The sequence below is a fragment of the Myodes glareolus genome, chromosome 16 (assembly GCF_982192425.1).
Source record: "Myodes glareolus chromosome 16, mMyoGla1.1, whole genome shotgun sequence".
Classification (NCBI taxonomy): Eukaryota; Metazoa; Chordata; class Mammalia; order Rodentia; family Cricetidae; genus Myodes; species Myodes glareolus.
Window position 1 is genome coordinate 67,321,242 of NC_142041.1, and position 72,089 is coordinate 67,393,330.

Sequence of the window (72,089 nt, forward strand, 5' to 3'; positions counted from 1 at the left end):
CTGAAATATTTTATATATGCACAACAAAAGCAGATTCAGTAAAGTGCATGTGTGTATCTGCGTAGCAATAATCAAAGAAAAATTGACTATCTCTTGAGAGTGGGGGATACATGAGAGAATTTCAAGCAGGGAAATCAGGAAAGACTGAAGGGGAGGATGTTATATTATTTTGTTTCAATTAAATAATCAGTAAACAACAACAAAAAAAAAACAAGAGAGTAGGTTTATATAAGGTCTTTCTGTACTGGCTTGTCTTGGTCAACCTTTGCCCACCTTGCTGATCTCCTCCATACCTTGACTCTACTCCCTGCCTGAACTTTTTCAACCCAATATCCTCTTCTTCCTTTTATTCTACTTGTATTCTGTTCTTCACTTCCTTTAAGGCACCACCTGCAATACTTGCTTCACAGTTCTCTGGCTTCCCAAACCGTCTCATGTTGCATACAGAAAGCTACAGATCTAAAGCATGGAAAATAAATTGGGAAGCCATTTTCCCTTCTGAGACTGAGTTACCTCATGCACTATAATTTTTCCAGTTCCTTCTATTTACCTGGAATTTTCATGATTTCATTTTTCTCTAAACCTGACTAAAATCCTACTGAGTAACTACCATGTTCTCATTATTCATCAGTTGAGGGACACGTAGAGTTGGTTAATTCCTGTAGTTTTGCAAACAGAACAGCAGAAAGCATGGATGTGCACATATCTGTGTATATCAGATATAGGATATGAATAGGATAAGGAGTGTTGTAGCTGAGTAATGTACTACTACTGCTGCCACATTTTTAATTGAGATTTTATTGATTTTATTGAGATGTACATTTTTTTTCTGCTCCCATCCCTTCCTTTCCCCTCCCCTTCAATCCTCTCCCATGGTCCCCATGCTGCCACAGTTTTTGAGAACTAGACTGATTGATTTCCAAACTTCCAAAAGAAAAGATAAAGTTTCCTCTGACATCCTCACCAGCATTTGTTGCCTTTTATATTTCTTTTCACTTTATGATCCTGCAAAATTTCTTGATGTCACCTTTTAAATAGCTGAGTAGTACCCCATTGTGTAAATGTACCACATTTTCTTTATCCATTCTTCTGTTGAGGGACTTCTAGGTTGTTTCCAGTTTGTGCTTCTACAGAGCATCAGTTAACACATATGAGTAAATATCCTGGTAGTAGGTTGAAATATCTTCTGGGTATATTTTCAAGAGTGGTATATAGCTGGATCATGAGGTAGATACATTCTGAATATTCTGAGGAACCACCATACTAATTTCCACAGTGGCTGTACAAGTTTGAACTCCCCTCCAAATTTGGATGAGTTTTTCCCTTTTTCCATATCACCACTAGCATGAACTGCCACTTGTGTGGATCTTAGTCACTCTGACAGGTAGAAGATGGAATTTCAAAGTAGCTTTGATTTTCATTCCCCTGGTAACCAAGGACGTTGAACATTTCATTGTTTCTCAGCCATTTTCTTCCTCTACTGAGAATTTTATTATAGATCTGTACCCCATTTTTAACTGGCTTTTTAGTTTTGTGATATCTAGTTTCTTGAATATTTTTATGTATTTTGTGTATAGTTCCTCTATCTGATATGGAGATGGTAAAAATCTTCTCCCATTCTGTAAGCTTCTGCTTTGTTCAATTGACAGTGTCCTTGCCTTACAAAAGTTTTTCAGTTTTATGAGTTCCTAACTATTAATTATTGATCTTTGTTCCTGTGCTAACAGTGTTCTGTTCATAAAATCTTCTCCTGTGCCAATGAGTTGACGGCTATTCTCTACTTTCTCACCCGTCTGTTTCAGTGTGTCTGATTTTATGTTGAGATCTATGATTCACTATACTTGACTTTTGTGCAGGATAATAAGTATGGATCTCTTTGGATTCTTCTACATGCAGACATCCAGTTGACCAGCATATTTCTTGAAGATGCTGTCATTTTTCCAGTGTTTCCTGCTTCTTTGTCAAAGATCAGGTTTCAATGTGTGTGTGTATTTATGTCTGACTCTTTGAATTGAATACGTTGATCAACATGTCTGTTTTCATGCCAGTACCATGCTGTTTTATTATTATAACCTTGTAATAAAATAGGGAATGGTTCGTGTATTGTTCAGGATTGTTTTAGCTAGACTGTGCTTTTGTTCATCTATTCACATAAAGCTGATAATTATCCTTTCACTATCTATGAAAAATTGTGTGGGAATCTGTAGATTGCTTTTGGTAAATGGGTAATTTTGTTATTTTAATCTTAATTATCCATGTACATGAAAGATGTTTCTATATATGCTATCCTGTCCAGTTTCTTTCTTCAAAGACTTGAAGTTTTTATCATGCAAGACTTTTACTTGCATAGGTAAAGTTACCCCAAGATATTTTATATTATTTGATGCTATCATGGAAGTCATTGTTTCCATGATTTCTTTATCATTACATTTGCTGTTTGTATATCAGAGGGTACTAATTTTTGTGAGTTAACTTTGTATCCAGCTACTTTGCTGAACGTGTTTATTGCTATAGAATATTACTTTAACTGTGTAAATGTATGTTGCATTTGTTTATGCTGCATGTATTTGATTATGTAAATATGTGTTGCTGTTTTACTTTGCCTGCCTAAGATACTTGACTGGTCTAATAGAAAGCTAAATGGCCAATTAGTAGGCAGTAGATAGATAGAGTTGATGGGCAGAAAGAATAAGTAAGAAGAGGAGTCTAGTCTCAGGAGGAGAACAGAGAATGAAGAGAGAAGCGAATGAGGGAGAAGGAGAGGGAAACGCCCAGCGCCATCCTACATGGAAGCCTCCAGCCAGACTGACATGAAGGAAGCAGTGAAAATAGGACATACAGAAGGAAAGAAAATGAAAAACCCTCAAAGCAAAATGTAGATGAAAAGAAACAGGTTAAAATAAGTTAAAAATGCTAGTTAGGACAAGCAAAAAATAAGGTCAAGCATTCATAGCTAAAGATAAGTATCTCCATGTCATGATTTGGGAACTGGCTGATAGCCCAAGAAAAAACCTGCTACAGTTTGTCAGTTGTAAGATCTTTCCCAAAAACTTGTCTTTAAAAAAAATGAGATGTATATATTTTATATACTTCTGCATGATTTTAATGCAAGATTATCCTCTTGACCTACATCATAATTTTCATCATATCTATTAATATCTATTAATATTAATATTTATTAGTATCTATTAAAAGTCATCATCTTAGATGACTCTTAGAAACATCTGTCTATGTTAATTTATCAGTCTCTTTTCTTTGTTAGTATATAAGCAATAAACTTTCCAAAGTTTCCCAACAGATAGGAGGAAAAGAGGAAAATCTATGAGAAACAAAGGTACACAAGCCTAAATAATCAATCAGTCACAGGCACATTGACTATCTAAGAAGAGTAATGCATTATTTTAAAATTGCAGAGACTACGGACAAAATGTCAAGCTTCCAAAAACAAGTAAAACCAAACAACAAGAGCAAATTGTTGAAAATGAGAATGACACTTAGAAGTCACAAGAGTGAAGAATGAAAGAGTGTAAAAGTAGTGTGGCCACATCTTCACAATTCAAGATTTTAAACTAAGGTCAGGTTAGACGACAATAAGATAACAATTTTTAAGAGCCAGAGAGGTCAAGGACACCAGAATAACACGTCCCACAGAGTCAACTAAGCAGGCGTCATAGGCACTCACAGAGACTGAAGCAACAATCATGGAGCCTGCATGGGTCTCTGCCAGGTCCTTTGAATATATGTTGTGCTTTCTGCTTCACTTCTAATGTTTGACATTCAGAACAACACAACATGCCTTACTATCCTGTTTACAAATTTCTCACATTATTTCGATTGACTTTTAGCTCTGTGTTTGAAAGATATAATGTAAATTTCATGCTTTAGTCATATATTTTATTTGCATTCATACTATTGTTAAACATAATATAAATAACATAAATTACTTTGGCTAATTTAGTTTAAATATGTACTTAAATCATAAACTCTTTTTTAACAGATTGCTACTTATTTGGTAATTTGAGTTTGACTATGTACTTTAGATAGGGAATGTAAACACTGTACAGATGACTAAAAGTTCACCAATGCTTTCTTCATCCTGTTTCCCAAACTCACTCTCTACAGTCAAAAATGAAAACACATTTTACTCAGCTAACTCATGTTATATGAATGGCTCTTGTGGCTCTTCTAGAAAATATCTAAATCTTGTTACACTAGATGTTACCTTCAACAGGTTTTTTAGTTTGCTTATATTGCATGAGCTAAAGTTTTAATGAACTTCACTAAAATCTGAAGTGTATGCACTCACTGATTTTCATATTTGCAAAAGAATGATGAGCCCTCTGTTTGCCTCTGTAATGGTGACAACAAGTTAATTACCCATGAAGTAAGAAGTTCTCTAGTACAAAGTGGTTGCTAGGTTAGTTTAAAAATCTTTGCTCCAAAAAGCATAAAAATATTCCCTACAAAATGTAACTACGAAATACTCAATTGATCTGAGCTTTAAATTAATTTTATTGCTGGCAATCTAAAGTGTAAAGTAGAAATTCAGTCAGACTCAACATTACCCCTAATAACTGCTTAAAATTAGTCAGGAACTAAATCACTAAGGGATTTCATGCTCTCAGATAGTTGATGAATATTTAATTATTCTTCTAAAAGTTCTTACTGAATGCTTTTGTTTTTAGATACTTTGTGGACACAGGACACCTGGTGTTGGAAGAGGACAGCAATGGCCCATCTACAGAAGTTTTTAAACAGTATGAATACCAACATGACTCAGAATAAAATCAGATTGTAAATGGAGCATTTTCAAACTATGCTGTACCATAGACAGCTAAGTACTCATTCCTACTGATTACCTGACAAATTTATAATTCATCCAATGCAGACACTAAGTATTTATATAGTCACTAGATCAATCCTTCTCTAATATTTTCATTACTTCTTTTTTAAAAGGTGGTTTTACTTTTCACTTTCATCTCCCAACCCTCCCATGTACCCTCACCTAGCTTTCTCTAAAAACCACAGCCTGTTTTACTTTAATTGCTGTTAACAGACACACACACACACACACACACACACACACACACACACTCCTGAAAACATAATTATTACCTGCTTAGTCCTTAGTAACATATAGGGTTACATGTATACATGGTTTCAGGGCTGACCATTTGGTATTGGATAACCAATTCACATTTGTTCCCTAAGGAAAATGATTCTTCCCATTCCTCACATTTCTTGATGGCCTTTTGCTCCTTGTCTAGGCTAGAGGTCTTGTGAGCCTTCCCTCTTCCACCTTCATGTCTATTGGTGTCTTCTTTGTTCACGTCATCTTTAGGCAGCCATGTTGGGGAGACGTCATGGGTATAGTTTCTGACGTTTCTTGAATATACAATCTCACAGTCATGTCATGTTCCTTGGGCTCTTACACTTTTTCCACTCTTTTTTCAGCAATGACCCATTAACCTTAAATGCAGGAGTTGTATTCAAGATGTTCCATTTGGGACAGGGTACCACAACTTTGCGTTTTAATTGGCTGTGGCTTTCTGTTATGGTCTGTTGCAGAGAAAAGTTTATCATATTGAATGGTGTAACCTAGACCCAGAAAACAAAAATCATGTTTTCTCTCATCTGAGGTTCCTAGTTTCCAACATTCTAATGTGACTGTATATCCTGGAGTGACTTCAGATGTCAGAAAACTAAAGGGAACCTTTGTGGGGAGGGTAGATAAATATAGAGGTGAATAGCAGGGTATAAGTGATCTAGTGGGGGAAACAGGAAAATGGAAGAGTTTTAATTAAGGAGGAAAGGGGAATATTATACAAAAGGGTGGAAGAGGGTAAAATAACAGTAAGAATGTCTGAAAAATTCATAAGAAATCAGGCTAATCATATTACCTGAAATATTAATAATGCATGCAGGTCAGTATATACATACATAACTTAAATAAAATGTTTGCATATGGGATAATAATGCTACCTTCAAGAGCCATAGACTATCTAGCAAAGCAGCTAATACCAAGCATGAGAATACCTCCTTTGAGTTGTTGGTCAGGGTTGTTCAAGAGACTCCCAAGACCTTATAAACTGTTGCTGTTGCTCTTGGTTGCCTCACAAGAGTTAGAAAGTTGAGCCCTAATGACAAAGACACCACACACTACAGACACAGGGCTCAGAAACCCCTAGAATGGAAAAGACCTGAATGTCTTCATCCTGGTACCAGAAAGGACCATGCAAGCTTCCAAAGGAGGGAAGCAACCAATATCCTACCCAGCTATGTTGCCTAAAAAAATACATCAATGACCAGCAGGCCGCAATATACCGAGAGTATAGTAATGGTATGAGTGCCTTGGTGGTAACTAGTAGCTCTCTCTCCCTCCCTCCCTCCCTCCCGTCTTATCTCTCTCTTTCCCTCCCTCCCCCTCTATCTCACTTTCTCCCTTCCTTTATCCCTCTCTCCCTCTCCCTGTTTACCTCTATCTATCTATCTATCTATCTATCTATCTATCTATCTATCTATCTATCTATCTATCTTTCTCTCACTCTGTAACTGGACACACTTATCAAAAGGAAAATCATACTGGATTCTAGAAACCTAACCAACCCTCCAGGAGTGGTAAAGTCTTGAATCTTATAGAATAACCTACAACCTCTACCATGCTAAATCAGCACAGTCCCTAAGTTCCACTAAACATTAGTCTTTTGCATCAGCTTTCAAACATGCACTAGACTTTCCTATACAGGTGACCTAAGTCTTTCTTTAGGTATAATTTTATCCCAGGCTTTATTGTCAAACAAAACTAAGGATTTTGACCTTTTTTAATGTAATTAAATTTTTAATGTAATTTCTTGTCATCTTTTACATGGCAACAAAAACAGTCTCATTAAAATGATCTCCCTGTTGGCAAATTCAGGATATCTTTTCAGTTTTTCTTTACTTTTAGACTCTCAGAGCAATCTGTGAGAAGCACACTGTTCTGGAGTCATTCGTTGCCCTCACCTCATTCTACTACATATGTTCTTCCCTTTACCTTTGGTAGATTTCACAATCTTCTGGATACACTCATTGTGTATCATGGATGTTGGTGATTCTAATCTGGAGCTTGAACCTTGCCTTTTGTCACTCTGTGTTTTCCTGATGATCTAATCCAGTTTCAACTCTACATTGTGGCTACTCACAATTTTGAAATCTAGCCCAACACTATATTGCCAATCACCTAATAGATCACATTTTTAAGTACCTTTAAATCCCCAAAACTAACAAGACTGTTTTGGACAAGTTCTCTTCTCCTTGAACCAAAGTCTTCTCCAGATTCATATTAATACCCAAAACTCCTACATGGTCAGATATGTAAGACAGAGAACTAAGAGGAATTCAGAGAGCCTTCTTCCAAATCTCCTGTCAATTTTCATTCCCAAATTCTCCTTGGTTTCATTTACTTTCACATCCATTGACACTGTCTCATTCAGACTATTGCCCTTCCTTGCCTGAAGGTCATTTGTTCCCAAAACATAACCTGCTTGCACCTAGTCATGCCCATCAGTTATCCAAGATCAGCCTACTTATAAAATGACTTTTGCATGTTTTAATACATTTCTATCTATAAGGACAGGGTCAAAAGCCTTAATCTGCCTGAGGCCATTATCAGCTGCAATCTGGACCGCCCTTGCCTGAGCTCATCACTCTATAGAAACATTGGCCTGTTTTCACATCAAAAGACTCACAACCCCTTTCCTAGGACCATTTTTGCACATCCTGTTTTCGGCCAGGACTTATCTTTCCATTGTCAAGTCATAATTTCTCCCCAGAAAATTCTTTCTTCATTATTTTCTTTTTCTCTTTTCCTTCTTTTCTTACTTTCTTTTTCTAACTTTTCTTTACGGAAAGTGATACTGGGAATTGAACCTAGAGTCTCATTCAGACTAAGTACATGCATTATCAGTGAACTCTGCCCTCATTTTCCCTCTAATATTTAATTTTCTCAGAGCTCTTTCTACTTTTCCTTTATAATACCCATAATAGTTTTAATGTTCAATATTCTTGCAATTACTTGATTTTTTTATTTCCTCCACTAGTGTAGCAGTTATAGCAATGAAGAAAATTATGTCTTGCATTCCAGATATAAAACACAATCCTTATCATACAATTAGCACTTAAGCTGAACTTGAAATTTAAAAAAAAAAATGAGTGAAGACTTACAGAAACTTACATGACTCTACAAATCTGAAAAACAAATACTAAAATGGTTAAAAAAATTTGCAGCTATAACACCGTGCCTTTTGACAGCATGCTTTCTTAGTCAGTCTTCCAGAGGACTGGAGGAATATGCACATGGAAAGAAGATGAAAAGAGGAGACGTTCTTTCTTCGGGTCAGAGGGTGGGTAGTCCAATGGTGGTATCTGTGGCCACGAGAGCAGGAGAAAGGAGGAGCTGTTCAGTCTTGAAAGCAAGAAGTCCCTGAGTAAGGGGGACCATTGCAGCCTTTCTCTGAACACAGAGACTTGGGAGCCTCTGGAAAACTCCCACTAACACAAGACCAAAACAACAGAGGCTGGAGTCTGATGATCTTACAATCCTGCATAAGGGCAGCAACAGCAACGAAAACAAAAGCCTGCTTAAGATGGCGATTCAAGTGGACGCAGCATAAGTGACACCCTCTCTAATCTTTTGTTTTATCTGAATCTCATTCTATGAATCAACTCCAGGTTTAGAGTAAGTTCAATTTTTTTCTGACCTCCTGGTGTAATTTGGATGGAAAGCGCTCCTCATAGACATCGTGTGTGTTGGGAGCCTGTCTGCTGGGGCAGTGAGAGGAACTGGGTTTGGGGAGTGCGGAGTGTCTGGTAAGCTGATGGTGATGTTTGAGCTGGGGCCTGCTTGGAGAAGGGGAGGAGTGTGGGAGGACGTTCACAGAATGTCCCTTGTCTCAAGCCGCCCGAGTTGAGCCGCTTTGCCCAGCCTCCTGCTTTCAGTCCTCACTGATATTCTGCAGAACCCCAGAACAGTTACACGGAATGGACTTTAAGCTTGTGAGCCAAAAAGCTCTTTCTACCTCTTTGCTCTGTTCAAATATTTTTTATAGTGGCAGAAAGTAACTAGCACCTCCGCATTCCAGTTGTTTACAGAAACACCCTGACAGGCACACGGAGAGGCACTATTTCCCAATTTGCTATGTGTCCCTCAATTTAGTCAAGTTAACAAGCAAAAACAACCATCACAAATGCTCAGAATATTTTAGCCTCGTGACGGTAAAATTCTTTTAGTGAATTCTTAGCGTCAACTAAATAAAAAATTGGTCTAATATCAGTGTCATTTGTATTTTCTGAGTATTAAAGTATGTTCAATAAAATATACCGTTTTAATCAACGGCAACAAATTGTTACAAGTTGAAATAATTCTAACTCAGAAAGATAATTCATGCTTTTGTATACACCTTAGAGTACCCAACAATCACATTTTATAAAAAAAAATATATACTAAACCACAGTATGCTGAGCAGAAAAACGACCCAAAAGCAGAAGAACCTACAAATTAATTTCCATTCTGCCCCAGCCAATCGTTTTCCACTAAAGTCCTTCACATTATTCTGACAAGGCTACAAAATGAATTAGTTCGTAACATCCTTAGTCCGCCAACTCCAGTGGGATAAATAAGTAAACATTTTCTTGCTTGTACTGGGAACTCTCTTGAAGGGTCTTAATCTCTGGGGTTCTACCAGGTCAACTGCTTAGAATCTACCCAATGATACAAATGGCTTGTGCTACTTCAGTGAAAGTGATTGGAAAAGACATTTCAGAGAATGTTTTTTTTTGTGTTTTGTTCTTAACTTTAGAAATCCAATCATATGATGTAATTTTATGAGGAATGGTCCATACCTTTTATTTTTGCTGGCTGAAGTCTGAGAAGACAATATTAAATTCTATTCTGAAACTTCCAATCAAGATGGTATGGTAGATTCATTCTTGAATGTTGCCTCTCCTGGAAGTATATAATGATAGATAAAACATGAAAGAGAGTTGATTTAAAAACACTCACGTTCAAACAAAAGACAAGCGTATCGGTCTATTTGTCATAAACAGAAATGCAAAAAAGCTGAAAGTTGTGCTGAATCCAGAGAGCAGTTGAATCTGGAGCTTACTGCACGCAAGGCAACATGAACCGCTCAGAAAGATGGTGCCTGTCAGGAATCACAGCCTTAGATTGAGTGGAGCTCTGTGAAGTAACAAAATGAAAAATGCAAAGCCCAGCAAGGGGTCATGAGCAGGGTGCCCTTGGGATCAACAACTAGGCCTGTTTTGTGTTATTGCCTTGGAGCCTTCAATCACAGAGCAGTCCTGGGGAATTTTCTGGAAGCTGGATGCATATACTTCCCTGAGAGAGACAAACAACAAAATTAAATTTCTGACCATAAACTAATATCCATGACAGTTGAAAATGACTTCCAATATATTTTCGATTATCAAAGAGATAAAGTGAGAAATAACACACTTAAAAAGTAAAAGGAAAAATGAACTGAAAACCTACTTTATCTCATTGGTAAAGAACTTGCCTAGGAAGCATGAGACCCTGGGTTCAGTCTTCAGAAACACACGCACGCACACACCGTGTGCACACATGCACAGGAAGACATGCTTAAGATAGACCTTGTGCTTCGTGCCTATAAGCCCAGCACTCAGGATGACAAAGCTGAAGATCACCGTAACTCTAAGGTCAACCTGGTCTACGAAGTCAGGTTCCAGGTCATCCAGGGCTAAACAATAGAGAACTGTGCCAAAAATATAAATGGAAGAAAAGAGGGTAAAGGAGGGAGAGACGGAGGAATGTAGGAGAGGGAGAGGAAGGCAGGGAGTGCTCAGTATCCTAGTATTTACTGTGCTGCTGCTATGGAGCTCAGGTATTAAGAGGGCTTGCTCTTCTTCCAGGAGACCTGAGTTGCTCTCCCAGTGTCCACACCAGGCAGTTCAAAACCGCCTGTAAATCAAGTTCCCGGGAAGTTGACACTTTCTTCTGCTCTCCACAGGCGTTTGAATGCAAATGGAATAAACACATACATTTAAAAAAACTTCAAAAGGAAAGGACAAATTGATAGATTTCATAAATTAGAAAAAATAATAAATTGAATCTTTGATAGTGTTTGAATATTTCCCTGACTTTTAAAGTTTCAATTTTTTTTTTTAATTCATTCTCTGATCAACTCATACTTTGTGCACAATGCATCTTGGTCATATTCAGCCCTTACTCCCTTGTTCACATTCATCCCAGGAGCCCTCATCATGTCTACTGCCCACCTTCACGTCCTCCTCCTCCAGCATTATTTATTCATTCATTTATGTACTTATTTATCGTAACCACTGAGTCCAGCTGGTCCTGCCCATAAGCACGTGAGTATGACTGGTGCTGTAGGATTCCTTATTTTGATGTTAACACTGGGAGGCTAGGGTCTTCCCATTGCCTTTTCTTACAACAAATGTTTACTGTGTTGTTTGTGTTCCCACCCCTGAAAATAAACTGTTCTCAAAAGTTTCTTTCTCTTTGTTTCAGTTTTAAATTTCTTATTGAAAATGTTTTTCTTGTTATATTCTGTTGATGGTTTTCCCTCTCTCATCTCCTAGATTTTCCCCACCCTCCATACCCATCTAACTCCATGAATCTTTCTCTGTCTCTTTAGAAAACAAACAGGAAAATAAAAGGCATATAAAATTTTTTAATGGAAAAGCACAAAAAATAAATAAAATAAAAACAAAATTACAAAATCAGAAGTCATAATGTAAAAGCAAAAGGTCTATAGGGTTAAAAATTACCCAAACAAAGCATTGTAAGACAAAAAAGAAAAGTATACAAACTACCTTGGAGTTTGTATTGTGTAGGCCATCTCCTCCTTGGCATGGGGCCTGCCCTTTATTGCCATTTACATACTCAGCGAGAGTCCATGGGAAAATCATGTCTGTCAAGCAGTTTTCAGTTAGAGAGATCCTTATTTAGGGATGAAGTTCATGTACCCCCCACCCCCCCACACACACACATCTGACTCGAAACTGAGAAGGCCCTGTGCATGCTGCCATAGCGTTGACCTGCCTATGTGCTGATGAAACTGGAAATGATTTCCTCCCTTAGGGAATCTCTTTAGAATATGGTTGGACAAAATGATTGTTTTATCCTGTAATATAAAGTTCACCTCACAACCACTGAATACATGCTATTCTTCCTATTGAGAGGTCTCTTAATGTCTCATTTTAACAATTACACTTAAATTAATCAATACCAAATGACTCATCTATTTCTCAAATACTTTACTTTCCAAAATTATCAAACAAATAAAAATTATGTTGTTTCTACCAAGCATAAGTCTATAGGAACAAATATTTTGGTTTTTTATTCACATAATTAGAGAATTTTTTGGTTTAAAATAACCTCAGTAAATATTTTTTGAAAATGTAAATGATTGGCAAAGGCCATTTTAGTTTAAAGAAACTGTCAAATTTGAATTAATATTTTATATATCACATTTTAACTATTCAAATTCTACAAAGTATGTATTATGTAATTCTCTTACTAAGATTTTTAATGAATACATAACCAATAAATATTTTTGTAGAGGAAATTATTTTAAGCATCCAATAGTAAGATGGGCAAATCATAAGAGGAATATAGACATACAGAGGTCCCAAAGGCATGCCATAAAGCAGAAAGAGAAAATTAAAAAAAAAAATAACTGCACTGAAACACAAAATAAATGCAACAGTCAGATGGAAATCAGAGTCCCATTTTAAAGGGGTGCCATCTAGGACACAGTGAAATGCTGCTAGACCCTCTTGTGTCTGCTCTAACGGTGCATTTCTTTACTCTCTCCCACTGTGCACAGAGTCGGAGTTCTCCACATGCTGTGCTGAAAATGGTCCTTCCAAGTCTATGACATCATAATCAAGATTCTGGTCAAGCTAAAACCAAAACAACAACAATCATCATCATCATCATCATCATCACCATCATCCTCATCCCACCTGCATACCTATCACTGATCAGCTTGTCTGGAGACACAGGACTATGAAACTCCATCAGTGGAGACAATGAGCATAAGCTCAGATGTCTTAGTCACAGAGATCTACAGGGAGAGCCACGGTGAAGCAACACATGGACATAACAACTTTCTCACAGGGTCCAAGGTTTTCTAGTAGAAAGAGAAGAACTGGATAATTAAACTGCTAGCAATTCAGTCCCATAGGACTAATGAAAAGGGCATTTGACAACGTTAATATTTGCTGTTATGTTTGGTCTTGGTCACACAGCTCTTGGTTTCTTATTCTCTCTGTGTGTGTCTCTGTCTCATGTGTGTGTGTGTGGTGTGCAACAGTTAAAGAAAAAAGTCATGAGCTTTAAAGAGAGCAAGGGCAGGTTTTTTTGGATTTGGAAAGAGGAAAATAATGTAATTATACTATAATTTTAAAAAATTAGAAATATTTTTTAAAAAAACCAAAGGAACTTGCACAAGCATCAAGCATCTAGAATAGGGACATCAAAGCCCTACCATTTTAAGCAGCTCTGTCTCATAACTGCTTGTCACAGCGGCTATAGCAAACTAATACACCCTTTTCTGTTGCTAGGAGAGGCCACTTGTTTGTCCCAGCCGCCTGGCTAGCTTAGCCCTGAAATAACCACACAAAAACTGTATTAATAAATCACTGCTTGGTCCATTAGCTCTAGTTTCTTATTGGCTAATTCTTACCTCTTAATTTAACCCATTTCTATTACTCTGTGTATCGCCACAGGACAGTGGCTTACCGGGTAAAATTCCCAGCGTCTGTCTCTGGTGGATCCATGGCATATCTCCGACTCTGCCTTCTTTCTCCCAGCATTCCCTTTAATTTTCTCTGTCTACCTAAGTTCTGTCCTATCAAGGGCCCAAAGCAGTTTCTTTATTAATCAATGAAAGCAACACAAAGACAGAAGGCCCTCCTACACCACGTTGCTCCACCCTGACCACAACAGTGAGATGACAGACAGCAGCACAGGTTAACAGGACACAGAGCCTGGATGTTTCAAAACATCAAAGACCCCCCCACTACTGTTGATCACTATGCTCCTTAGCACTAAGGACATGAAAGGCACATAACAGGTTGTCTCTTTTTTTCCTTCAGTGAGTGGTTGGATGTATTTAACAATAATAAAAATATTAATATATATAATATGTAATATATATATGTTAACTTTAACTTTTCTTTCAATTTTGGAGGTTAGATACCATTAACTTCACTTTTTTAAACACATAAACAATAATTTGAGGGAAAACAATATATGGGGTTAGCCAACTTCAAAGTTAAACACCTTCAGACTGAGTTCTGTCCCTGCCATTTGGTCATATTGGGACTTTGAATGGGCTAACATAAACAAACTTCACTTCCTTCATCTGTGAAATAAGGACAGTAAGACATACTTCAAGACATGATCTCAAGAATTAACGAAGAATTTACAGCTGTCAGGCAGCTGGTACTAAATCAAGGTTACACATATTAATAAGCAAACTCTCCTCTGTTAACTCTAAAATTCAACCGTATCTTGTAGAACAAGCCACAAGGTTGGACTTAGTTTTTGTCACCCGATCAACGACTGATAATTAAAACTCGGCTTTTATTAATAAAGATGCAAGCTTCTCGTCTCTTTTCTGGTGGGTGTACTGTCTTCTGAAACAGTGAGCAGCCGTAGCTGGGAAGGATGAAATGGAAACCAGCATCCGGTCCACTGACTCACAGTTCTTGTTTTGCAGAAGGTTAGTAAGCAAGTCCTTGAGTACACAGAGATCCGTCTCAGTGAACAGGAGACCAGCCAAAAGCACTGGGACTTTGACCTTCTTAGGAGAGCCTTTCCAAGTCTCTCTCAAAGAGAAAGACGGAGTTCCTGGATATCAGAATATCTGTGTATGTTCCTCTGGAATATAAACATAAACCTCTTAGTTTATCTCATCTATTTTATGCTAAGATGAAAATGTTGAAATGCCTCCGTGACAAACAAGCACCCAGCTGCCTGTGGTCAAATAATCTCTCATAAAAACGATGAAGAGCAATTTTCTATGTCTTCTAGGTAAATAGATGCAGACTAGGGTAGGCATGAGTAACATCCAAGCTCAAAACTTCAGTCTGCTTGAATTTTTAAAATCAAGCAAAACACTTGAAATCCAAACCTGTAGTAAATTTGGTTCTCTTGAAGTTTAAGCAAGTGCATATGCAGGGCACATTTATCAAACTGGACGAAGAATTTTGTCAGTTGTCTCCCTTTTCACATTCACTTCCTATCTGAAAAGAAGATGTCACACAGCACATGTAACTATTCAACTAAAATAAGAACCAAAAAACCCATCATTTCAAGCTGAAATAATGATTTCTCTCTTTTTAAATCAGGAAACAAGTCTCTTCCAATTGTGATTCAGTTCATGCCCCAAATAGAGCCCTCCTCCAAAGGTTATAGAAAGTCAGTTCTCTCAAAGAATTGCGACTTGGCTACTTATCAACATTTTCTTGCTGAACGTGGAAAATGGATATTTGACAGCAAATTTGGGTATAGAAATAAACATTTAGGGTGCATCTACAGAGGAGTACATATTACGTAGTGCTGTTAATAGACTGCTGTAGGGGCTGTCTGTGGGATGAACGCAAAAAGTAAAACTTTCTGGGCAAAAAGACCCAGAATGGGGAGTAGGGTTTCAAAAGCCAGTGAAAAAGTCAGAGACAGTCCCTGTTCCCACTGTTAGGAGTCCTAAAAGAAGACAAAGCTAGACAATTGTAACATATATGCACAGTGCCTGGGTAAGTCCCATGCAGACCCCCTGGTTGTCGGTTCAGTCTCTGTGAGCCAGTATGAGGGGAGGTGCTTAGTCTTACTGAAACTTGATATGACATGTTTTTTTAATGCTTATTAGAGAAATTCCCATTTCTGGATGGAGACAAAAGAGGCAGGTATCGGGGAGAGGTGAAAGAGGCACTGGAAGAAGAGGATGGGGGAGGTTGTGACCAGGAAATAAAATAAACAGATGAATTAAAAAATAAATAATTAAATAAATAGAATAAATAAAAATAATAAATAAATAGATGAATTAAAAAAGATTTTAAAAAGTAAAATTTGAGAGTAAACCTTTAGAGGTTCTCTTTAATGTTTTCTTTATTTCTCTCTACATTTGTCTGTTATATTTCTATATCTCCAACATCTATACTTGCAAACAGCAAGTCAATATTTTGAGCAGATACCCCAAGGAACATTTATGGATTCCACTCCAACTTACACGTATTAAGCTTTAACGACCTTTAGAGAAAAAATATTTATATTAGCTTCCCAAATCTCTTTTTTTTTTCCAAGCCAAACTGTATCCAGCTTTATTAAAGACACTTTCCATAAACAATCATGGTTTTCCAGGCAGAACATGGGCAGGCAATCAGTAACGGTATACAAGAACTTCCAAACTCCCTTCTTGTATCGACTACCAAAATCAGAAAGCCACTATAAAAACCGGTGAGTCTTCATTGGAATCTCTGAAAAGGGGGAGGAGCTTAGAGTGAGGGCTGACATTTCACATTGAGGATGTTGTTTCACAACTTTTCAGAAGCCGACCCTGACTTTCAGGAAATGAAATGAAAATGGCAGAATTATCAATCTGCAGATCCACAATCTTCTGTAAAAGGAACCACTGTGCTTTTGAGGACACTCAGTGATATCACTGCAAAGTCCAGATTGCCCAACAGACTGGCAAAACCAATTTTGGGGATCAGGTTCCAACAGGTCTCTGGTCTTAAGGGAGTTAAGTCTATGTTGATGGTACAGGGGGAGGAGACTATAAAAACGAACTTAGTTCTCCCACACAAGGCATGTTGTGCCATGGTGGCCACATATGTCAACATGTCCCCAGGACGTCTCTCCTGGGAGCCAAGAGGAGTCTTTCAAAATTATCAGGGAAAGATGTTTTCCATCATGAACCATCATTCATCCAGCTTGGGAGACACTGCTAGTGACACATGTTCCTCCCCACCCAAAACAATGAAGTGTTCTGTGTGCTAACAACATAGCTTAAAAAAAAAAAAAGGTAAAACAAAATTCTGCATTTTTATAAAACTTGATAAAAAATAGTATTTCAAACTGTGCAGTCACCAGAAGTACACAGTTATCAAAAACGCACACATTTCACTTGGCGTCTCCAGCACCTTCAGCTTTTTGTGCCTGGTCTGTTTTGGCGTCTCCATTCTCTGCAGGATTATTGGCATCCTTACCAGCATCGGCCTTCCCCTTCTTTTCCTTGGGTACCTTCTCTCCCTTCTTTGCAGGGACCTTTTTAGGCTTGGGCTCTGGCTTTGGAGGTGCAGGTTTAGCGGACAACCTTGCCGATCTTCTCTGTGGCTCGTCCTTCACCTTGGCTTTATTTCCTTTAGTATCTCCTTCAGCCTTTCTTTTGGGCATGGCGGCGGCGGGGGGGGGGGGGGGAACGGAGGGGGGGGACGTGGACTCTGAACGCAGGGCTGCAGCAGTTCGGGGCTCGGGTCCGTCCGGGGGTCGTTCTCGCTGCTTCTTCACACTGCTCCTAGCTTCCCAAATCTTTACTTTTGACCCTACAAATGGCCTAAAAGAAAGTCAGCCTTTTTTCCCCCAGTTTCTCGTTCACAAATGGTTTCTATTTCTCTAGGGGATTCACAGACGAATTAATTCTGTGAAAAACATCACCTAAGGATTTATTATGCTCATCTTTGTCTGCCAGGAATAAATGAGTGAATAAATGAGTGACCATCCCCTCACGTGCTCTTCAACAACAGTGTTGACAGTCAAGAAATTCAAGAACTTTGCTACTGCTGTGGTCACTGCTGAAGAAGGCACTTTGTCTCACAGAAACCCATGGACAAGCCAATGCTGGAGATGGAGTGAAAAGATTCTACAGCAAAGTTTATTCATTGCTACAGTTGTGGTAAACAATAAGACCCCAAATTTGTGTTAATCCTTTACACTGACAATATGAATTTACCTCATATGGGAACAAGACTGAAAATGAAATGAAGATTAATGACATTTAAATTAAAGATCTTTTCCAATGAATCTTTGCTATACAGCTGAGGTCCGAGTTAAAGTGTGATATGACAAAGGAAGAAGGATTAGAAATACAGCATTACTGGCTTTGGAGTCAGGACCTCCTTTGACCTTTCATTAAGAATACAGATTTTGCACACACACACACACACACACACACACACACACACACACACACACACACACACACCAGGCTCCATACTAGTACCCACAGAAGAGCAACTTTACCGGAGGCCAGAGTGATCCTAAGGACCCCAGATAATAAACTGTCCACTACCCACTAAATCCCTTTAAGACTGTCCAATAAGCCAAAGCTGTATTTCTATTTTGGGGCCTTATATCCTACTCCAGAACTTTGAAGAAGGCTTCCACTTTATCAGATCTAGGAACTGCCAGGCAGAATCTAGGAACTCCAAACTACAACCGCCCTTGGGCTCCATATCCAGGCCTGCAACTTCTGAAGCAGACTTCAGTTTTATGGGCACACAGTCCAGATCCCTAGACTTCAACCCTGATAACTCTGCTAGAGGCCAGGCTGGTCCTAGGGACCCCAGAAGCCAGACCAGTTCTTATAAGCAGAGATGGCTGATTCATTTTCTGGCCACCCAGACCCAAATAATCTCACAGAAACTATCTTAATTAATTACAACACTGTCTGACCTGTAGCTTAGGAGTATTCCTAACTAGCTCTTGCATCTTAAATTAACCCATTTCTATTAGTCAATGTATCATTATGAGACTGTGGGCTACTAGTAAAATTCCATTGTCGGTCTCCTTCAGCAGTTACATGATGTCTCCCTGACTCTCCTTTCTCCCTGCATTCAATTTAGTTTTCCCTGACTAGCTCTGTTTTGCTATAGGCAAAAGTGGCTTCTTTATTAACCAATGGTAATAAAACATATTCATAGCAAACAGAGGGGAACTCCACATCATTTTCCCTTTTCTGTCTAAATAAAAAGAAAGTTTTTAACTTTAACAGTAAAATTACATCTAACAAAACAAGTATCGAGCAAGAACTACAGTTACAATATTTCTTTGTGAGCTAAAGTTTCAAAGCTAAATTACCTTCTGTCTCAAAACTAAGAAAAGTTATAACTACCTGCATTCAACGCCATCAAAGACCCCAGAAGGATATAATATTATCTAAAGATATAATAAGTATTCAATATTGTCCCACATTGGGCACCAAATTGTAGTTGTACCAAAGAATTTCACAATAGCCCAAAATAGAGTATAATAAAGTTTTATTTATTTGGAGATAAACTCACAGTAAGAGTAGCAATCCGCAGTCCTCTGCATGTACTGGGAACTGGAACTGAATCCAGCTGTTTCTGTCATTACTCACATGTTTTTAGAAATCTCTTGCTTACACCTCCTGCTTATTCAGTTACTATTATTTCCTTCTTGGATCTCAGAGACAGTTGAGGATTAAATAGTTATAGTTTATCAGACACAGAAATAAAATTATGATAGAGAATAAATTAAGTTCAAGACTTTGGACTCACCAAGATAGGATAAATATGGAGTATTTTCTCTGAATTTTTCAAATGCAAATAAACTAGACATTGGTGATGTATTTATTGCCAGTATATATACTGTATATAGTCATTTGTTGTATATAGTCTTTCTTATAATATTTATAGCCTCCCTTTTTATTTTAGACAAAAAGGAGAAAGGAAATGTACTGATATTTTATTTGTATTTTAATAAATAAAGCTTTCCTGAAGATCAGAGAACAAAATATCCCCACTGGTCAGCCTTACAGATTAGAAAGTCTGTAATTTAAATATGTTTATTTAAATAATTTAAATAAACCAATAAACCCCTTAAGGACATAAAAGTAGTCCTTACGTTCTCCAAACACCCCCAAAATAAGCTCAGGGTCAGACAAATTTAATGCAGAATTTTTCCAGACCTTCAAAGGTAATCTAATGATAATACCCTTCAAATTATTCCAAAAAATAGAAACAGAAGGAACATTGTCAAGTTCTTTCTATGAGACCATAGTCAACCTGATAACCAAACCACGTAATGACTAAACAAAGAAAGAGAATAATTATAGACCAATCTCTCTCATGAACATTGATGCAAAAGTATTCCAAATAAAATCCAAGAAAGAATATATGAAAAAATTATCTACCATGATCAAGTAGGCTTCATCCCAGAGATATAAAGATGACTCAACATATGAAAATCTGTCAATGCAATTCACCATATAAACAAAGTGAAACACACATACACACACACACGTGCAAACACAATCATCTTGTTAGATGGTGGAAAAGCCTTTGACAAAATTCAACACCCCCCATGATAAAAGTCTTGAAGAGATCAGGACACAAGGAATGTATCTAAACATAATAAAATCAATACACAGCAAGTTGATTGCCAACATTAAATTAAATGGAAAGAAACTCATAGCCATTCCACTAAAATCAGGAACAAGACAAAGATGTCCACTCTCTCCACACCTAATTAATATAGAACTTGAAGTACTAGCCAGAACCATAGGACAACTAAAGGAACTTAAAAGTATACAAATCAGAAAGGAAGAAGTCAAAGTATTGTTATTTACAGATGATATGATATTATGCTATTCATTAGCAACACCAAAGTTTATTCACTGGAATTCCTACAGCTGATAAATACCTCTAGTCAAGTGACTGGATACAAGATTAACAACAGCAACAACAACAACAACAACAACAAAAACCAGTAGCCCCCTTATGTACAAGCAATGGGCTGAGAAAGAAATCAGAGAAACAATACCTTTTCAAAGTCCTCAAATAATATAAAATATCTTGTTATAACTCTAACTAAGTAAGTGAAAGATCTGTGTGACAAAACTGCAAGTTTTTGAAGAAAGAAATTGAAGAAGATAGCAGAAGATGGAAAGCATAATCCTGTGCTCATGGATCAGTAGGATTAATGCAGTAAAAATGACCATCTTACCAAAAACAACCTGCAGAGTCAATGCAACCCCCATCAGTATTCCAACATAATTCTTTAAAAGAACAATACTCAACTTCATATGGAGAAACAAAACAAAAACCCAGGATAGCTAAAATAATCCTATACAATAAAAGAACTTCTGGAAGTATCACCACTCCTGACTTCAAACTCTACTACAGAGCTATATTAATAATATTAGCATGAAAACAGACTGAAGACCCAAACATAAAACTGCACACCTACAGACACCCAATTTTCAACAAAGAAGCCAATTAAACAAAAGAAAAAAGAAAGAATCTTCAACAAATGATGCTGGTCTAACCAGATCATGGCATGTAGAAGAATGCAAATAGATCCATATATATATCACCATTCACAAAACTCAAGTCCAAGTGGCTCAAATATGTTAACATAAATCCAGATACACCGAACCTGATAAAAGAGAAAATGGGAAATAATCTCAAACATATTCACACAGGAAACAATTTCCTGAACGGAACACCAACAGCACAGGCACTAAAATCAACAATTGATAAATGGGACCTCAAGAAAATGAAAGGTTTCTATAAAGTAAAAGACACTGTCAATAGGAAAGCAACAGCCTAGTGGGAAAAGGTCTTCACCAATCCCACACCCAAATGAGGGCTGATTTCTATAGTCTATAAAGAACTTAAGAAACTAGATTCAACAAACCTAATCCAATTTAAAAATGGGGTACAGGTATAAACAGACAATCTCAAATGGCTGAGAAATACTTAAGGAGCTGTAAAACATCCTTAATCAATAGAGAAATGAAAATCAAAAGGACTCTCAGATTCCTTTTTACATCTATCAGAATGGTTAAGAACAAAACACATGTGACAGCTCATGCTGAAGAGGATGTGAAGCAAGGGGAACACTTCTCCATTCCTGACGGGCACACAAGCTTCTACAGCCACTTTGGAAGTCAGTTTGATGGTTTCTCAGAAAACTGGGTGTCGATCTACCACAAGATCCTTGGATAAAATCACACTTGGGCATATACTCAAATGGTGTCCAATCATACCACAAGGACACTTGCTCAGCTGTCTTCATTGCACCTTTATTTGTAGTAGCCAGAAACTGGTAACAACCTATGTGTCCCGCAACTAAAGACTGGATAAAGAAAATGTGGTGTATTTACACATGGAGTATTACTCAGCTTTTAAAAACAATGACCTCATGAAATTTGTAGGCAAATGGAGAGAACTAGAAAAAGATCATCCCGAGTGAAGTAATTGAGACCAAGAAAAAGAAACATGGTATGTAATCACCAATAATTGGATATTAGCTGTAAAATAAAGGATAGCTATACTATAGTCCACGACCCAGAGAGACTAGGTAACAAATGAGGGAATTACTGGAACTTTCTGGGAAGGTGAAATAGAAGAGATTTCCTGAGTGGAGTGAGGGCAGGTGCAAATGTGAACATGACCAGTCAGGTTGTGGGGGAATATAGGAAGAGAGTACTGAAAGAGATTACTAGAAAGTGGAGTGCATTTCAGGGTCAGGTAAAAACCCAACCCAAGGGAATCTCCCAGAAATCTCCAAGGATGATCCTAGCTGAGATTCCTAGCAATAGCGGAAATGTAGCCTAAACTGGCCATCTCCTGTGACCATATGTGCCTAGTCCAACTGTCATCAGAGAAGCTTCATCCAACAACTGATGGACACAGATGCAGAGCCACAGCCAAACATTAGGCAGAGCTTGGGGATCTTGCAGAAGAAGGGCAGAACCAGACGGGTAAGAACCAGAGGGGTCAAGGACACCACATGAAAACTCACAGAACCAACTTAATGGTGCTCATAGAGACTGAGCTGCCAGTCAGGGAGCCTGTGAGGGGCTGGCCTAGGTACTCAGCATGTATGTTATAGCTGTATAGCTTACTCTTCATGTGAAACTCCTAACAGTAGGAACAGGGGCTGTTTCTGACTCTTTTACTGGCTTTTGTGATCCTACTTCTCATACTGGATTGCCTTGACCAGTCTTAATACGTGAGGAAGTGCTTAGTCTTGCTGCATGTTTTGTTGGTGTTCATGGGAGACCTGCCAGAAATGCAGGAGGATTAGATTGGAGGATGGGAACAGAGTTGGGTTTGGGGAGTGACTGAGTGGAGGGGAGGGAAGAGGAGCTGCAACTGGGGCCAGGAAGTAAACTAAATAAATAAGTAACTTTTTGAGAGAATGCAGTCTTGTGTGCATACTGACTTTATCAAGTGTTTGACTTACCCAGGGAAACACAGAGCAATAATTTGAATAATTTTTAATCCCTTAACTTTTCGAAGATTTATAAAACAGTAATAGGGAAGTGATATGTGGTTATCTTAGTAGAGCATTTCCTCTTCGTCTCTCAGTCATGTGGGGGTGGCTACAACTTGCATTCCCCCACTTTCTGCTAGCTCCTGGCCTTGGTGTCCAAGAGCAGCATGCCATGGCAAGACATTTCTTCCCTCTCCAGTTTGCTGAGACAGCGGTGTTTATCATTCAGCAGGTGATGGTTATTTCTAGGCATTTACCTCGTTCCCTAGAGGACAACTTTACCTGCGGTGGGTTTGGGGGAGGGGGGTGAGTGTTGGTAACAGACAGAAGTAGTAAACTTGATTTCCAACGTAGTACTGCATTCTGCATTTTACCCTTCATTTTTCTTCTATCGTCTTTTCTATTTTTCTTTTCCTAATTTAATTTTGACCAAAATTAGGATAACCACTAATTTAGAAACATACCTATTAGGATCATGAATTGTCACTAAAATATAAACTTCAGAGAACTATACTGAGCAAATGAAATTACTCTTAAACATCACATAAAATACCACTGTTACAGATTCCTACAAGAAACTTCAGCCTCAATCTCTTCACAGTTTCTGTCTAGTCAGGACAGAAGAAAACTACTTACAGAAGATTTTAATGCAAAACTTGCTACTTCATTGGATTAAAATGTCATCCTTCTTGTTACAGACTAGAAGAAAAACTATGCTCTACTTTCAGAACATGTAGATTCTGTGTTCCTGAAGACTTGAGGGTCTACCGTTAAAGTCCACAGGTTTGTAGCAACTGTAAAGCTCCCTTTCTTTAACCTTCCACCGAGTTCCAGGTGGCTATTAGTGTACCACAAAGCCCTACAGTCAGCAGCTGGAGACTAAGTTGTCGTCTTAGTCCTTCTTGCCTTCTCCTTCGGAGCAGCCACCTCCCTGTCCTCCCAAACTTCCCTTCCTCTTTGGGGTGGATGCCTCCCTCATCCTACCAACCTTTCCTTTCATATTTCTATTTTTTCTTTGATTGGAAAAAGGTATTTTTCATATAGCATATGCTTTCCCTTCCCTCTGCTCTTCCCAGTTCCTCTTCTCTAGTCTATCTCTTAGTAGAAAATAAACAAGTATCTAAGAACTAATAATAAAATATAGCATATAGCATAATATAATAAGATAAAACAAAAACAAACAAATCAGAATAGGACAAAACAAAAAGAATGAAAAAATTCCCCCAGAAAAGGCACAAGAAACAGATACCAATGCAGAGACCCACTCATTTCCAGGGGAATCCCACAAAAACATTAGTGCAGAAGCCATAATGTGTACACACACAAAAGACCTGTGGGTAAAAGAATAAATTAATTAAAAATAAAACAAAAAAGATTTTTTTAGAAAAGGGACACCTGACACAAAATTTTGAGACAAGGAAACCCTTCAAAGATTTCTTTGTGTTCATTTCCTGTTGGCCTTGTACTTCTGGGCATGTAGAATTTGTTTCCCACTTGAGACTCCCTCAAAGGAAAGTAAATTTCTATTTACAAGTGGTTATCAATTGGAGATAGTGTCTGGGGTAGGCATGAGGGGCATGGTCTCCTCCTCCTTTCAGCTCTATGATGCCATCTGATGCAGACCTGTGCAGGCCCTGGGCATACTGTCATTCTCTGTGAGTTCTTTTGTTCATCAGTCTGTTGTTTTTATATTGAAAAGGAAAAAAGAAACGATACCACCCTGAATGTTGGAATGAAAGGCATTAGAATCAAGCCTGTAAAATAAGGGGGAGGGGAGGAGGCCTTTTGTCCTGTGACAGGATGTGAGTCAGGGTATTTACAGCCGGCCATGGGGTCTCCAGCTAGGAAAGCAGATAAGAAAAACAGGATGCTCCTGGACAACCCCCTCCTTGGTATTTAGGTGAAAGGTCAAGAATTTGCCACTGAGCGCGCACTCTTAGCCTTATTTGAATTGACCAATGGAATGAATCCCCATAACCACGCTTTTCGCTTCTGTACCCACGCTTTTGCTCTCCTATAAGAACCCCTCACCCCAACCTGGGGGCGCAAGTCTTCCGAGAGACCTTGTCGCCCCAGGTACCTGTGTATTCGAATAAACCTCTTGCTGTTTGCATCCGTAAGTGTGGTTTCGTCTGATTCGTGGGTCCGGGGGTCTCTCTCGAAAGGAAGATAACCCTTGGGGGTCTTTCATTTGGTGCATGAGCCGGGAATCCTGAGGCCCCCCACCCAGGGACCATCGACCACCTTCGGGAGGTAAGCTGGCCAGCATTCTATATGTCCTATGTCCTGTAAATGTCTCACGTCTTTTGCGTTTGAATGTTGCGCTGCGAATTTGAATTCTGTTTGATTCAGCTGAGTCGATCTGTATCTGGCGGGTCTCAGAAGGGACTGACGGGTCCGAACTACCCCCCCCCCCCCGCAACCCTGGAAGATGTTCCGAGGGTGTCTGGTCTGTCTGGAGCCTGATTTTTCGGGGCTCATCTGTCAGAACCCACGACCAGAGCCGGACTTTTTGGGTCACCACCCTTGTCCGAGGGTCACGTGGTTCTTCTGGGAGGCCAATCGTCCAGACCTTCTCCGAAGCCTCCGTCTGAATTTCTGCTTTCGGTGTTTCGCTGAAGCCGCGCAGCGCGTCTGATTGTCAATCTGTTTGTCTTATTGTTCATTTTTGTGGTCTGTCTGTTCGTTTATTGGAATACTAACATGGGACAGTCGCTAACTACTCCTTTAAGCCTTACTCTAGACCACTGGTCGGACGTCTCTAACCGAGCGAGCAATCGGTCGCTTGAGGTCAAGAAGAAAAAATGGCGGACTTTCTGTTCCTCGGAATGGCCCGCATTCAACCTGGGCTGGCCGCGGGATGGCACCTTTGACTGAAACATTATCTTGCAGGTTAAAGAACGGGTCTTCGATAAAGGACCCCATGGACACCCTGACCAGGTCGCTTATATCGTCACCTGGGAAAGTTTGGCTTATGATCCACCCCCCTGGGTGGCTCCCTTTATTTCTCCAGACAAACCCCAACCTTCCCTAAGCCTCATTCCCTCGGCCCCGAATCCTCCTTTGCCCTCCCCTCCTTCGCCTTCCCTACCTAAACCCCTTACTCCTATGGCCTCCTCTCTTTATCCCACACTGACGAAGAAGGGGACCCTCAAGCCTTCTGTCCTCCCCCCTGACCCAAATGCCCCTCTCGTAGACCTCCTATCCGACGAAGATCCTCCTCCCTATAATCCCCAGGAGGAGCCCGGAGATCGTGAGGCTGACTCTGTGACGCCCTCGTCACAGAACTCCCTGCCTGTTGCCTCTCCCGTCGCAAGCAGGCTCTGGGGAAAGCGTGAACCATCTCCCCCAGACTCAACTTCCCGAGCATTTCCCTTGCGACAGGGAAATGACGGCCAACTTCAATACTGGCCCTTTTCCGCCTCTGAGCTATACAATTGGAAACAACACAATCCCCCTTTTTCTAAAGACCCCATAGCATTAACTAACCTAATAGAATCTATTCTGACCACCCACCAGCCAACATGGGATGACTGTCAACAGCTTTTACAGGCTCTCCTCACTTCTGAGGAGAAACAAAGAGTCCTCGTAGAGGCACGGAAGCAGGTCCTAGGAGATGATGGAAGGCCAACCCAGTTGCCCAATGAGATCGATGCCGCCTTCCCTCTCACCAGGCCTGACTGGGATCACGCTACGGTTGCAGGTAGGATGCACCTACGCCTTTACCGCCAGTTGCTCATAGCGGGTCTCCGAGGGCTGGTCGCCGCCCCACCAATTTGGCACAGGTAAAGCAGACAATCCAAGGGGCAGATGAGTCTCCAGCAGCATTTTTGGAAAGACTTAAGGAAGCATATCGTATGTATACGCCTTATGATCCTGAGGACCCAGGGCAGGCTACTGGTATGTAGATGTCTTTTATTTGCCAGTCTGCACCCGACATTAGGAACAAGTTACAGAGGTTGGAGAATTTGCAGGGATATACACTGCAAGATCTACTTAAGGAAGCCGAGAAAATCTTTAATAAGAGGGAGACTCAAGAGGAAAGGGAGGACCGTATCCATAGAGAAAAAGAAGAAAGGGAGGACAGATTAAGAAGGGAAGCAGAGGAGAAGGAGGATGCTAGAGACAGAAAGAGAAATAGGGAACTGAGTCGTCTCTTGGCCGCCGTAGTTCAGGGACAGGACAGCCGAAAGGGAGACAGGATGGGAGAACGGAGAGGCCCTCGCGTGAAACCCGACCAATGCGCCTACTGCAAGGAAAGAGGGCATTGGGCAAAGGACTGCCCTAAGAAGACCCGCAGACCCAGAGGCCCCAAACCACAAGCCTCACTCCTAGCCCTAGATGAAGACCAGAGAAGTCGGGACCAGGAGCCCCCCCTGAGCCCAGGATAACACTCGATGTCGGGGGGCAGCCAGTTACCTTCCTAGTGGATACAGGTGCTCAGCATTCAGTTCTTACCCAGTCATCAGGCCCGCTCAGTGAACGAACTGCTTGGGTACAAGGGGCCACAGGCGGAAGAAGATATCGTTGGACCACCGAACGGAAGGTACAACTAGCAACTGGTAAAGTAACTCACTCCTTCCTACATGTCCCAGACTGCCCCTATCCCTTACTAGGGCAAGACTTACTCACCAAACTGAAAGCCCAAATTCACTTTGAGGGGGCAGGGGCTTGAGTGTCGGGTCCAAATGGAAACCCCCTCCAAGTCTTGACCTTACAATTGGAAGACGAATACCGACTATATGAGCAGGACTCTAAGACACAAGGATCCAGGGATTTGGACATATGGCTTACAGAGTACCCACTGGCATGGGCCGAGACTGGGGGTATGGGGCTAGCCCTACAGCAGCCCCCTTTGATCGTAGACCTGAAGGCCACAGCCACCCCAGTCTCAGTCAAACAATACCCCATGTCGAATGAGGCCTACCAGGGGATAAGACCTCATATAAAGAGACTATTAGAACAAGGTATTCTGACTCCCTGTCGGTCACCTTGGAATACCCCCCTCCTCCCAGTAAAGAAACCAGGGACAGAGGATTATCGACTGGTACAGGACCTCAGGGAAGTTAATAAGAGGGTTGAAGACATACACCCGACCATCCCCAATCCACATAATTTACTAAGCACCCTGCCACCATCTCACACCTGGTATACGGTGCTAGACTTGAAGGATGCCTTCTTCTGTCTCAGATTAAGCCCCAAAAGCCAACCCCTTTTCACCTTCGAATGGAAGGACCCCGAATTGGGAATTTCAGGCCAACTGACTTGGACCCGGCTCCCATAAGGTTTTAAGAATAGTCCCACGCTCTTTGACGAGGCCTTGCACTGGGACCTTGCAGACTTCAGAGTTCAACACCCGTCATTGATCCTGCTCCAGTACGTGGACGACCTTCTACTGGTAGCCTCCACAGAACATGACTGCCGACAAGGTACGGGGGCCCTATTGTGAACTCTGGGACGGCTGGGCTATCGAGCATCTGCCAAAAAGGCCCAGATATGCCAGACTGAGGTGACCTATTTGGGATATAAATTAAAAGAAGGGCAGTGTTGGCTTACAGCAGCACGCAAAGAGACTGTATCCCATATACCCGCACCTCAAGACCATCGCCAGCTGAGGGAATTCCTGGGGACTGCCGGGTTCTGCCGCTTATGGATACCAGGCTTCGCAGAAATGGCAGCTCCTCTCTACCCCCTCACAAAGCAGGGGGTACCATTCGGATGGACAGATAAACAACAAAAGGCTTTTGAGGACATCAAACGCACCCTCCTGTCCTCTCCAGCACTGAGCCTGCCTGACATCACTAAACCATTCGAACTATTCGTTGATGAAAAACAAGGTTATGCCAAGGGGGTTTTGACCCAAAGGCTTGGGCCATGGAAACGCCCTGTCACATACTTATCAAAGAAATTAGACCCAGTAGCCTCAGGCTGGCCCCCTTGTCTGCAGATGGTGGCAGCCATTGCCGTCCTTATTAAGGATGCTGGCAAACTGACTTTGGGACAGCCCTTGACCATTCTGGCACCCCATGCCGTCAAGGCCTTGATTAGGCAGCCCCCTGACCGGTGGCTCTCCAACACCCGCATGACCCACTACCAATCCTTGCTGTTGGATACGGACCGAGTCCAGTTCGGACCTATAGTCGCCCTTAATCCGGTGACTTTGCTACCCACACCGGAAGGGCCAAACCAGCATGACTGCCTTCAGATCCTCGTGGAAATGCATGGAACCCGGACGGACTTGACTGATCAGCCCCTCCCAGATGCGGACCACACCTGGTACACCGATGGGAGCAGTTATTTACTGAATGGAGAATGCAGGGCGGGAGCCGCAGTTACCACGGAGACCCAGGTAATCTGGGCCAGTGCCTTACCCAACAGCACCTCGGCCCAACGAGCTGAACTCATCACTCTGACTCAAACCCTTAAATTGGCAGAAGGTAAGAAGCTGAATGTTTATACTGATAGTCGGTATGCTTTCGCCACCGCACACGTACATGGAGAAATATACCGGAGACGAGGGCTCTTAACCTCAGAAAGCAAGGAAATTAAAAATAAAGCAGAGATTCTTGCTCTATTAGAGGCCTTATTCCTCCCCAAGAGACTGAGCATTATGCATTGCCCCAGACACCAAAAAGGAGATCACACCAAGGCCAGAGGAAATCGGTGGGCAGATGAAGCGGCCCGAGAGGCTGCTTTGGGACCACAGATTCTCCCCCTAGTATCCGAGCCCGTCCAATCCACAATAGACTGGGCCTATGATAAAGAGGACATACACCTACTCCGAAAATTGGGGGCAGAATATAACCCAGCGAATAGACGCTGGATTTATCGGGGAAAAATAGCAGTGCCCATTATCGGCGAATCAATACCACACCAGTTATGTTTTAAGGGGTTATTTATTTTGGGGGGTAAAACTTACATACACCATAAACCGTCAGGAAGGGAGCCTAGTCGCAGGAGCCGGGAGCAGGAGCCAGGAGCAAGCACCGGAACCAAGAGCCGAAACCAAGAGGGCCTGATCCGGATCTGCTTCTCTTTTTAAAAGAGAAATATACCACGCCCCAGTGGGCTGGTATTTCAGCAGCTATTGGCTGATGGAGCGGAAGTCGCTCCCCGCTGCACTGTGGGCTCATATTTCAGCGACTATTGGTTGAGGCAGCGGAAGTTACTCCCACAACACCTCCCCCTTTTGTTTAAGTAAGAGAGTTCTAAGCCTACTACGAAATTATATACAGTTAAGTACAAACCTACACAATTATATGCAATAAATACAAATATCCTATTCTAACTAGCTTAAGTCTTGTATAAGAAATAACTTGGCCACGTCATGAAAAGAAAGTAACTACGTTTATATAATCTTCAATCCCATCAAAGATCTGAGAAGGGAAATAATGTTACCTGAGTAATTAGGAAGTGCAATCAAACTTCCAGAACATGTAACAAATCACATAGACAACTGGCTACCTGGGCAAACACCCAAAATCACGTTTGCAGTGTTGAAGCAACCAACTTTGGCTAAGGCCTAACGTAACTGACATACCATTTTCAAAGGCAAGGAACTTTTCAAAACTATCTTACCCTGTCTTGGCAGGATATGACAGTCTTGTTTTATCCATTTACGGATACTCTGTAACTCTGTCAGTAGTTGAGGTATGGGCATTTCTTTACCCAAAGGCCAGTTCTGCCAAGAAGAAAGGCTCCAGGTGGAGTGTCTTTGGTGCTCAACATTCTCTCGGGAATAGATCAGTGTTGCCAGGAGCGATTGTGTCTCCCTACCACAGAACTCTGAGTTAGATTAAAGGCCATTTTCTACAGCTCTTTGAAGAGGTTGAAGATTATCTATCTATACTGAATATAATGTCTATGTATCTAAAGAACCTGATTAGTCTAATTATAAATGACAAACTTAGATGACTATTGATCTATATTATTCTCAATATCTATCTAACTTAAAGACTGAAATAGTAAACAACTGTGCAATAAATGGGGACAATATGACCTCCAAATATAAACAATGTGCAAGTATACATTGCAATATGGTAAATATATATATATATATATCAATACATAAACAATATATAAGTATCTTAATCAGAGGTAGAAGTGTACAATGCAATATGGTAAAATATACATATATCAATACAATATATATGTCAATACATAAAAATGTTTTAAACAGAGGTAGAAGCATGCATGCATGCATAAAATAGTCAACATAATTTAAGTTTGTATCAATATATAAGAATCAATACCAACATAATTTAAGTTTGTATCAATATATAAGAATCAATACCAATATATTTGTCTAAAAACAATAACTCACAAGTACAAAGCTATTATCCCATAATCCAATTATCCCTCTTTTTTTTTAAGTATTCCTGAGCTTATAAAATTCCTCCCCCAACCCTCAACCCTATACTAATTATAACCAACCCCTAAATGATGTCCCTAAACCCAAGGACAAACTTTACTGGGAGAGGGGACGTCGTTCTCTAGAATTACTTCCAGCTGTCATGGGGGTGATGTTCTTTCTGGGGGAATACTGTGAAAGCAAAATGATGGTTAAATTTCAAGATCAATGTCTTTTAAAATTGCAAATAGTCTCTGAGTATTTTGTGGAGGACTGGCCAGAATGTTGTACAAGATGTGCATCATTTCAGCTAACCACATTGGAATCGTCTTGTGCAGCTGGTACTCAAAACAGGTCTTGCAGTAGCGCTATCAGTATCATGATGTCATATCAACCAGGTGGAGTTGTTGTTATGGGGCCCCATCTTCTTCCTGGAAACTTCAAATGTCACTGCAGGAAAAACTTATTGTTCATTGTGGAAAACTTAAACATTAATCACATATATTAATCATATATTAATATCATATATTATATGATTATAATAATATATAATCATATATTAATCATATAGACATATACAGACATACATATATTCAATAAAAGACATGATAGATATATTTAATGAAAGGTATGATAGATATGAAGAAAAGTAAAGATGTTTTCTAAACTCATATTCCTTTCTGTCCCATATCATGGCTCTTGACATGAGACAGAAACTCCAGAAACTCTGGGTTTTTCTTTTAACAACAGGCTTGGAATTAGAGAGGGACTGAGCCAGAGTCCAACTCTAAAACCAGCTCTATAAATTTAGAAATATGATTTAGTATATTTTACTTACAGAACCTATTCAGTTTTCTTGATAGTCCTTATTGGGCCATTATTTTCCATCTGTCAGTATTCAGATATCAAGGGTCCCTTGAACTTTTCAAAAATCAGTGTTTTCCTGTCGAGATAAGAACAGAACCCTGCCCCCATTCTATATGTTTTTCTTACCAACTGTATGAATATCATCATTGTGGATGAGCTGTCATTTCTCCTTTCCAAGAGGTTTCTCCTCTTCAAATCGAACCTTTATTAATTTTGATGGTATCCACAATTTTTCTTCTCCTGTGGAAACAAGAGCAAAACCCCTTCCCCAACGTAGCACATCTCCTGGCCTCCATTGAGAGGTCAGCACGTCTTTGAAATAAACAGGTTGGTTTAGTTCAGAAGTTTTTTCCATTATCCAATGCCTCTCTGCTGCTGTTGTTCCTTTCTCATTAGCATTAAGAAAATTCAAGGTTAATAAAGCATTATGCAATCTATTTCTGGGGGTATCTTTCGTCCCTTTCTTTTTCTTTAGCATATCCTTTATAGTACGATTTGATCTTTCTATAACTGCTTGACCTGTAGGATTGTATGGTATACCTGTAACATGCTTAATATTATAATAAGCAAAAAATCGTTTCATTTTCTAGATACATAAGCTGGACCATTATCTGTTTTTATTTGTGAAGGTATACCCATAATGGCCATAACTTCTAATAAATGTGTGATTACTGAGTCAGCTTTTTCTGAGCTTAAAGCGGTTGCCCACTGAAAGCCTGAAAAAGTGTCAATGGTGTGATGTACATATTTTAACTTGCCAAATTCTGGAAAGTGAAACACATCCATCTGCCAAATTTCATTCCTTTTAATACCCTTTGGATTAGTCCCTGCAGGCAATGGTGTTTTGTTATAAAAAGAGGAAGTAGGGCATTTCTTTACAATCTCCTTAGCTTGTTGCCATGTAATAGAAAACTCTTTTTTCAAGCCTTTGCTATTGACATGATGTTTTTTATGAAATTCAGATGCCTCCAGCACACTACCAATCAATAATTGATCAATATCTGCATTACCTTGTGCTAGAGGACCTGGCAGACCCGTATGGGATCGGATATGCATTATATACATAGGGCAGAGCCTGTTTCTGATCATGTCTTGTACCTGGATAAACAATGAGGTCAGTTCTGTATCATCAGGTAAAAATTCAGCAGTTTCAATATGCAAAATAACTCTTTCTGCATATTGTGAGTCAGTAATTATATTAAGAGGTTCTTTAAAATCCCTAAGCACCATAAGGATGGCATATAATTCTGCCTTCTGGACAGAATCATAAGGACTTTGTTCCACTTTACTCAATTCTTCTGATTTGTAACCTGCTTTCCCTGATTTATTAGCATCGGTATAAAATGTATGGGCTCCGGTTATTGGAGCATCATAGACAATTCGAGGGAGGATCCAAGAAGTTCTCTTTATAAAGTTAAGTCTCTTGCTTTTTGGGTAATTGTTATTGATTTCTCCCAAAAAATTAGCACAAGCTCTTTGCCATGGTTCATTGTCTTCCCACAACTTTTTTATCTCATCAGCAGTGAAAGGCACTATAATTTCTGCTGGGTCTATACCTGCTAATTGACGAAGTCTCAATTTTCCTTTTATAATCAATTCAGAGACTTTTTCCACATAAGTTTTTAATTTTTTACTTGGTTTGTGTGGTAAGAAGATCCATTCTAAAATAGTATCTTCCCTCTGCTTTAAAATTCCTGTAGGAGAAATTCTGGAAGGTAATATAACTAAGAATGCAACTAAGATTTGGATCCACCCTATCTACATGTGCCTCCTGTAATTTTTCCTCAACCATCATCAGTTCCTTTTCTGCTTCAGCTGTTAACTCTGGGACTATTCAAATCTTTGTCACCATCTAAGGTTTTGTTTAAATGAATTATTAGATCAGGTGTTATCCCAACAGCTGGTTGTAGACTGGAAATGTCTCCCAATAATCTTTGAAAGTCATTAAGAGTTCGTAACCGGTCTCTCCTGATTTGTGCCTTTTGAGTCTTAATTCTTTGTAAGCCTATTTCATAACCTAAATAATTAACAGAATCTCCTCTCTGAATTTTTTCAGGAGCAATTTGCAATCCCCATTTAGGTAATACTAGTTTTACTTCTTCAAACAGCCTTTCTAAGGTATCTTTGTTTTGATCAGATATCAGGATATCATCCATATAGTGGTATATTATGGACTTAGGAAATTGTTTGCGTATAATTTTCAATGGTTGGCTTACAAAATATTGGCACAGGGTGGGAGAGTTCAACATTCCCTGTGGGAGGACGGTCTACTGGTACCTCCTTGCAGGCTGAGAGTTATTATAGGTAGGCACTGTGAAGGCAAACTTTTCTCTATCTTTTTCTTGTAATGGTATAGTGAAGAAACAATCTTTCAGATCAATAACTATAAGAGGCCATCCCTTTGGTAACAGGGAGGGCAGAGGAATTCCAGATTGCAGAGGGCCCATAGGTTGAATAACCTTGTTGATAGCTCTAAGATCTGTCACCATTCTCCATTTACCAGATTTTTTCTTAACAACAAACACAGGAGAGTTTCAAGGGCTGGTAGATTCTTCTATATGTCCAGCATCTAATTGCTCTTGTACCAGCTGTTCTAAAGCCTGTAACTTTTCCTCAGCTAAAGGCCACTGTTTAGTCCATATTGGTTTCTCAGTCAACCATTGTAGAGGCATGGCTGTTGGTACCTCTGAAGAGCCATCAATTGTGTTGTGTTCTTGTATAGCTCTAATGGCTGGTTTCCGCCATCTGTAATATCTTGTAATATTGTCCTCAGAAATATAGGCTCTGGAAGCAGCAGGAATGTTAATTTGGGTGTTCCATTGCTGCAATAGGTCACGGCCCCATAAATTCACTGCAATATTTGCTACATATGGCCTTAGTTTTCCTATTTGTCTGTCTGGACCTATACAATTGACCCATCTTGTGCTTTGTCTTACTCGAGATAGGGTTCCAATTCCTAAGAACTGAATATCTACCTCCTGAAGAGGCCAATGCGAATGCCAAGACTCTGGTGTAATGATACTTACATCCACACCTGTGTCCAGTAAGCCAGTAATAAGTTTGCCATTTACACACACTCTTAGCTGTGGTCTTTGTTCATTTATAGAAGTCTGCCATAATATTCGTTTACTTTGTCCTCTTAGATTTCTTGATTCATTCACCACATTTCACTCATCCTTCAGGCCGTTATTGCTTTTAACAGCAGGCATGGGGCATTCTAATTTCCCTGAAGAGGCATGTTCTCTGCAGTGATCGGAAATGACTGGACCACATTTGCCATGGGGGCCTTCGAGAGGCCCCCTATTGAGTTTCCCGATGGCAACGGGTTGCCCTGTTTATCTTTTGTTGACCTACACTCATTCGTCCAATGCCTGCCCTTTCCACATCTCCTACATAAACCTGAAGGCTGAGTCCTCCTATTCCTGTTATTCCTAGAAGAGGCATTATTCCTGGAATTCCATTGTCTGCAGTCCCTTTTCATGTGTCCCATTTTGCCACAATGAAAGCATTTTGTAATCTGATGTCTCCTTTTACCTTTGGAAATTGCTTCTTGTACCCATGTTTCATTGCCATAATCAAATGTATCAACATTCATTGTATGTAAAACCCATTCGTCCAAAGGCGCTGATCTGAGCTTTAAAGGCCCCAGGATCCTTTTGCATTCTACATTGGCATTCTCATAAGCCAAAGACTCAATTACTATATTTCTTGCTTCTGGATCAGGTATCCCTATTTGTACAGCCTTAGTTAGTCGTTGCAAAAAGTCACTAAAGGGTTCTCTCTGACCCTGTTTGACCCTGACATACGTTTCTACTCTCTGACCTGAGTCTTGAACCCTGTCCCAGGCCCTTAGAGCTGCTGTAGCACATATGGATAAAATGTTTTCATCATAAAGAGCTTGTTCCTGAGGATCAGAGTAAGGTCCGTCCCCTAGAATTTGATCAAGAGAAACCTCAATTCCTTTCGCTGATTCTTGTTGTTGTAAAAGTCTGGACTCTTGTTTGAATAGGCATTTGAAATGCCATAAAGGTCTGTTCTCAAGGACAGCTGATGTGAGCTGGTTCCAATCTTGAGGGGTGGCCCTGTTGCTCAGAGCCCAGGATTTTAACATCTCCCTAACAAAGGATGAATGTAGTCCATAATTCACAATTGCTTGTTTAAATTCTTTCAGATCATTCATACGTATAGGCTCCCATGTATGTTCTTTAATGACCTTAGGGGTTTTGGAGCCAGTTATCTTTTCTGATGTTATTACTGGAAAGGCAGGTATAACTCTATGTAGACTGAGAGTCTTTTGAGGTGAAGGTTGCCTTTCTACCTTTTGCTCCTGTTCATCAGAGTCTATGATTTCCTCAATCTTATTAAATCTGCTCACCATTGCCTTCTGTAAGTCCTGAATCTCCTGTCCAGTATTATGCTCCAAAGCCTTCATTAACGATTCTAAGGCATGGAGCTTGTCCGTCAGAGACACTATTTCCTCCTTGGACACAATCACCTTCATTGATAATTCCAAGGCGTGGAGCTTGTCCGTTAGAGATACGATATCCTCCTTGGACATAATCCTCATGGCATGTACTGTGCCTTCTTGTATGGAAATCTTGTCAATTAATCTATCATGCCCTTTTGATAAAGTCCGATTTTCACATTCAATGGTCATAACCCTCTCAGCTAATGTTTCAGCACTTACAGTCATGGACTGGAGGTTATGAGTCATTTTGGTTGTCCCCTCCTCCAGAGCAGTGACGCTCCCTTCTAAAGAAGCAATATCAGACTGTACCTTCTTGATATTTTGGTCAGTCGACCGAGTCATATCAAACAAAGATCTAGTCTCCTCCTTGAGAACTCCAAACTCTGATCTAGTCTCCTGCTTGAAAACTCCAAACTCTGATCTAGTCTCCTGCTTAAAAACTCCAAACTCTGATCTAGTTTCCTCCTTGAAAACTCCAAACTCTGATCTAGTTTCCTCCTTGAAATCTCCAAACTCTGATCTAGTTTCCTCCTTGAAAACTCCAAACTCTGATCTAGTTTCCTCCTTGAAATCTCCAAACTCTGATCTAGTTTCTTCCTTGAAATCTCCAAACTCTTTTTTGAAAAGGTTGGTATCAGTCTGAATTGTTCTTAAGGTTTTAATCTCTGCCCTCAGCATTGTAGATTCAGTCTGTAAGGACTGTATCTTTCTTATAAAATAGCCAAACACCAGAAAATCAACAGATCCCAGCAATAACAAAGTAAGAGGAATATCTGAGACATCCTTCAGAATATCCTCCATAGCACAATTGAAAAAAACCATTGAACTTTTGGATAGTAATATTTTCCGACATTTTCAATCAAAGGAAATTGTACTTGTATGTATGTATGTATGTACTTATTTTCAACCGAAAAGAAAAATCTTACCTGTAATGACCGTTGCCTGCCAGTAGGAGGTGGGGCGCACCTGAATCCACGTGGCAGTGGTGTTGATTGAGAAAGTAAACTCTAGAATATATACACTCAAATCCAGAGGTTAAATCCACAGATCACAAAAGGTCAGAGAGCTTCTAGTGGCCAATAAACAAGGCAATAAACAAGGCCCTGCTGCTCTGCTCAACCGGATGCAGAGGGTCATGACACAGCCACTGTGCTGTTGCTAAAGAGGCCTAGTGCTTTGGGCCCCGTGTCCCTGTGCTGGGATTAAGGGTCAAGCTGCTTGCAGCACTCCTAATCAGTTATGGCGGATGGCAGGGGTTTCAAACAGCTTGCTGGAACTTCAAAGGGAGCTTGCTCTGTGAGCTCTTTGACTCACGTTCCAAGGAGAAATTTAAAAATCCGTGCCGAACAGGGCAAAGTAAGCCGGCAGAGACTGTCCGGACCTGTGTATCCTGGGAGGCCGAGCTGGGGGTGGGGGGGTGGGGCGGTTCTTAAACCAAACGTTGGGCGTCAATTATCGGCGAATCAATCCCACACCAGTTATGTTTTAAGGGGTTATTTATTTTGGGGGGTAAAACTTACATACACCATAAACCGTCAGGAAGGGAGCCTAGTCGCAGGAGCCGGGAGCAGGAGCCAGGAGCAAGCACCAGAACCAAGAGCTGGAACCAAGAGGGCCTGATCCGGATCTGCTTCTCTTTTTAAAAGAGAAATATACCACGCCCCAGTGGGCTGGTATTTCAGCAGCTATTGGCTGACGGAGCAGAAGTCGCTCCCCGCTGCACTGTGGGCTCATATTTCAGCGACTATTGGTTGAGGCAGCGGAAGTTACTCCCACAACAGCCCATAAAAATAACCCAGGAACTTATAGACTACTTACATAAGTTGACCCATTTGGGTACGAAGAAAATGAAAACCCTCCTAGACAGAATGGAAACTGGACAATACCTCTTGAACAGGGACAGGGCACTCCAATGGGCAACAGACAATTGCAGGGCCTGTGCCCAAGTCAATGCAGGCCACTCAAAAGCCCTCCAAGGGGTACGCCTCAGAGGACATTGGCCCGGTGTCCACTGGGAAATAGACTTTACTGAAGTTAAACCTGGCTTATATGGGTACAGGTACCTGCTGGTTTTTATAGACACCTTTTCAGGATGGGTAGAGGCCTATCCCACCAAACATGAAACGGCCAAGATGGTTGCCAAGAAGCTATTAGAAGAAATTTTTCCCCGATATGGTATGCCAAAGGTATTGGGATCTGATAACGGGCCAGCCTTCGTCTCCCAGGTAAGTCAGTTGGTGGCCAAGTTACTGGGGATTGATTGGAGATTACATTGTGCTTATAGACCCCAGAGTTCAGGACAAGTAGAACGTATGAATAGAACTATTAAGGAGACTTTGTCTAAATTAACGCTCGCAACTGGCTTGAAGGATTGGGTGTTGCTCCTGCCCCTGGCCCTATATCGGGCCAGGAACACTCCCGGGCCACATGGCCTTACCCCTTTTGAAATATTATATGGGGCACCGCCTCCAGCCATACATTTCTTTGACATGGACATTGCAGACTATGCTAACTCCCCTTCTCTACAAGCCCACTTGCAGGCCCTGCAGCTGGTACAACAAGAGGTCTGGAAACCCCTAGCAGCCGCCTACCAAGACAACCTTAACCAGCCAGTGGCACCTCATCCATACCAGATCAGGGACACTGTTTGGGTCCGTAGACATCAAACTAAGAACCTGGAACTGCGCTGGAAGGGACCGTACACTGTTCTCCTGACCACCCCAACGGCGCTCAAGGTGGACGGAATTGCTGCCTGGATCCACGCCTCACAAGTGAAAGCCGCCAGCCCAGAACAACAGATGGCCAGCCAAAAGGAAGGATGGAAGATCCAACGCTCCCAAAACCCCTTAAAGATAAAACTGGTTCGAAAATGATTTTATGGGCATTAGTCTTTCCCATGTTGATCTTGGGATCCATGGGGGCTCCTAATGGAAGCTCCCACGCAATTTATTCCTTAACTTGGCAGATTATTTCCCAGACTGGGGAGGTAGTCTAGAAGACGACTGGCCAACATGCCCTCAATACTTGGTGGCCTCCCCTCACCTCAGATTTTTGTCAGCTAGCTGCGGGACTAGACTCTTGGGACATAGCCACCACTGACTATAATCAATTAACGAAAAGCATGCCGCCAACGGGGGGAGGATCTGTAGGCTGCTCCAACCCCAGGCGAAGATGTCGATTAGCAGAGACCGACTTTTATGTCTGCCCCCGGGATGGCCGAGATCGAGCTACGGCTTACAAGTGTGGGGGATATAATGAAATGTTCTGTGCGGCTTGGGGATATGAAACGACTGGGGATGCCTACTGAAAACCCCATTCCAGCTGGGATAAGATCAGGGTGACCCGTGGCTGGGAGATAGAGACATGGGATGAGGAGTACTTTCCAGAGTATTGCCAGCTCTCCAAATGTGGAACTGATGGAAAATGTTTGCCCCTCAATATCACCTTCACTGAACAAGGTAAAAAGGCCACTGAATGGCAACAAGGGTATACTTGGGGGCTCAGATGGTACTTGGAGTCCACAGACAGGGGGTTGACTTTCAAAATACAGCTCAAAGCTGAGGCCATAGTTTCCCGGGCGATAGGACCCAACCAGGTCCTGGCAGATCGTTGGCCCCCATTTTTAGCCAAAGCTCCAGCTACCCCTGGACTGACTAGCCTTACCACCGCTCCCACCACCACCCTTGCCCCCCTAGTGGCCGCAATTGAGCCGGAGGGAGGAACAGGAGATCGTCTTTTGAACCTCATTAGGGGGGCTTACCAGGCCTTAAATCACTCGGACCCGGATCGGGCCCATGATTGCTGGCTCTGCCTTAATTCAAGTCCCCCATATTATGAGGGGATAGCTCTCAGGGGCAACTATAGCAATGTCACCTCGCCACCCCCCATCTGCCAGAGCATGAACCATCATCTAACCCTTACTCAGGTGACAGGTACTGGAGCTTGCATAGGAGCTGCATCTGGCCAGCCCTTTTGCACCTCAACCGTGCCCGTTATCAAGGGAAACTATTATCTAGTCCCACCAAATGGGACTCTCTGGGCCTGTAATACTGGCCTAACCCCCTGTGTTTCAGCAATGGTATTCAAACAAACGCATGAATATTGTGTCTTGGTACAAATTTGGCCGCGCATCATGTACCACTCAGATGAGGCGGTCCTCCAATATTATGAATACCTTCCCCTGAGGGAAAGACGGGAAGCTATTACCCTGACCCTGGCCGTACTCCTAGGGGTGGGGGGCGTTGCTGCAGGGATAGGTACGGGGGTCGCCGCTCTAGTACGCACGGACCAATATATGCTTTTACATCAAGCTATGAATGAGGACCAAAGGGCTCTTGAGAAGTCGGTTAGAACCCTGACAGAATCAGTAGCTTCCCTATCAGAGGTGGTACTACAAAATAGGAGAGGACTAGATCTGCTCTTTCTAAAGGAGGGAGGCCTTTGTGCGGCCTTAAAGGAAGAATGTTGTTTTTATGCCGATAAAACCGGCGTAGTGACTGAAACTCTAGATAAACTAAAAGAAAGGCTAGAAAAACGTAAAAAAGAATTTGAAGCCCAGCAGACATGGTACGAAGGGCTTTGGAACCGATCTCCATGGTTCACCACCCTAATTTCTTCCTTAATGGGACCCATAATTCTTTTAATGTTAATTCTTACGTTCGGCCCTTGCATTTTAAATCGGTTGATTCAATTTGTTAAGGATAGACTTTCGGTTGTTCAAGCCCTGGTCTTAACTAGCCAATACCAAAGAGTAAATCAAAGAGAAACAGAGATCCTATAAACACTTGCATAACAGGTTTTTTTTAAAAAAAATGGGGGAATGAAAAGGAAAAAAGAAAAGATACCACCCTGAATGTTGGAATGAAAGGCATTAGAATCAAGCCTGTAAAATAAGGGGGAGGGGAGGAGGCCTTTTGTCCTGAGACAGGATGTGAGTCAGGGTATTTACAGCCGGCCATGGGGTCTCCAGCTAGGAAAGCAGATAAGAAAAACAGGATGCTCCTGGACAACCCCCTCCTTGGTATTTAGGTGAAAGGTCAAGAATTTGCCACTGAGCGCGCACTCTTAGCCTTATTTGAATTGACCAATGGAATGAATCCCCATAACCACGCTTTTCGCTTCTGTACCCACGCTTTTGCTCTCCTATAAGAACCCCTCACCCCAACCTGGGGGCGCAAGTCTTCCGAGAGACCTTGTCGCCCCAGGTACCTGTGTATTCGAATAAACCTCTTGCTGTTTGCATCCGTAAGTGTGGTTTCGTCTGATTCGTGGGTCCGGGGGCCTCTCTCGAAAGGAAGACATCCCTCGGGGGTCTTTCAATATGATGTTTCTTCCTTGGTGTCTTCTATTCACTCTAGCTTTTACACTCTCTCTGCCTCCTTTTCCACAGGGTTTCCTGAGCCCAGAGGAGATTGATTTGACAGAGACAACCCATTTATGGCTGAGTGTCCCAACGTCTCTCACTCTCTGCATATCTACCTGTGAGTCTCTGTATTTGTTTCCATTCACTGCAGAAGGAAGCTACTATTATGATAACTGAACAAGCCACTGGACTATAAATACAGCAGAACATTAGTAAAAATCATTTTATTGTTATATTCCTTTCACAGAATAGTAATGTTTGGTTTCCTGGGTTCCTGAAATATCTAGTTTCAAGTTCTTTGTCACCCAAGTAGTACCATGTATGGTTTCCCTCTCATGGAGTAGGCCTTAGGTCAAATCAGATATTGGTTGGTTACTCCCACAAGGTTTTAGCCACCTTTTCCCTAGCATATCTTGTCTGCAGGATTATAGTTCAAAGGTTTTGTGGCTGTACTGCGGTCTACAGTTCTCCTTTAGGAGCATAAACAGTACCTTCTGATATCTTATAATCTCAGAACTGTAAACAACTTGAAGAGGTTATCACAATAAATTAAATAAAATGAATCTGTAGTTCAATAAATTATACATACTAGTGAAATCATTGTGGTTTCTATGTTTCTAGCTTACTGTGATACAGACACCGGCTGAGGATCAAAGCACATTGAACAGTTCTGGACAGAGGCTTCAGCAGAACGAGTCAGCAGATAGAAACTATTATTGCTATCACTATTTGTAGAGTTATCATTAAGACAAATGATTTAGAGCCAGTATTTGCACCATCTCAGATTTAAACAGTTTCCCACAGTGGCAAGCAAGTATATGACTATGTTGAGAAGGAAGAGTAGATACACTTTATATTTGCTCAAATTCTTGATAAGCACTCCAAAAGTTACATGTGAATACACTGGGGGGGAAAGCATTTGAGGGCAGGGATCTTGTGAAAGGAAAACACTGAAGCAGCTTTAGTAACTTTTGATATTTAATTAATCCTTAGAGACCCATCACAATCAACTGTGAACCCCATAGAACTCTGGGATTGAAGTGGCTCTATAAGATCATTTAGTTCATCTGTGATTGCCAAGGCAAGTGCACTGAGATTAGTTTAGTATAGACACACATCACACTTAATATCCTTCCTGTTTATTAAGCATTAACTCATTGACTTTCTTCTGGAGATCATTAGAATATGAGTGCAGACATTTTGTCTGCTAAGCAATCTTGTTAGCTAACTGTTCCGCTACCTACATATTTTGTCATTTAGATGAAAATCAAATGTCAATTAATGAGTAAAATATTATGTATACATATTTTTTTCACTAAATATGACATTCAAAATCTGAAATATCAATTATGCCACATAAAATAAAGTATCTTGGCATCTTTTCTTATCAAGGAAAATGTCATTTCCTATGAATTTTAGGTAATTAGTGCAGCTAATGTTCACTTAAAAACTAAATTTTAGCTCTGGGAACCCATAGGACACTCCTGCCATGGAAGTGGGTAGGCTGATGGTAGATCTTCACCTCCCTCTCTGCTTCTCCAGATCCAGTCCTGTAGTCTCATCCCCAGCTCTGTAGTTCACCTTCAGGTGTGACCTGTCCTCATTCCCTGCCCCCGTTACTAGAGGACTAACTAAATTGACTCTTTTTGAACACCCTGATTCCCTCCTTTTTTCTTAGAGCCCCTTGTACTGGCTTGTTTTGTAAGTCAACTTGTCAACAAGTTAGACTCAGAGGAAAGAGCTTCAGTTGAGGAAATGCCTTAGTCTTAAAGCATTTTTTAATTAGTGATGAAAGACCCTATTTCTAGGGTCCAGGGAAGGATCCCCCAGACTCAATAAGCCACGCCAATGGATGCAAATAGCAAGAGGATTCTTTATTGTCAAAGGCACCAATGAGAGACTCAGGACTCCAGTGAGACTGAACCCCCCTTGTATTTTTCCGGCAAATATTCATAGGGTCTCAGGGTTACATAATGGGAAAGCATAGCAACAACAACATCATTGGTCAACTCAAATTAAATTAACATATGGGGTGAATCAACATCAGGACAAAAACAAGTCTACAAAAACAAGTCTAATTTAAGCTAGTTTCAACCAGTTTCTGCCCCCTTGGGTTTCAATACACAAAGGACTGGGTGTTTTTCTCAAGACTGCTTCTGCCACCCACAGATATCCTGTTTTGTCCTGGCCTAGTTGATCAAAACATCTTAAGATGGAGACTAGGGTTGGGGTCTTTCAATCTTAAGATGGAGACTAGGGTTGGGGTCTTTCAGTGAGTTATGGGGAAAGACCCCACTCATGGTGAGTTGTTCATCTATGGGCTGTTAGTCCTCTAAGAAGGAAAGCTGAACACCCAGGTGAAGCAAGTCACTAAAAAGCACCCACCACATCCTCTGCATCAGCTCCTGTCTTCAGGTTCATGCCCTGCTTGAGTTCCTGTCCTGACTTCCTTCAGTGATGAGCAGCAATGCTGAAGGGGAAGTGAAATAAATTTTTTCCTCCCCAACTTGCTCATTGGTCATGGTGTTTCACAGCAGTTGAGACATTAGCTAAGACACCCCTCTAAACCTTTAATCAAACCACATTCCTCAGTGTCAGATCCCAATGCCCATAGACATATTTTATCTGGAAACCCCAGCACCCACACCTATCAGAACTCCGTAAGATTTTCCTACCAGGCAACACACAGCCACCATCCTCTCGTAAAACCCAGAGAGAAAAGAAAAACCAAGGTTTAAAACACATAGCCAACAAAGACAAGGCAGGATACCAATATCTAGAATCACAATCCTTCTGATCACAAATGCCTAGATACCACTCCAACTTAAATTACAGACGTTACAAACCAAATGGATCTAATAAATATCTACAGAACATTTCACCCAAACACAAAAGAATACACCTTCTTCTCAGCACTTGATGGAACATTCTCCAAAATTAACCACATACTGGGAAACAAAGCAAATTTTAACAGATACTGAAAGACCCCCGATTTGGGGAGACTCTCACTCAAGCCTCGGGATGACGCGACCCCCCCCCCCAGTAACTCACGAGAGACCGTCCTTGCTGCAATCACACGAAGTTTAATGACAAGACGACAAGACGGGAACCAGTGCACTGGGGCCAAGACTCATAACCCACACAGGGGAACAGTTCGACCTCGAGTGACCGGGAGAAGTAGTTTTTATAGGAAGAAACCACACAGCCCAGTAATCTGAAAGGGGGGCAGGGAGGGTGTCACAGAAAATTCCAAAAATTCCAGTGATGGTTACAAAGGTGTGAAAGACCTGGATAAATCCAGATACCCCTAGCAGGAAAACAAACCCAAAAATCTAGCAGGAAGAGAAGAATCAGAAATCTAGGATTAACCAATTTCAGGGTTTCAGGAACTAGCTGAAGATAAAGGTAGATTGTAATCTTGAGAGTAATCTTGAGAAACAGAGAGATTCCCCCTAGTAATTATCACCCCCTAGTGATTATCATTGGTATAGGAACTAGCTGATTACGACCTTGAGAATGATCTTGAGAGGCAGGGAGTTTCCCCCTTGTAATCATCACTGGAATTTTCAGAGTTTTCTGTGACATCCTCCCTGTCCCCCTTTTCGGATTACTGGGCTGGATGGTTTCTTCCTATAAAAACTACTTCTCCCGATCACTCAAGGTCGAACTCTTCCCCTGTGTGGGTTATGAGTCTTGGCCCCAGTGCACTGGTCCTCGTCTTGTCGTCTTGTCGTCTTGTCATTAAACCTCGTGTGATTGCAGCAAGGACGGTCTCTCGTGAGTTACTGGGGGTGGGGGGTTCACGTCATCCCGAGGCTCGAGTGAGAGTCTCCCCTAATTGGGGGTCTTTCAGGGGCAACTCCCTGCCTCTCAAGATCATTAATCAGCTAATTCCTATTCCAGTGATAATTGCTAGGGGGTGATAATTACTAGGGGGAATCTCTCTGTCTCTCAAGATTACAATCTACCTTTATCTTCAGCTAGTTCCTGGAACCCTGGAACTGGCTAATCCTAGATTTCTGATTCTTCTCTTCCTGCTAGATTTTTGGCTCTATTTTCCTGTTAGGGGGATCTGGATTTATCCAGGTCTTTCAATATAAGAAAATGAAAATAATGAAACCAAAATCAGATAAGCACTAATAGACATGATCTTATGAGATGTAGAAAAAGCATTTGAAAAAATTCAACACCCTTTATAATAAAATTCCTGGGGATATTAGGGTTACAGTGGACATAATTAAACATAATAAAGGCAATTTACAGAAAGACAATAGTCAATATCAACTTAAAAGGAAAGAAACTTAAAGAAATTCTATGAAACAAAACAAAGTTATCCACTCTTTCAACACCTATTCAAATATTTGAAGTGTTAACTAGAGGAGGAAGAAAACTGAAGAAGATCAAAGAGATAGGAACAGAAGAAGTCAAAGAATTGTAATGTGTAGATGATATAGTATTAAACTTAAATGACCCAAAAATCCCACTAGGGAACTAATACAGCTGAAAAATACGTTCATCAAAGTAAGAAAATTAACTCAAAAATCTGTAGCTCTTCTATATACATATTGCAAAGGGACTGAGAAAGAAATAAAAAATAAAAATTATTTGAAGCCTCAAATAATAAAAAATATCTTGAAATAAAGCTAACCAAGCAAGTAAAATACTTGTGTTATTAAAGCTTCAAGTCTTTGAAGAAGATACCAGAAGATGGAAAAATCTCTCATGCTCCTGCACCAGTAGGATTAACACAGTAAAAACATCTAGTCTATCAACAGCAATCTACAGATTTAATGAAATCACCAGCAAAATTCCCACATGATTCTACACAGATCTTAAAAGGACAATTCTCAGCTTCTTATGAAAAAATAAAATAAAAGACAGGATAGCTAAAACAAAACTGAATAATGAAATGCTGGAGGTATTACCATCCCATATTTCAAGTCTTACTGCAAAGCTATTAATTATAAAACAGTGTAATAATGGCACAAAGACAAACATGTTGATCATGGAATCAAATTGAAGACGAAACACATACCTGCACACCTATGGACTCCTGATCTTTGATAAAGAAGCCAGAAATACACTAAGGAAAAAAAGACAATATCTTCAACCAAAGGAGCTGGTTAAATGGAATGGCTGCATGTAGAAGGTTCAGCAGTCCATTCTTATCTCAAAACTCAACATGCAATTCATTCTTGCCTTCCTCTACAAAACTCAGCTCCAAATGTATCAATCACAAAACTGGACTCCAAATGGACCAAGGACCTCAATATAAAATCAGATACAATGAACTTGATAGAAAGAGAAATGGGGAACTGCTTTGAACTCACTGGTACAGAAGACTTTCTGAACAGGACACCATTAGCACAGGCACTGAAATCAATAATTAGTACATGGACCCTCATGGTACTGAGAAGCTTCTGCACAGTGACAGGCACCATCATTCAGACAAAATAGAAACCTGCAGAATGGGAAAATAGTTTTACCAACCACACATCTAAAAGATGACTAATATTCAGAATACAGAAAAAAGCATTTTAAAAACCTAGATATAAAGGAAAATAAGCCAATTTAAAAGGGGGTAGTGTTTTAAAGAGAGAATTCTCTGTAGAGGAAATTCAAATTGCTAAGAAACACTTACGGAAATGTGCATCATTCTTAGCCATCAGGGAAATGCAAATCAATACTACTTTGAGATTTCATCTTGCAGCTGCCAGAAAGGTTCAAATCAATAAATTAAGTGACAGCTCATGCTGACAAGGATTTGGAATCAGGGGGAAGAGATATCCATTGTTGGAAGGAGTGCATGGAAATCAGGGTGGCAGTTCATCAGAGAGATGGAAAATGATATATGTCAAGATTCAGTTATACTACTTGGTCATATAAGGGATGCTTCATCCTATGACAAAAACACTGGCTCAAATATACTTGAAATTAGAAACAACCTAGATGTCCTTCAACAGAAGAATAGGAAAAAAATGTGATAAACTTATACAATGGAGTATTGCTCATAAAAAGATGACATCATGAAACTTTCAGGCAAAAGGATAGAACAGAAAAAAAATCTTGAGTCAGGCATCTCAGACCCAGAAAGACAAATACAACATGTATTTACTGATATGTGAGTAATAAGTTGTTAAGTCAATGATAAACAGCCTATAAATCTATAACCTCAGAGAAGTCAGGTATAGAAGAATAGACTAATAGAGACACATGGATCTTTCTGGGGGAAATTGAATAGACTTTATGTATGGACTGGGGATGAGGGGATGAGAAAGGAGAATCAGATGGGAAGGGAGAGTGGAGATGGGTTGAAGGAAGAATTGCTGGAGAGACATCTGAAATTGTGGAAGACTTAAGGGATGATATGAAACCTTCTTGAAGCAGAAACTTCCTAAAATACATGAAGCTGATCCTCATAATGAGATCCAAATAATGAGAGAGTGTGTTACAACCAGGCATCTTTTTTCACTACACAAAGTTCCCAATGGGATTGTTGGTCAAAGGAGTACCATGGAAATCTACAAGACAATCCATGCTGTTGCCAAGATGATAAGTTGCTCTCCCCAAATTGACCACCAGTTCCTTCTCCTGAAGACAAAACCTACACAGTTCATTGACCATGAAGAATTTGAGCTGGTCTACATGGAGCCTTCATCTGTATATGCTAAAGTGTTTGGTACAGGATTATACTCTACACACTACCAAGAGAAATGTCAACACCCACCAAGCCACAAATCCTTTGATCTACAATATTGTTACTGCCTGCAAGATATACCAGGGCAATGGTGGAACAAAACTTATGGGAGTAACCAATCAATAACTACTTTGACTTAAAGCTCACACCACAAGATGGAACACATACCCAACAGTAGGTGTGTGATAAATAACTAGAGACAAGATAACTGGGTCCTACGGTAAAACCAAATACTACTGGTCTACTACAAAAAGAGTACTGTGAGAAAAATGACTCCTAATATTATTTTGTTATATTTGTAGATCAGTACCTTGTCCAGCGATCATCAGAGAAGCTTCCTCCTGCAGTTGATGTAAACTAATATGTAGACCCACAGCCAGACAATGTTCAGAGAGTGAGAGACCTTGAAACACTCAGCCCTATATGGAACATTTCCATCAGATAAATCCCTTCCCTCAGAACTCAAGAACCCTATGGATACGGAGCCAGAGTGCATGGAGGACATCAAGAAAGCAAGGTCTTCTAAATCTACATTAGTGAATTTCATATGAATTCACAGAGTGAATCAGCATGAATAGGGCCTGCACACAACTGCCCAGTTTCTCTGGGTTTATAGTATGACTTCCAGTTTAGTGTTTTATGGGATTCCTGAGTGGGAGAAAAAGTTGGCCTCTAGTTCTTGTGCCTTCTCTTGGGTTCCTGTAAAACCTCAATGTGATAGTATATGTTTTACTTTATTATATATTGTTTTGCTATATTTAAAAATATGAATGAATGGATAAATGAATGAAACCTTACTATGAGGGTAAAGGTTTAGAACTGAACAGTAACTTATACCTGCTGGAAGAGGGAAAATCTGTTTTCTCCAATGGATTGATACTAGGTATATCAAACCCTCCAGGGAAGGCCTCATGTTCAGATATAGTTCACCAACATATAATGGTTTTCTTGTGTGTGATTTTATTTGTCTATAGTTTTGTGAGTTTTGTTTTGCTTTCCTTTGATATTGCTTTATTTTATTTTCTTGGTTTTATTGTGCTTGGATTTCTGTTTCTTATTAGAAAGAGTTAAAGTTGTGTGGGTAGAGGGGGAGGAGGTGGAAGTAATCTATAGAGGGAAATAATATTTAAAATGAAAAGTTGTTTTGACAAAAATTAAAAACATCTAAATTTTTGGCAATGTAAACATCTATTTTTACAATAATAGTTTTTTAGTTGATATTTTAAGTACACTATAGGCTGATTTTGCTTTTTCTATTTTATTTATTTTTGAATGGCCAGTACACAGAATAGGTCTAATACAAGATGAATAAATAGATATGTATACTGGAAAAGCAATAAGCAACATTTATAATCCAAGCTCAATAAAAAGACCTCTAATAGAATACAAAGAGGACTCTTTCAGTTTACACAATTAAGGCAACAGGATTAGGTATGAAGGTGTTACTATCCATTACTTACCTCAATACTTTGAAAAGTATAAGTTGGAGGTACCATTGTCAGTCATGCTAGTATATTTTTAGAACATAGTTATCATAATTTGGCATCTCTAAGATATAATCTTTCCCTTATAATATAAGGTCAAATGTCTCCTTTTAGTACTCAAAAGAAAAATTGTATAGTTAGATTTGAAATTATAGTCAACAAGATACTTACACGGAATTCATTTTTCAACCCTGTAATAGTTTAGCAAATTCTAAATGGTTTTAAAATATGTAGGTGGTTATAAGTACTTATAATTATTCTAATTCATTCTCCAAACATTTTCTAGCCTGTGTCTTAAAAGAAATATTTAACATGTCTTTTTGGAAGACATGCTATTAACTAAACATAAATATTCTCAACATATTTCATTATGTCCAAAAATTAAAAAATGTGACCTGAATAAAAAAGATAAAATAATACTTGGTGATATATTCTTTTATGTTTACATTGTTAATATATTTTATATAACTATCAAACAATTGTTATTCTAGTTATGCTTGGAATTTAAAATTTTCTGTCTTTCCAATAATACACAATTATTTCTAAGGCAATTCTTTTTATGTATTTGTTTGTTTGTTTTACAGTCCAATCACAGTTTTCCCTCTCTCCTCTCTTCCCAGTCCTTCTCCCACTTCCAGTATTCCTACTCATTCTCCCTCCATTTCTATTAAGAAAAGGTCAGAACTCCCATGTATGTCAGTCAGCCATAACATATCCAGGTGCACAGAGACCAGACATCTCCTCTCTTATTAAACGTAGACAAGCCAACCTTGGAAAAGGAAAGGGTCACAAAAGCATGCAACAGAGTTAGAGACAGCTTCTGATGCCACTGTTAGGAGTCCCACAAGGAGACCAAGCTATACAATTGTAACATATATGCAGAGTGTCCACAGAGGATCCCCGATTGTAAGTTCAGTCTTTGTGAGCACCTATAAGCCCAGGTTAGTTGATTCTGTGGGTTTCTTGTGGTGTCCTTGACCTCTGTGGTTCCTGCAATACTTCATCCCACTCTGCCAAAGGATTCCAGGAGCTGCACCTAATGTTTAGCTATGGGTCTCTACATATAGTTCTACCAGTTGCTGAAAAAAGCTTCTCTGATGACAACTGGGTTAGGCACCTATCTATGAGTATAGAAGAATATCATTACGAATCAGGAATAATTCACTTTTTTCTTGCCAGTCTGTTTGGTTCTATCCTAGGGCTCTGGTCTATCCTGCCTCCAGGTCTTGGCCCTCCATTCAGTGTCAAGGCTAGACTCCCTCTCATGATATGGGTCTCAAGCTGGACCAGTCATTGGTTGGCCACTCCCAGAATCTATGTGTTACCTTTGCCCCAGTACATCTTGTAGGCCGCTTGTAGGTTGAAGGTTTTGTGACTGAGTTTGTGTCACAGCCCTCTACTGGAATTCTTGTTTGGTTACAGGAGCGGGCCAGTTCAGGCTCCATTATCTCTCTCATGAATTCCTGAGACTTTCCTCTGCACTAAGTTAGTTTCTAGCTCATCCCAGAGATACCCCCAGATTCTAATTGTCTCTCCTTCTCCATCCTACTCAGCCTGATCCTTTCTGTTCCTATCCCTCACCCAGACACTCCCATCCCCATGCCACCCACGACCAAAGTCTATTATATTTCCCCTCCACAGTGAGATTCATGTGTCCCCTTTTGAGCCCTCCTTGCTACCTAGCTTCTCCAAGTCTCTGGATTATAAAATGGTTCTACTTTGCTTTATTGCTAATATCTGTTTTTAAATGAGTGCATATCATATTTGTCTTCCCGGGTCTGTATTACCTTACTCAGGATGATCTTTTCTAATTCCATTCATTTACCAGCAAATTTCATGATGTTATTGTTTTTAACAGCTGAGTAATACTCCACTGTATAAATGTTCCACATTCTATTTGTCTATTCTTCTGTTGAGGGACATCTAGGTTGTTTCCAGTTTTTGACTATTACAAATAAAGTTGCTACGAACATGCTTGAACAGGTGTCCTTTGCATGTGGTGAAGTGCTCTTTGGATATATGTCCAGGAGTGTTATAGCTGAAGCTTGAGGTAGATCAATTCCCAATTTTCTGAGAAATTTTTATACTTATTTCCAAAGTGACTGTACAAGCTTGCACTCCCAGCAATGGATGAGTGCTTCCTTTGCTCCACATCCTCTCTAACAAAAGCTATCACTTGTGTTTTTTTAACTTCACCATTCTGGCAAGTATAAAATGGAATCTCAAAGTCATTTTGATTTTCATTTCCCTGATGGCCAAAGATATTAAACATTTCTTTAAGTGATTCTATGCCATTTCAGATTCCTCTGTTGTGAATACTCTGTTTAAACTTGAATAATATATTTTAGTTGGACTATTTGGTTTTGTTTATTGTTCTTTTGATGTCCAGTCTTTTTAGTTCTTTATATATTTTGAATTTCAGTCTTCTGTCAGATGTTGGGTTGGTGAAGATCTTTTACCATTCTGTAAACTGCCATTTTGTCCTTTTGGTGTCATTAGTCTAAGACAATTCTTTGAATATTTATCCTACTTAATTATCTTAGTTAGGATTTCTGCTGCAGTGATGAAACACCATGACCAAAAAGAAAGTTGGGAAGAAAATGGTTTATTTTTTATTACATTTCTCCTCTGTAGTCCATCACTGAAGGAAATCAGGACAGGAACTCAAACAGGACAAGAGCCTGGAGGCAGCTTGCTCCCTATGGCTTGGCCAACCTACTTTCTTATAAAACCCAGGACCACTAGCCCAGAGATAGCACCACACAGAACAGGCTGAGCCCTCCTCATCACTTAAAGAAAATGTCCTACAGATTTGACTACAATCTGACCTTATGGAAGCATTTTCTCAATTGAGGTTCACTCCTCTCAGAGGATTTTAGGTTGTGTCAAGTTGACACAAGTCTATCCAGTACAATGATTACATGCACACATAATTGGTCTTTGCTGACTACTGTACTTTGTAGAAAAACCAAGTTGATTCTTGCTCATTCTCAGTATTACTGGTTCTTACTAGCATATAAATTATAATTGAATCATCTGAATTTTTCCTCAGTTTTTTCACACAAGAAGAAATTCAGTGCTTCTTCCCCATTCGTTATGTTATGTGTACTACCATCAGCAATTCTAAGCATTATTGCCTTTACCAGCGTTTCATACAGTTCCTGTTTTAAAACTAATGGCTTCTCATATTGATAAAGAATAGCTCAACCTGGTTCTTCAAAGGTCAGTATGATTGGCATTTTAGCTTTCTGCAATGTCAACAAGCACTCAAGAAATAATTCAGGCTGAAATCTCAGATTGAAATGGATTTAGAAATTATTTGCCATCATGGAAAGAGCAGAAAGAAAAAATGTCTCCAGGAAGACCACAGTTACCGATGCATGTGTCATCTCCTCCCGTCAATCAAAGCATAAGAGAATCACTAAGTTCCTGTATGTATTTAAATCTATTGGGTTCCTCAGCACAGATTGCCATGATGATGATGATGATCTAATATTGCCTGTGATCGGGACTGAAGAAGTGTCTTGCTACTTAGATTGTAAAGAATGAGTTTCTGTTTATCTTAGCTAGAGTTCCTTTAAAAAAATAAAGAACAAAAAAATCTTGCAGTTTCAAGTTGCAACTAATAAATCAACAAAACAATTCCTGTTTTGGGTTCAGGGATCACTGTGGAAAAAAGGTGGAAAGAAAAATTACAAAATTTTCCGAGATTGTGTCTCCTTAGGAATGCCACAGAGGCTACAAAATAGCTTCCTAAACAAGACCTGAATTACTACATTATCAGTTGGTTAATTGCACTAACACAGAAAGGGGAAAGCCCTCTACATACTTATATATAGTTGTTACGTTATGTATGTATACACACATACACACACACACACACACACACACACACACACACATATATATATATATATATATATATATATATATATATACATACACACAATTTAAAAGAGAAGTCCATGTATGTCTCTCATAAGGTTCTCATTGTTGTCTAAGTTCTCTAGGATTGTGTGTGATTTGTAGTCTGGTTTTCTTTGCTTTATGTTTAAAAACCACTTATGAGTGAGTACATATGATAATTGTCTTTCTGGGTCTAGGTTACCTCTACATGGGAAGTAGTAAAAGGCAAGCTCTCCTGAGTAAATTGGGAGCATGGGGACCATGGGAGATGATTGAAGGGGTGAGACAGGGAGGGGAACAGAGAAAAATGTATAGCTCAATAAAATCAACAAAAAAGAGGAATCCATAAACTTGAGAGAGTGAAGGAGACACATAGTAGTAGGAAGAAAGGGAGGGTAAAATGATGTAATTACACTATAATATCGCAAAATTAAAACTATATTATGAAAAATAAAGCAAAATAATTTTGTGGAAAAAATCTATTACAAAATTTCATTTTTAAAATTCTGAATTCAAATTTGCATACAATTTCTCTTTCCGCCTCTGGGTAAATCACTTGTTCAAATCCAAACATAAATTTATCATGAGCAGACTTGTCAAACTGGCTAAGAAAAATTTTCCTGTATAATTTCTTTGTATATAGAAAAAAATCAAATCTCAATATTATAACTTGCTCACAATGTTTTTGTTTGGTTGGTTTGGTTTGTTTTAGTTTGTTTTGTTTTGGTTTGGTTTGGTTTGGTTTCTCAAGATATGGTTTCTTTGTAACTTTGGAGTCTGTCCTGGAGTTGACTCTTGTAGACCAGGCTGGCCTCAAAGTCTCGGAGATATGCTTGCCTCTCTCTCCTGAGTGAAATAGAATTTCACTCAAGTATGTATGAGAAATAAATACTCAAGCCAGATATGGTGGTGTACACCCTTAATCCCACCACCAAGAAGGCAAAGGCAGGCAGACCTCTATAAATTTGAGAACAGTTACATAGTGAGACACTGTCTCTAAATAAATAATACTTGAGTTGATTTTCCTATGTATCATTCTCAGTAAAAATTATTGAATGTTCTCCCTGTGTTAATCAAGCGATTGATATAGCTTAATTTTTAAGGTTTTACTGTGCTGATACTTGCAATAATTTAAGATTTACAAATTGCCAAAAACTTTTGTTTTGGCAAAATTATTTGTAGAAAGAGCTATTTCCATGCTTGTTTTACTTCTAAAATTAGATGGTAGAAACCGGCTCATGAGAGTATGTTTCTGTTTTAGAATTTTAGATGAACAATATCCATATAGTTGAGACTCTCTAGTAAAGCATTACAATGGTTCTTCTCCCTATGCAGTTCCTCTGCCTTAGTATCCTTTACAATAAATCTTTCCTCTACCTAGACGGAATGGTGTTGTTGATGACATAGCTTTTAAAGAGCTTGTCTGACATACATATATTGAAGCAATCCCCACTGAAACGCTTTGAGTCATTGTCAGGGAGTCGGGCTCATTGTGCGGCAGTGGCGATCTGAGTTTACCGAGAATGCTATCAAGTGTATCAAGTGGTTTTATCCCTTACAGGTAGGCAGAAAAGGCAACTGAAGCCAAAGTTCTTTGTAGGGCAGTCCACAGTGACTGAGAAAAACTGTCCAGAGTAGTTCCAAGAAGCAGCTTGCCCTGGAACTCATTGTGGAAAAGGCTAGAATCCCTGTGATACAGGATTCACGACATCTCATTTGTGATGGGAACTGTAACAGAGCCCAGACTGCCCTGACTAGCTCTGCTTCATCACTGACATTCGTCACTCCCGTGCAATCCATACTCATCACTGAAAGCTACTGTCAAGAAAATGTGGAGAGATGTCTTCTAGTTAATGGAATGTAAATTTTCATTATTACATTAGTAATACAAATAGTGCTTAATTCTTTTAAAAGAAAATAAAGTCTTCCACCCCAACATCCTCTGCTAATGGCTGTAGTAGTAGCCCATTATTTAATGGGCTTCATTACTGTTCATTATTGCTGCTACTGTTGCATGCAGTATTACAGCAGCAGACCAAGAAAAGACTGCCACATGAGGTCACAATCTTTATCATAAATCAATCCAGTTGGCAAATATTAGAAAGGAATGCAAAGAGTATTCTTGGAAGATGTTCAAAATCCAATCAGATCGGTAATGCTCTGATTTACTGTGTCTCCTGTCTGCTGCTCTCTCACTTAAATGGCCCGAGCTTCCTTCCCAAAGCCAGTGATGGAAATATTTCAACCACAGATGACATTTAACAGGAAGGAAGACATAAACAAAACCCAAATGGGTATTTGACATCCTTAATGCCCAAGCACAAGGGTCAAAGTTCATAGAGTTATTTAATCCAGCCACGTAAATTAAATTACGTTTTGTCTAAAATAAATCAGACTAAACCTAGTGAAAACCAGACAGAAAGCCTTAAGAAAACCTCTTTAAATGTTCTCTCTCTTCTCTATCTCCCTTCCTCACTCCCTCTCTCTCTATTTATGAAACATAAAACGTTTTTTTTTTGCTAATGTTTTGCTAAACAGTTTGAACACAAATGTTAACTTTCATTCTATACCCTTATCTATATAACCTCAAACCGGAAACAGAAGGAAAACATGCCATAGCGAATCAGTTGGTAGAAGAACAAGAATGAGACCCATCAGGAAATACCTAGGAGAAAGAAAAGCTTATACAAGAACAGCAATGTTACTGTAGAGTTGCCACAGACAGGAGTAAATTAGGAAGCAAATCTAAGAAGAAAATGATATTAGCATATTTAGGTCCTCACGTCCAAACTTAGGAGAGGCATTAATTGAATGCAGAGGGTGGCAGAAGGTCTAGGTCCAATGGCTTTATAGTACTTTTGCATTTCAATCACTGGGAACGGAGATTAGGTTTGACTACATTTCTCAACTGGAAAGAATTCAGCATAAATCACAACAGAGCTCACTCACATTCAATAAAAAGAAAAACTTGGCAGTTGAGATTTCTTCCAAATGGCAGATATTCTTCTTGGTTCTGGTGTTTTACATGAAGAGTCTTTCTGTGATTAATTGCCAAGGATATCCTGTGGGTAGTATTCTCCATGTGGGAACTTAGTCTGACTGGACTCAACAATCCTTTTCAAACATATCTTGGTTTATTTCAAAGCCTGAGCTCAATTAAAGGTCCCAAGATACAACCCAAAGTCCTACTTTCTATGAAAACTCTCAACATTTGTATCTATCACTGAGTTCTCAGGATCCCATTTGAAGCTGAATTCAGATACAAGTCCATAGTGTTGCTTTATATAACATTGTCTCATGAATTTTTTAAGCTCTCTAAAAACAGATCAGACCCTAGTTCATAGCAGATCTTCAAGATCCTATTTGAGCAACATTTTGTGTAATTGGGGTTTGGGTTTTACTTCTTCATTTTCTGTTTCATAGCCAAATAGCTCTTCCTCTATTAAAACCACTTTATTTTTTGCAAAACAAAATGCATTGAAAGAGCATCACTCTCACAGAAGTGATAGATGTAGCACTTTAAGATCTGAACAGATCTGTTGTTTACATTCTGTTAGAACATGATGTGAGTAAGCACCTGTGGTGGACTTCCCATAACAAAGGAAAAAACTTCAGTTTTCTAGGAATTGATATACTAAAAGCTGCAGCAATTGGGGCTGCAGAATCGGATAAAGTGCTTCCTGCAAAAGACAGAAGGCCGGAGTTCAGATCCTCAGCACCCATGTACAAACTGCACAGCACTACACATTAGTCCAAGGGATTGTCAGGAGAGACAGGCAGACCCCATGGCTCACTAGTGAGCCTGTCTCACTAAGACTATGATCTCCAAGTTCAATGAGAGATCCTGCCTCAAAGAATAAGGTGTACAGTGACCAAATAAGAGAGAAGATATCAAATTCTCGACTAAACGCAGGTACACATTGTGCACATACACCCATGCATTGCACACACAACAAAAAAGAAAATGCATAAACTTAGTTTGTTCACTGTATGGACTTTTGTTTTGATTTTAGCTACGAAAACAAATCAGGAAAAAATACATAAAGGTGACACTGCGGTTGCAGATGTCATTTCCAAATAATTGTTTCACTTCCTTTAGACATATGCCATAGTGTGGGATTTCCACATTGGTTGGATTTTTGAGTTTTTGGGGGTGTTTTATACTGTTTTCCACAATGTTTACCATAGTTTGCATTCCCAGTGACAGCAAAGAAGGTCTGCCTGTCTCCAACCTCCTCGTCATTACACTGATCAGATGGGGAAATAACTCACTCTGGGATTGATTTGCATTTTCCTGATGATTAATGATTCCCAACATTTCTTGTACTTTATGTACTTGGACGTGTTTATGTTATACCTTTCAAGAAATGCCAATTCATTCATAACATTTCCTTGGTGTTTGTCAGAGCATTTGGATTTTTCTTTCCTGTTGTCTTGGTTCTTTCTGTATCTGGAATGTTAACGCCATGTCAGATATATGGTTTGTAGATATATCATCCCACCTCTCAACTGTCTCCACTGCGGGGATAGTTCCTATTTCTTGGCAGAAGCTTGGTGGGTTGATGCTATCCCATTTGTCTGTTTATTCATTTTGGAAACTGTACTTTGGGGGTCATCCCCCAAAATTATCCCATTAGATCACACCCTGAAACTTTTATCCCATGTTTCCTCTGTGTTTATATTTTCAGGGCCTTGACTGCTTAATCAATCTTGGACGATTTTTATTCATGGCATGGTATACAGATCCAAAACTATTATTTCCTATTGTGTGTTAATTTTTGATAGTTGACCATAAATGCATTAATTTAATAGGCATCCTCTGATCTATTCCATTGGTTTACGTCTGTCCTTATACCAGTACCATGCTGTTCTGTTTGCTACCACTTTGTACTGTGCTAGGTATACCCTGAAGTTAGTGATTTGGTGCCTGTAATTTGGCTTCTTTTTCTGCTTAATATTGCTTTAATACTTTGGTGATATTCTGGTTTCTTCTGAATTAACAATTGATTTTTCTCTTTCTGTTGGTAATGTCATTCATCTTGCAGAAAGAATTGCATTGTATTTTCAGACCATTTTGAGGAGCATGGACATTTTAACAATATTCACCTATTAAGTTCATGAGCATGAAATAGCTTTCGAATCCCACTGTATTTACTTGTGCCTCAGTTTCTTTCATCAGTGTTTAATAGTTCTCCATGATAAACCTTCCACTTCCTTGATTAAATTTATTCCTATTTTTATGATAAGGTAAATCTAATTATTTTGTTGGTTTCATATGCACATTATTGCTCATGTAGGGGAAATTATGTTGCTTTTATAAGCTGGTTGCATCCTTCAATTCTGTTGAAGTAAATTTCATGCATTCCTGAATGCTGGCAGTGTTCACAGTATGGGTCTGTAGTCTGGGTCACAGAACTGGCCTGACACCAAGGGTTACTGGAGTCTGGTGTTCCTGGCTTCTGTGGCAAAGAGCATTGTTCCTTCCTGTCTCCCCTAAAGAGAAGGAGGTTGTCACCCCTTTTCTCTTGTCTGAGACTGAATAAGGATGACGCAGAAAATGTTTAACTGTCCATCCTAGCCTATTAATTCACCTTCATTTTTCTGTGCTCCATGAAATAGCTACAGTATCTCACCAGGATTTTTTTTTTAAATCCTATTACAAAAAAAGTTACAAATTAAAAATAACTGCATATTGAAATTAATCAGACCCCAAAATAGGGAATTCTTCATAAGAGAAGGGTAATTAATGCTTGGATGGCAGTAATTATTTTAGTTGATGTTTCTGTCCTGGGATAAGAAATGTACACACTTATCTGATCATCTTGTTGTCACATTATTTGTTACCTTCTTAAAATTACTGTGCTCATTCACCGAGGATGCTACATTCGGAAAAATACCAAGAAGCTGTATATCCTGGATTCCAAGATCAGGCTACACATATTAACAGCTCCAGGGTTGCTTCTTTAGTTATCTACAGGAGAGCTGATCTTTCCATCTTGGAAAAGACATTGCGTGTGGTGGTTAGTTGTATGGACACCGCAAGTCATAATGAGCTTGTCCTTGCTGAAAAAAAAAAAAAGATTTTCATATCTCTCCTTGTAAAATTGCACAGTGCTTATGCTACAAATGGGCAATGGCTTATATTACTATGAAATAAAGTAGTTGAAGTATTTAGGACATTTTGGACATATTATAAGCACACTATAATATTAGCGCCTATTATTTAAACATAAGGAATAATACATTTTTCATAGGAATCACTGAGATTTTTAAAAAAACAACAAAATGTGGATAGGATTCAGATTTTACAGATGGACTGTGCTTAACTTGAGGCAAAAATATGTTGTTTCTTTGTCCTCGCTCCACTTAAAATTTAGTTAGTTATGTACCTGGAAAAGGCCTTTTCCGTTTACATTGCTCACGTGAGCGTGGGAAGTGGGCTACAGTCAAGGCTATGCAGTAACAAATGGTAAAAGCAGCTCAGGCTGCAGTTGTCCTACTAAATACCCGGCAGTGCAATGACCCAAAAAGAGCTGTTAAGCATTATGCCTCTGAGAGCAATTCACAAATGTCTTGTTCATGACCACCTGCAGAGCTGATGCGCATACAGTAGCAAAGGTCCCTGGGGAACCTAGCAATTCTTCAGTGGATGCTCTGGAGCCGAGGGGAGGAGAGCACTACATAAAATCCCAAGTAAGTGCAGAGCAGAGCCAGTGGGAAGTGAGGCTGAAGACAAACAACAACCACAAACAAACAGCATCGCTTTACCTCCCACGGTTCAGATTCCCAGGACTAACGTCAAAATTTCCGAAATGGTATTTTTAAAAAAATGTAACAGAGATATAAAAATAGCAATTAGCTCAACTTTTCATATGTCTTCTTGATTTTCACACCAGAAAGGAAAACAAAATGCTAACAATTTTTTTAAAATTTGAAAGATTTATGGATGTCTTGTCTGCATGGGTGTTTGTGCACCGGGTCTGTGTCTGGTGCCTGCAGAGAGCAGGAGGGGCAACTGAAACTGGAAGTAAAGTTAAAAAATGGTTATAAACTGGCACATGGGTGCTGGGAACTGGGCCCAGGTCCTCTGGAAGAGCAACAAGTGTTCTTAACCTCTGAGTCAGTCCCAACAAAAGTTATTTTCATGAGGCTGCGAGTAAATTAGTTTCCTCCTTGTAGTGGTCCGTTCATTCCAAATTTTCATAAGTAATATATTTTATAATGAGACAAAGCATTCATATCACTGTAAAAGTTTTGCATCAACCTTGCAAGTAAAATAAGGCAGCGTTTGCTTGGTGGGTTTCTTAGGTTTAGGGATGTTGTCTTCCCAGACATGACTTCTCTTCTTCCCCTAGTGGTCAGATCTAGATCATAAACTCTGTGTCAGCTTCACCAGACCATGAGATAAGCAGAGATTTGGTTAAGCATGAATGCAGATGCCTCCTGTCAGGGGTTTCTGGGTAAAATTAATATTTTTCTCTGTACACAGAGTGAAAAAAGAATTTCCTCCCTCCTGTATGTGGGCAGGTGGGCATTAGCCCATTTATTGAATAAACAAAACATAAAGAATAAGTGAATAAATAATAAATAATGACTTGTATGAAGAAGAATTTGCCACCTTTGCCTGTGATCTCCCTGCCTTCAGAACTGAACACCATCAGCTCTCTGTCTTGACTGTGAAGAGTTTTGAATTTTGTCACCATCCTAACTGTATGAGATGAGGTGGTAGAGGGACTAGAGTGAGAGAAGAGAAGAGAAACAGTAAGAGACTAACAATGCTTTCAGAGTAAGGCTAATTCCAAAACAAAGAAGGTCAAGATTCCTTCTTCTGGAATTTGTCTGAATTCATTCATTGATACTGTGCTCAGTTTGTCTGCCTGGGGACTCTGTTGTTGAAAATGAGAGTTCTCCATGAGGATGGGAAAGTGGGCAATAAGGTGAACAATTAGAAAACTCCGATGAACATGGAGCCTCACACAGACAGTAGAAACAGGACTGACAGAAGACATGAAACGGAGTTGGAGAAGGCATTCTGAGGGAAGCATGCATGCTGGGAAGGTGAAGCCTCTTCAGATCCTGAGTAAGGTGACATTGAGGAGAAAAGGGATAAATGTATGGGAGAGCCTCCCTGGAACACTAGTCATAAACATATCGTCGACACTTGCAGCTCCAGGAGGTACGTGGCAAAACAGATTGTAAAATATGGGAAGATGTGTCTGAACTAATATTTTCATCACGGTTTTATAGTTTCTATCAAAGAAAGGTCTATATATTTTCAATCTAATATCCATCTATCTAAACAGGTGTCATGGAAACTATTTCTGTATAAGGGCAAGGACAAAGCTTTCACTGCATTGTAACACTGAACTGAGAAGTGAGTTATCTTTTGTTAAAATATAAGCTATATGAACTAAGAAGATTGATAATTTAGGATAACTGGAATAATACTTAGAAAATACTTTCAATCTAATAACATAGTTTTGATAAGTAAAACCCATAATTATTAAAATCATGTAATAATGACATAAAAAGAAGCATACGTAAGTAGATGCAAATGGGGATATGCATACTGACAGAATTTTTACAATATTACACAATACAGAATGATTTCAGCTATTAAAATGTGTAGAAAAAGAGAATAAAGTGTTCCATATATTAGCTACATTATTTATTTCTGATGGAGAAGACACTGACTGTTTTTTCTAACTTATTTTGCTACATCTCTTCTTGGATACAAAATCTGGGGTAATGATAATGGGAGAGGAGCCTTCTCCATGGAGAGCTTCTAAGATTGTCTACCTACCAGACCAACAAGAAAGACACCACCGAGGTGGACATCTGCAATTTTCTCCTCTGTGGTTCTTCTGTAAATGACATTTGAGCAAAGGCAGCTCTTTCTCCTAGAGTCAGGAAGAGCAGAAATACGGTATTGGTGTCGAGAAAGTCCTTAGCAGTGGGAATAAGGGAAGATGAGCTTGTTCTTGGTTAGCATCACAAGCCCTTCGAATTCTTCCCTAACTGGTCCTTCATGGCAGAGTTAATAGATGATTGTAACCCAACTCTGTCCTGTGTAAAAACAAATGTATGTGTTCTTAGTGTAGGAAGAAATAGATTGGCATCGAAATGGGATTTCAGCATTTTCGGTTTCTGACAAAGTAGAGTTACTTTGAACTCTACTTTGAACACAACAATCTATGTTCCCTGTTTTGTCTACCCTAAAGTGTGGAAGCCCTAGTGGATGTTCCTGGATATTTTTCCCTAATTCTTTTTATTTCTAGTCTGTTTTTTATGCTTTTCCCATCTCCCATAATCCTTTTGTTATAAAATATCTAAAACCTAGATTATTCTTTATTCTCACTCAAAAGTCTTGAATACACACAGAGTAGAGGAGTAAAACCAAGGTGTTCATTTGCACTATGACAGAGTAAGCAAACAGAAGTGAGAGAAGTTTATCCTATTTTAATCATTTCACCTACATGTTTACTGAATGTATTAGGAGGCATGCACGTGTGTGTGTATGTGGTGCATGTATATGTGGCTGCATAGTTACATTGTGTGGGTACATTATTTGCAATTGTACATGCATATGTGTACATGTATTTAGAGGCCAGAAATTAATGTCATGTGTTTTCCTCCATCCCTCTCCACCTTCTGTATTTCCTTTTTTGTGATAAATTCAGAATCATTCTCATCATTTCTAGATACAATTTTAGGTCACTTTATGTTAGAGAGATGTATCAGTGGTTAGGAGTGTGTAATGCAAAGGACTAGAGTTCAGTTTCCGGAACCACATCAGGTGATCCACACCTGCCATAACTTCAGTTCCATGCAACACCCTCCTCTGGTCTCCCTGAGCACATGTGCTCATGTTCACACATCCCATGGCCAACTCAATATTCACATAATTAAAAGTAAAATAAGTCTTTTAAAAAAGAAATTCAAATAAAATATTTAAAATTAGCCCAGGTGTTTTTTGGGTAGTTGCACTTCTTTCCCTAGCTATAATGGTCAATACCTACTTATTTTTGTGTTGTATGCTTCCAAAGCTTTGTGGACACTTCATTAATTGCTGTTTATATTGTATCTTCAGATCAATCCAAATTCTATGAAGACATCAGAGTTCTGTAAATGTACATCCTGGTTGCTGTTTTGGAGTTTACAAGCATATAACTACTCTGAAGAATTCTTGAATTTCTTACGTGTTTATAAGGGAATAAATTTACTGTGCTGAGACAAATATCAGGTAACACATTCTATTTACCATTCTAAAAATGCCCAGGGACATGTTAAATTAAGTTTTATACTATAGTGCCTCTTATGGAAGAGTTTAAAAGCTAATTACATATTCATCCATGCTTAGTTACTGAGCCATAGAAACACCTAAATAAGCAATTTGTAGCTATCCAGTGTGAAATAGTTGTCCTATTAGCACTTAATTTGAAACATGGGGAACCTTTCTTCACACAGAAGACAAAATAGAAGCCAATACTAATCTTGATAGCTAATGGAACTGAATGTAGTTAAGCTAACTGCATGTTCTGTACTGACTCTTGTTTTCCTGTTCACCTGAAGATTATGCGTAAAATTACAAAAAGATTGATAACAATTAACAAGCCACCTGCTTTTATGTCAAGTACTGTTTTCTTTGCAATTTTTATACCTTCCTTCATTATATTGAAACATACATGTTTCTTATTACACTGTTGAGAAAATCAGAATCAACGCACTTAATAATTCTACTTTTCTACCCTTTATTCTATCGGGGAATGGCTGGAGGTTTTAATGATCCCAGGAACATTCATAATAGAATACTGTTGTTGATATTGTTCATATAAAGATCCTTTGTGTCTTTATGAAACATTTCTATTTAATGTATCAGGGTCTAAATACAAAGTATATTCCCCAGTCATTATCGATTGCTAGATAGAATATGTTGCTTTAAATTAATGGTTTAATATCTAGATATTGATGGTAGTTCAAGTGTTTCACCCCTACCCATAAAATATTTCTCTGTTTTCCTAAAATTCCAAGACAGTAGCAACAGTACCTTTGATGTAGTAGCTATGAGTAAAAAGAGGAAACTATCTGACAGTATAGGCAGATCATTGGAGTTAATGTTCCAGTGCTGTCATTTATTAGCCTCACTGCCTATGCTCTCTGATCCTCAATCAGGCAGTCTTTATGAATCCCAGTGATCCTTATTTTAATTACCTATGTTCCTTTAGAAAACAATTAAAAGTCATTTGTTACAATTTCAGAAACACAATTCCCCTTCTCTATCATGGTTTCTTTGAGCTACCTGGTTGTTTTCAGTCTGCTCGCTACCCAACAGTGCTGAAACATTAACGCCTACAGAGTCTGAGGAAAAGGAACAAACCTTTTAGTAAGCATAGATCTCAGTTCCCTTAAGAGAAGAGAGTAGGGAATTTGTCAAAAGAAAAGAAAGTTCTATTTATATTCTTTTCACGGTGATCACTAATGTCTGTTTCCTTCTCGTCTCACACTGAGTATCAGAGGAGGGAAAAAGCTAAGTACAGTCAATAAAATGCATCAAAGAATCAAGCAAATTTACACTATAACACAAAAAGACTAACTACCTTTCATTTCATGAGACTTCAGTCTTTGTCAAATGTTTCCAAGCCTTGGATAGTAGAAAAATGGCAATATTTAATCCTTCCAAACCAGAAATATATGCCATCCTGCAGTATATGTATGAGATGCAGGTTTCAGGCCCACCAGTCTACACAAAACCATGGAGGCTCAAGTGTCTAATATATGACAATAGACTATTTGCATGTAACCTCTGATTCTCCCATATACTGCAAATCACATCTTGATTACTAATGATACCAACATAATATAACTGCTATGTAAATGTCATTATGCTGTGTTATGGGGAATAACAACAAGGAAAAGGCTGAAGTGTTTAGCACAGATACATTTTTTTACATATATTCATCTGTGATTGGTTAAATTCATGAAGGCAGAACCTATATATATGAAAGGACCATTACATTGACCTGATGTAATAATTTAAATAGGACTTTTATATAAAACATGCAAGCTCTCATATTTTGCTTTTCCCCTTATCATAAGAAGCTCTGTGTTTATTGTAAGCTCATGGCAAAAAAAAAAGTACAAATAGAGTAAATCTTGAACCAAGTACTGTCCTCTGAGATTTTGGTTTCCATAGTGATGCTCACTGTTCTCCAGGTTGCAGCTCAACCTGCTGGAATAATTCTGCCAGCCTGTCTTCACCCACATTTTCTTGTCTTCATTAGGATCTAATAGTCTCACACTCTAGATTTCACCCATCTGCATTGCAGACCCCAGGTTTTATTCTAAGACCCATGTATCTTGATTCTCAGCAAGTCTGAATAAATCAACATTTTTACATTTATAAACATTACCTAGTCTTAGCCTTAGTGGGATGTTTTAATAAAGCAAAGTTGTAGTTTATTAAAGAAATTTAATATATTGCTTTCTATTATTTGAGAATTTTAACATGCATACAAAATATTTATGTTTGGGGGCATATATTTTTGTTAATGAAGTATCCATCATCTTCACATAGAAAAGACTTTAAAGTCTGCTATCATATCGCAACAAAGGTTTTTAATACTTTCTAATAGTCAGGCAGAGACACCCTGGGCATCTTGAAGGAGGAGAACAGCAAACACAACGGCCTCCTGCACTGCACAGCACTGCACAGCACTGCACAGCTCAGCCTGCATTATCAAACCAAGGGCTGGAGAAAGCTCAGTGGCTGAGTATTTGCCTATCATGTAGAAAGATCTAGATCATATTGCCAATACAAAAGGAAAGCAAAAAGCATTTTTCAATTTCACTTTAATAATTTACCCCATCTTAAGCCCATCTCATACCCTCAAACAAATGGATGTCATCCATAAACTATGGAAAATGTCAAGGAGGGAAAAGATAAAATAAATTATTTTATTTAGAAACACAAAACAATTGGACATCTAAAATAAATGCCACCTAGCTCATTGAGTAGTTCATTAAAGATAATGAAAGACGGAGATGGGGCACTGCACATTTTCCTGATGCTTTGAGAATTGGGACAAAGCTGCAGCCCGAGGGAAGCAGTGGCAAATGAATGATTTTATCAAACAGAGGATATGGTGTCTCAACGCCATACGGTGTCTTATTCATTATAAAATCTACACCTGCCTACCCACATTCCTAGTTTTTCTAAGTATTCATGAACTCATTATCTGCAAATTAGAAAATCATACCACCCATCAAACAGTCAACCTGAGTCTTATGAGTGTGCACAGAACAAAGACGACTCTCCTGAGTTTCCAATGTAGCCTCCCTGATCCTCCTGCAGCTGAGCCTTTCCTCTTCCATGCCTGTCCCTTTATTAGTAGCAGAGATTATGAGTTGAGCACTTGTTTTCTTTTTATTGAAAACAGAAATTTTCTTTCACATATTATATCCTGGTTGCAGGTCTCCTTCTATTCCTCCAAGTTTCGGTCTACCTCCCATCCCATCCAGGTCCACCCTCTTTCTGTATCTCATTAGAAAACAAACAGTCTTCTAAGGCATAATAATAAAGTGTAGAATTGGACAAAACAAACAGAAGGAAGAAAACCCAAAAGAAGACACAAGAAAGATCTACTTGTTCGCACACTCAGGAATTCCATAAAAGCATTAAAGTGAAAGAAATAATATATACCCAAATGGATGAATAAAGTAAAAAGAGAAGAGACAAAAAGTGTATAAAAATAAAGGAAAATTGAAATAAAAAATAATGAGATAAAATACAAAATAATGTGATAAAATAAAAAAATTAAAAGGAAAAGGCCTGGCAGGACATTATAAAATAAGAAACTTTTAGCCATTTTAGATTCCTCTGTTGAGAGTTCTCTGTTTAGGTCTCTACTCCATTTTTTTTTTTTTTACCAGATTATGTGTTCTTTTGGTGACCAATTTTTTGAGTTCTTTGTATATTTTGAAGATCAGACCTCTGTCTGATATGGGGTTAATGAAGATCTTTCCCCTTTCTGTAGGCTGTCGTTTTGTCTTGTTGACCATGTCCTTTGCTTTACAGAAGCTTTTCAGTTTTAGGAGGTCCCATTTATTGTTTCTCTCAGTGTCTGTGCTGCTGGGGGAACTTTTAAAGAGGTCATTGAGTTCATTATCTGTCAGCCATCTAATGTTGGGCATAGATCTACCCTTAAGGGAAGTTTATTTCCCTAGTGAGCCCTCTCTTGGAGAGAATTGCATTTTCATTTACAAGTGGTTATCAGTTGGAGAAAGCTTCTGAGTTAGGGATGGGGCGTGTGTCTCCATTCAGCTCTGGGGCCCCACAGCTGCAGAGCCATGCAGGTCCTTTGCATGCTACCTCGTTCTTTGTGAGCCCATATGGGCAAAATCATGTTGACTTAGAGGGTCTTTGTTTTCCTGTCCTCCATCCCCTCTGGCTCTACACTATATTTTGCCTCCTCTTCCTCAGAGTTTCCTGAGGCCCCAGGAGAAGTAGTTGGTGGTGATAATCCTGTTTAGAGCTGAGTTATCTAGTCTCAAATTTTTGGTCACCCAAGAAATATTGGGTAAGGGTTCCATCCTGCAAAGTAGCCTTGTGTCCAATTGGACATTGATTGTTAGCTCCCATGAGTTTGTGAAACCAATTGCCCTAGTGTATCTTGATCCTCGCATTCCACTCTCTCCCCATCTATCCATGACTCTCTGTCCTATTTCTGTTTTCTAGGGAGATCTATATGCCCCATCCCAAGTACCTTACTCTATACCTAATCTCTGTGGTTAAAGATTGTAGCTTGGTTATTATTGACTTAAAAGAAAATCCTGCAGAAGAGGGGGAAGAAGGATTGTAGGACCCAGTAGTGTCAAGGTTACCATGAGAAAACTCAAAGAATTGACTAACCTGGATTCACAGGGGCTCATAGAGACTGAATCCACAAACAGGGAGCCTTAATAAGACAGATCTAGGGCCTTTGTTTATATTTTGCAGTTGTGTGACTTGGTCTTCATGTAAGACTCCTAACAGTGAGAGTAGGGATTGTCTCTGACTGTGTTGTCAACTGTGGGGACCCATTCATCCTATCAGAATATCTCATCCGGCATTAATAGAAAAGAAGGTGCCTAGTCTCACTGAAATTTGATATACCATTGCTGGATGATATCCATGGGAGACCCACCTGTATCTGAAGAGAAACAGTAGAGAAGGAATGAATATAGGGGATGGGAGAGGAAAGGGGGAACTGAGAAGAGTGGAGGGCGGGAATATTTGGGGATGTTAAAACAATGAGTGAATGAATGAATGAGTAGATGGATGGATAGATGGATGGAGAGAGAGAGAGAGAGAGAGAGAGAGAGAGAGAGAGAGAGAGAGAGAGATGCAAACAAAATCTAATATCCATTTGTCTTTCTGGGTCTGGGTTAACCCAGTCAGGATGATTTTGTAAATTTCATGATTTCATACTACAGTGTGCAAGTGCACCATATTTTTCATTAATTCTTCTGTTGAGGGACATCTAGGTTGTTTCCAGTTTCCAGATAGTGTGAATAAAGCAACAATGAACATGTTTGGGCAAGTGCCTCTGAGTAGGATGAAGAATATCCAGGGTACATGTCCAAAAGTGGTATAGCTGGATATTGAGGTAGATCAACTCATATCTTCCTGAAGAGCTGCCACAATAATTTCCAAAGTGGCTGTACAAGTTTTTACTCCCACCAGCAATGAAGGAGTCGTCCTCTTGTTCCACATCCTCTCCAAAATAAGCTGTCACTTGTGTTATTAACCTGGAATCTCAGAGTTGTCTTTATTTACCTAAAGACTAAATACGTTGAATAGTTTTAAGTGTTTCTCAGCCATTTGAGATTCCTCTATAGAATTTTCTGTTTAGACTGGTCTGACATTTTTAGCTGGATTATTTGTTGTCTTGATATCCAGTTTTTAAGTTTTTTCTATATCTCGCATATTATTTTTTTGGATATGTGGTTTGTAAAAATATTTTCCCATTATGTAGCCTGCCACTTTGTCCAAAGGATAGTGTCCTTAGCCATACAGAACCTTCTCAGTTTCATGAAGCTTCTTTAACAAAGGTTGAGAATAACACTAATATAACTTTTTCCTTTTGTTTTAAATAACTTACTAAGTCCCAATTAGTGCTGTACATATGAGCATTGGTGTGGGTACTTCCACTACCATACCATTGGGGGAGCAACTCAAAAACATTTGATTCTATGTCTGCTGCTGTTATTCACTGACAATACATCCTCAGTAAAGGGTAGGACCTGGAAACCACCATCTCTCATCAATACTGCAATTATCGTTGCTTTGATCATGTGAGGGTAACCAAAGCCGTGGTGAATTCTTTAGTAGAGTAGCCAAATCATATAGTGAATTCAATATCACACACTCCTCTCAAGCCCCCCTTTCTAACATTCCTTCTCCCTTTCTTCTTCAAAGTTCCCTGAGTCTTGGCAAAATATCAGAGAGGGGCTTGATAAAGCTATTCTGATGCAAGAGTACAAACATAAATGGCAGTGTGACAACATGGCCACTTAGGAAACCCAAAATACCATGATCTACTTTATGACCCTTAACCACCTTAGCTATGGGATGTAGACCAGGATTAGAGTGTGACGTGTGAAATTCCCTCCTGTGGTAAAGGTCTCAAATTCAATCAGAGAGTGGTTAGTGATTTCATGACAGCTTTGTCACGACTGTAGCAATAGCTATATTTCCTGGCAGGTCAGTACTGTGGCATGCAAGGTCTAGAACTGAGTAAGATCATTGTCTCATCTTCCACCCTACGTAACCCCCCTAGGTACTGTGAAAGCTAGTCGAAAAAGAAGAAATCCAACACTTGGCTTGAGTTGATTTCTGTAGATTCTGCTGCTAAAGTGTGTGGTATATTCAATAGTGGGAACTTGCCTTGTAGTTATAGTGGGAAACAAGGGCAATGACAACAGCTTGTGGTGTTCTGGGACCATTAGGGCTTCCCTGAACAATAACTCATCACAATATTGTCAACCCATGCAGGGTATCATTGTTTAAATTCTTCATATTTTAAATTTATTTTAAAGTTAGCTTACTAGCTAGTGAATTTCCGTAAGGTATTTCATATCCTTAGTTCAGGTTAATCTACATTTTACTAACTCCATCCCAGCATAATCTTTTAATTCTCAGCATAACTCTTATTTACCATGTACCACATATATATTGCTATCCCGCCAGCTATATTTTAACTGTGTTCTGAAATAGGAGGGTTCAATAGAATCTTTAACATAAACTTCCTATGGGTTACACTCATGAACACACACACATACGCACGCACACACAACTGAGTCCTCTCTTTGCTTAAGTTTTTCTATCGCACATATTGTGGTTCTCTATTTTTGCTTTACTTATATTCAAATGTACCCTCCTCTCTTAATGTGTCCTCCTCCCTGTCTGACTCCATATCAAATGTGAAGATAAAACATTTAATGAAGGCATCTACCTATGAAAGAGAAGATGTGGCATTTGTGTTTACGGGCCTAAGTTATCTCATTTAGTATAATTTTTTCCACTTACCTACGAATTTCATGATTTCATTAATCTTTATAGCTGAATAATACTCCATTGTGCATATGTACCACATTTTTCTTATCCACTCATCTGTTGTTGAGCATCTTG

At 39.5% G+C, this 72,089-nt stretch overlaps 1 protein-coding gene and 1 pseudogene across 1 annotated transcript; one reads left to right on the forward strand and one right to left on the reverse strand.

The window, feature by feature from the left end:
• Nucleotides 1-17,070: 17,070 nt before the first annotated feature.
• On the reverse strand, nt 17,071-17,451 carry LOC148119600 (non-histone chromosomal protein HMG-17 pseudogene; annotated as a pseudogene).
• An 8,267-nt stretch (nt 17,452-25,718) lies between these two features.
• On the forward strand, nt 25,719-39,354 carry LOC148119601 (uncharacterized). Its single transcript, XM_087897280.1, is given in 6 exon segments — nt 25,719-25,919; nt 26,180-27,041; nt 27,044-27,658; nt 27,661-30,144; nt 38,836-39,117; nt 39,120-39,354. Coding segments are annotated over 6 exon segments (4,497 nt in total). The 3' UTR covers nt 39,173-39,354.
• The last annotated feature ends 32,735 nt before the right edge of the window (nt 39,355-72,089 follow it).